The sequence below is a fragment of the Miscanthus floridulus genome, chromosome 10, assembly GCF_019320115.1.
Source record: "Miscanthus floridulus cultivar M001 chromosome 10, ASM1932011v1, whole genome shotgun sequence".
Lineage (NCBI taxonomy): Eukaryota > Viridiplantae > Streptophyta > Magnoliopsida > Poales > Poaceae > Miscanthus > Miscanthus floridulus.
Genome location: NC_089589.1, coordinates 106,227,248 through 106,299,336, shown reverse-complemented (window position 1 = coordinate 106,299,336; position 72,089 = coordinate 106,227,248). Strand labels below are relative to the sequence as shown.

General features: G+C 45.9%; 2 protein-coding genes across 2 annotated transcripts; one reads left to right on the top strand and one right to left on the bottom strand.

Annotated features, from left to right (window-relative positions):
* Nucleotides 1–32,068: 32,068 nt before the first annotated feature.
* Nucleotides 32,069–37,607, top strand: LOC136485253 (uncharacterized). Its single transcript, XM_066482173.1, has 2 exons — nt 32,069–32,450; nt 34,510–37,607. Exons 1-2 carry the CDS (start codon nt 32,079–32,081, stop codon nt 37,177–37,179), a joined length of 3,042 nt encoding a protein of 1,013 aa, XP_066338270.1. The 5' UTR covers nt 32,069–32,078; the 3' UTR covers nt 37,180–37,607.
* Nucleotides 37,608–37,775: 168 nt separating this feature from the next.
* Nucleotides 37,776–42,399, bottom strand: LOC136485252 (myosin-binding protein 7-like). The gene is made up of 3 exons (XM_066482172.1): nt 40,890–42,399; nt 39,067–39,113; nt 37,776–38,985 (listed from the first exon to the last, which is right to left on the bottom strand). Exons 1-3 carry the CDS (start codon nt 42,105–42,107, stop codon nt 38,871–38,873), a joined length of 1,380 nt encoding a protein of 459 aa, XP_066338269.1. The 5' UTR covers nt 42,108–42,399; the 3' UTR covers nt 37,776–38,870.
* Nucleotides 42,400–72,089: the final 29,690 nt, after the last annotated feature.

The following is a 72,089-nucleotide window of genomic DNA, read 5'->3' as shown; positions in this document are numbered from 1 at the left end:
AGGAATAGGTCTATCAACCAACGATCCCCACTCCACGGTGCCAACAGTGGGGTGAGAGGCAGAATCCCACAGGCCGTGATGACGAACCATGAAACTGTTCTTGATAACCGATAGATCTACTCAAGATCGAACATGCCTTAACCGCACGCTATGCACGATTAAGATTGACGCAAAACAGCTGATAAAAACATAACTCATCGCTTAAGATGCAGATTAGATCAGTTCTAGATTAGCAAACGATGAGTTAAACAAGATATAAGGCCGATCCAGATCAATCTCAATCGAGCAGAGTAATATTGTTATAATTAGATAAACAATGAAAGCAATAATCAATATCGGTAACTTAATGAATCTATCAAAGACTGCCACTCTAAGATAGAGCCGATAACTTGACCTTGATCCAATTCAAGCAGTGGGGTGTGAGGTAGAATCACACAGGCCATACTTGAATTAGACAAGAGTCGATAACTAGCTTATACCAGAGCCACAGTGGGGGTCGACCGGATCGATGTAGCCATATGAACAGAGGTATAAACCATGACGGTACTTACAACAAGCAGTGGAGGTCGACCGGATCGATGCAGCCGTACTTGCCGAAGAACTCACTGAGATCTACTCTACTCCTACTCCTAAGGGGTGGCCAGAGCCAAAAAAAGTAATTGACTTGTATTTGATTACGGCGGTGAGCTATTTTCATATTCCTGTTGCATTGAATTTCTCTTCTTTGTCTTGACTTTTAGTCTTGAACTTTTTGAAGTAACCGAACGTCGGGTATGAGTTCTTCTGAGGCTCCCACGTCGACTTCTTCTGAAGCTCCGGTGTTGAGTTCTTTGGTAGCCTCGGTACTGAGCTCTACCGCTCCTCCAGTGCAGAGTTCTTCCACGGCTCCAGCCCCGGCTTCTTCCGTGGCTCCGATATCTGCTATCCCGCTTTCGTCGTCGGGTGGTGGGGACGTTTTCACCGTCGTGGTCCCCCCTGCGAGGCCTTCTTTTGGCTTCGCGAAGAAGAAAGTGGCTGGGTGAGTAGATTCTGGTTTCATCCTTTTGCTTCTGTCTTCCTTCTTCTGGTTCTCATTGGTGATTTCTTTTATCAATTTTCAGTCTTTCGTCTTCTCTTATTTCTTTGTCGACTTCTTCTCAGCCTTCCGCCATGCCATTGAGTTCCGAGCCTCAGGACTCGCAACATACTATTGGTGAAGTTGTTGTGGGGGCTTCGGAGCTACCTGGCGAAGTTGCGGACTTGGCTGCCCCGGAGGTGACTGTGGCCGTCACGTCGGGTCCTTCTGAGGGATTGGCTTTGGCTTCCCGAGAGGTTGCTTTGGTCATTCTTTCTTCGCCCCAGCCGGCCTCTCCTTCCCCTTCTCTCGCTTCCGGCGGTCCCTCTTTTACCGATGACATGGTGCAACAGTTCGATGCCACCCATCGGCTATCGGAGCTGACCACAGCCTGGGGGAGCTTGGCGTTCTCTGCGACTTCTTTCGGGGAGAAGCTTCATGTAAGTTTTTCTAAGATTCTTTCTTAGGCCATTTGTTTTGCCTTCGTCCTTACGCCTTATTTTTCTCTATCTTTAATTGTTTAGACTTTCTCTCATGACCATACCGGCTTCTTCTTTTTGTCTGAAACCGAGAAGAAGTTGTCCTCCGAGGTAAGTTCTCTGAAGACTGACCTTGACCTCCTCTGGGCAGAGTTGGAGACTGAGCGTAAGTCGCACCAAAAAGAGGAAAAGGCTCTCCGTGCCCGGGTGGTAGAGGTAGAGAAATAGAGAGACACTGTTGCCCAGGAGTTGGAGAAACAGAAAGATGCTGCTGTCCGGGAGGCTTCAAAGAACTCAGAGGCCATGAAGAGCTTGGAAGCCGTGAAGAAAGAATGTAAAGGTATTCTGGGTTCTCTTTGTTTCTTTTAGTATTCAAACCTTTCCCTCCTGCTGACTCGTTGTTTGGTGTCTTGTCCAGCTCTCCGAGTTGAAGGAAAAAAGCTCTCGGAGGGCATTGATGAAATGAAGACTCTTGTTCGTACAAGTCATAACAAGGCTGAGGAGGTAATTACTCATGCTGAAGAAGAACTTGCACTTGCTAAGTTGATTAGGCGTGGAGCTGATAAAGATCTTGTGCAGGCCCAAAAAACTATTGAAGACTTGTCTAGGAAGCTAGCGACGGCTACTGAAAATTGGAACGTTTTGTGGAAATCCTTTCGTTCAGTAGCTGATGTTCTCCGGACTCCAGCGGATGACGAGCAATCTTGGGCTCAGTTCATTCCTCGGATTCCGACTCGTTTCCAAGAGTTCGCGAAGAAGTGTGCTCAAGTATGTACCAAGAATGTGCTGGCCCAGGTCCGGGTCCTTGCTCCAGAGGCGCCTCTGTCCAAGATAGCAGAGGAAGCTGATAGCCAAGAATACCTTGATGCCGTTGAGGGGATGGAGCCTGAGGTCGAAGGTTTAGCCAGTAGGGTTGTAGACAGTCTTAATATTGAAATTTCCCTTCCTGATGACAATGCCTGATCCAATTGACCAGCCTCTTGTAATATTACACTCCTCTTCAAATGAAGATTCTTTATTTTCGTTGATGTATTCTTTGCCCGGGTGTGGTCGGAGTTACTTGACTTGCTGAGTACTTTGTCCCGTTTTCGTCTCTGCCCTGTAAACAACTCTGTGCGTTATCCTGACAAAATCCCTTGATTTGTCGAGTACTTTTCTTTTCTTCCTCTTTTGTGATCCGTCGAGTGCTTTGTCCGCGCTATGACTTGCTAGATGTAGATCTTTGTATTGACAACCTTTCGTCTGCGCTATGTAAAACGACTCGGCATAGAATGTTGCCTTGACAAACTTCGGCATCCGAGTGCTTTCTTGAGTGGCGCTTGTGCTTTTCTAAGGAAAAAGTATTCCTATCTGGATGTAGCCCCCGAGCCTCTTGCTTTTCGGAACGAAGAGCTGGAGGGTCTTTTTAAGCTTAATTTCGGTCGACTAGTTTTAGGTGTTAGCTTTTAGCTACCCTCATCGGCGGGCTCAAGCGTCTTTTCAGCTATTTTGCTCTCGGCCGGGATGCTCAGGCATGTTTTCAGCCATTTTGCTTTTTTGTTTCGGGTGTTAGCTTTTAGCTACCCTCATCGGCGGGCTCAAGCGTCTTTTCAGCTATTTTGCTCTCGGTCGGGATGCTCAGGCATGTTTTCAGCCATTTTGCTTTTTGTTTCGAGTGTTAGCTTTTAGCTACCCTCATCGGCGGGCTCAAGCGTCTTTTCAGCTATTTTGCTCTCGGCCGGGATGCTCAGGCGTGTTTCAGCCATTTTGCTCTTTGGTTCGGGTGTTAGCTTTTAGCTACCCTCATCGGTGGGCTCAAGCATCTTTTCAGCTATTTTGCTCTCGGCCGGGATGCTCAGGCATGTTTTTAGCCATTTTGCTTTTTGTTTCGGGTGTTAGCTTTTAGCTACCCTCATCGGCGGGCTCAAGCATCTTTTCAGCTATTTTGCTCTCGGCCGGTAGGCTCAGGCGTGTTTCAGCCATTTTGCTCTTTGGTTTGGGTGTTAGCTTATTAGCTACCCTCATCGGCGGGCTCAAGCATCTTTTCATCTATTTTGCTCTCGGCCGGTAGGCTCAGGCATGTTTCAGCCATTTTGCTCTTTGGTTCGGGTGTTAGCTTATTAGCTACCCTCATCGGCGGGCTCAAGCATCTTTTCAGCTATTTTGCTCTCGGCTGGTAGGCTCAGGCATGTTTCAGCCATTTTGCTTTTTGTTTCGGGTGTTAGCTTTTAGCTACCCTCATCGGCGGGCTCAAGCATCTTTTCAGCTATTTTGCTCTCGGCCGGTAGGCTCAGGCGTGTTTCAGCCATTTTGCTCTTTGGTTCGGGTGTTAGCTTATTAGCTACCCTCATCGGCAGGCTCAAGCATCTTTTTAGCTATTTTGCTCTTGGCCGGTAGGCTCAGGCATGTTTCAGCCATTTTGCTCTTTGGTTCGGGTGTTAGCTTATTAGCTACCCTCATCGGCGGGCTCAAGCATCTTTTCAGCTATTTTGCTCTCGGTCGGTAGGCTCAGGCATGTTTCAGCCATTTTGCTCTTTTTGGAAACAACTCGAGGTTTAGCCATCATAAGACATATGTTGTCAAAGAACCATCTTTATTGATTAAGCCATAATACACATTTTGTCGAGGGACAACATCTTTATAGGTCATGAACGTTGATCTCTTGTGTTTTGTACATGTACTCTCCTTTGAGTTGTTTTCATGCGTAGAATCTTCTCAGTTGGCTGATGTGCCATGTATTACTGACTTCTTTCTCATCTTCAGTCATTAACTTGTACGTTCCTGGTCCGATGACTTTTGAGACAATAAAAGGACCTTCCCATGGACTGAGTAGTTTATGTCGTCCATCAGTTTTTTGTATCCTTCTTAGCACTAAGTCTCCGACTTGTAATGATCAAGGATGGGTACTCTTGTTGTAGTGTCGTCTTAAACCTTGTAGGTATCTGGCTGATTGGAGGGTAGCGTTTACTCTGACTTCTTCTGAGCTGTCGAGTTCTAATCTTCTTGTGTGTTCTGCTTCTCCTTCATCGTATTGTTCTATCTTTGGTGATGTCCAGATCAAATCGGCAGGCAGTACGGCTTCTGACCCGTAAACTAGGAAGAAGGGTGAGTAGCCTGTTGCTCTGCTTATTTGAGTTCGTAGCCCCCATACTACTTTAGGTAATTCTTCAATCCATTTGGACCCATAGTCCACTAGTTCTTCGTATAACCTTGGTTTTAATCCGGCTAGTATGAGTCCATTAGCCCTTTCTACTTGCCCGTTGGCTTCTGGATGTGCAACAGACGCGTAGTCTATACTGAAACCACAGTCTTGTGCCCAGCTTTTGAATTCTGTAGCTGTGAAGGGGGAGCCTAGATCTGTGATGATTCGATTGGGCATGTCGAAGCGGTGCATAATGTCTTGGATGAACTCGACTCCTTTGGCTGCGCTATATTTCGCGAGTGGTTTGTATTCAATCCACTTGGTGAACTTGTCGATTGCTACAAAGATGTACTCGAAGCCGCCTTTTGCTTTCTTTAGAGGTCCTACTTGATCCAGCCCCCAGCAGGAAAAAGGCCAAGCGGGTGGGATGCAGATGAGATTGTGAGCTAGCACATGGACTTGTCTTGCAAACATTTGGCAACCTTTGCATTTTCTGACAAGTTCTTCTGCATCTTTCAAAGCGGTTGGCCAATAGAATCCGGTGCGAAATGCTTTGCCAACCAGTGTTCTTGAAGCGGCATGATTTCCACAGCAACCTAAGTGTATTTCGTCTAGGATCTCTTTGCCTTCTTCAAATGAGACACATTTTAGGAGTACTCCTGATGATGCTGCTCTTCTGTAAAGTCTATCTCCTACTAGAACGTAGTTTTTGCTTCTGCGAACAACTTGGGTGGCTTCTGCTTTATCTGCTAGCAATTTATTTTCTTTGATATAGTCGATGAAAACTTGGCTCCATGAAGTGTTGATTACCAAGATCTGAACGCCTTTAGCCTGAATTTTATGGGTTGTTTCACCAGGTTATTTGATAGAGGGAACTGATAGCTCTTCTATGAATACGCCGGGTGGAACCTTCGCTCTATCTGATCCGAGCTTGGCGAGGACATCTGCTGCAATGTTGGAATCGCGCAGGACGTGTAGAATTTCTAATCCTTGGAAATGTTTTTCAAGTTTCCGTATTTCAGCACAGTAAGCACCCATGTTTTCTTTGGTGCAATCCCAATCTTTATTGACTTGGTTGATGACTACTGTTGAATCGCCGTATACGAGTAATCTCTTTATTCCGAGGGTAATTGCCACTCGTAGCCCATGGATGAGGGCTTCATATTCTGCTTCGTTATTTGTAGCTCGCCATAATATCTGAAGGACGTACTTGAGTTGTTTTCCTTCTAGAGAAATGAAGAGAACGCCTGCACCGGCTCCGCCTAGTTTGAGTGACCCATCAAAGTACATCTTCTAGTGGTCAAGGATTGTATCTGATAAAGGCTGTTGAATCTCTGTCCACTCGGCCACAAAATCGGCAAGGGCTTGAGATTTGATTGCTTTCCGTGGGGTGAAATCAATGTTAAGAGCTCCGAGTTCAACTGCCCACTTTGATATGCATCCCGTCGCATCTCTGTTGTGTAAGATGTCACCGAGCGGGAAGTCTGTCACCACTGTGATCTGGTGGCTTTCAAAATAGTGGCGAAGCTTGCGTGAAGTGATCAATAGGGCGTAGAGTAGTTTTTGCACATGCGGGTACCGTATTTTTTATTTAGATAATACTTTGCTGATGTAGTATACGGGTCGTTGTACTTTATACATTCGTCCTTCTTCTTCTCTTTCTACGACTATTGACGTGCTGACCACAGCAGTAGTCGCCGCAATGTATAGCATCATATCCTCGTCTTTCCTTGGGGGTGTGAGAATTGGTGAGGATGTGAGGTATGCCTTAAGTTTCTTGAAAGCTTCGTTGGCTTCTTCTGTCCATTCGAACTTATCTTTCTTCTTTAGTAGTTTAAAGAAAGGTAGTCCTTTTTCACCGAGCCTTGAAATGAAACGATTGAGTGCCGCCATGCAGCCTGTTAGCTTTTGCACATCTTTGATGTTTCTAGGTGGGCCCATTTCTGTTATAGCTCAAATTTGCTTGGTGCTGGCTTCAATCCCGCGCTGACTGACCAAAAATCCGAGTAGTTGTCCTGAGGGAACTCCGAATACACATTTATTTGGGTTCAACTTCCATCTCCATCTCTTCAAGTTTTCGAAGGTTTGCTTTAAATCTTCAATCAGAGTGTTTGGGTTCTTTGTTTTCACCACTACATCATCCACGTATGCCTCCACATTTTCACCGATTTGATCCCCAAGGCAAGTTTGGATAGCTCTTTGGTATGTTGCGCCAGCGTTCTTTAGTCCAAACGACATGGTCTTGTAATAGTAAGCACCGAACGGAGTAATGAAAGACATCTTGCTCTGGTCTTGTTCTTTTAATGCGATCTGGTGATACCCTGAATAGCAATCGAGAAAGGATAATAGTGCAGACCCTGCTGTTGAGTCAACTATCTGGTCAATGCGTGGTAGCCCGAACGGATCTTTTGGGCAATGTTTGTTGAGATCTGTGTAGTCGACGCACATGCGCCACTCATCCGTGTTCTTCTTCTGCACAAGGACCGGGTTTGCTAGCCAGTCTGGATGAAGGATTTCTCTAATGAATCCGGCAGCCATCAGCTTTGTGATTTCCTTTTTAATCGCTGCCTTTTTGTCGGGTGAGAATCATCGTAGTCGTTGTTTTACAGGCTTGGAGCTTTCATTAACATCAATTCTGTGCTCAGCCAACTCTCTTGGGACACCTGGCATGTCGGCCGGCTTCCAAGCGAAGATATCTTTGTTGTCCTAAAGAAAGTTGGTGAGCGCGAGTTCCTATTTTGCCAAGAGGTGAGCACTGATGGTTGCTGTCTTGGAGGTATCGCCAGTGCCCAAGTCGATTTGCTTGACGTCGGCTTCTTTTGGTGGTGCGATGATGTTGGGCTTTTTACCCGGTATTTCTAATTCTTCTTGGCTCATCTCTGCAGCAATTGTGGCTATTTCTTTTCTTCCATTGTCGGCTTGTGCTTTGGCTGCAATTTGGATTGCCTGAACGTCGCAGTCAAAAGCATGTTTCAAATCACTTCGAAGAGAAAGGATACCATTGGGTCCTGGCATCTTAAGCAGTAAGTACGGATAATGTGGTATTGCCATGAATTTTGCCAGTGCTGGGCGTCCGAGGATTGCATGATATGACGAATCGAAGTCTGTGACCTCAAATTTGATAAACTCTGTTCGGTAGTTCGAAGGAGTTCCAAAAGTAGCGGGTAAAGTAATTTGTCCGAGTGGTATGGCTGCCTTGCCTGGTACTATGATGTAAAAAGGTGTATTTGTTGGTGTAATCATCCCGGCGAGTTGTAGTCCCATCTTCCTTAGTGTTTCTGAAAAGATGATGTTGAGTCCGGCTCCCCCATCGATTAGTACTTTGGTGACAGTCATACCAGCAATAGTTGGATCTAGAACCAGTGGATAATGGCCTGCGTTTCCCATGCTAGTCCATTGGTCTTCTCTGGTAAATTGGATAGGATACTGTGACCAATTGAGATATCTTGGTGTAGCCGGTTCTGCTGTCATGATAGTCCGTAGTGCTAGTTTTTCTTGATGTTTGCTTCTGCAATCTGGAGCCCCTGAGAAGATCACTGCTATCGTTCCCCTGGGTTTTTGGAATCCTTTGTCCTCGTGGTTGTCTTCATCTTTTTTCTGATTGTCCTCTTTGGTGTTCTCCTTACTATCTTTTCTTGTGTATCGATCATTGAAAGTGTAGTAATTTCCGATGGTGTGTCTCCCATTGGGGTGCAATGGGCAACGTATGTTTTCAATGTCATCATATCTTCTGGGTTTGGAAAACTTCTTTGATTTGTCGGCCATTGCCACGGTATTGTTTGGTCTACGTTTTCTTTCTTGATGTCTGCTATTTCGATGATTTTACCTCCTTTTCTGTTGGAAAAAAAATCAGAAATACACTAGAGATTAGAAAGCAATGCATGCAAACAGATCATCTCTGGATCAGCAGATGAGATTAACTGGCCCATATCCTCCTCAACATGGCCACGGTGCAAAGCTAATCCCAGTTTTATAAACACTCGATCGGATTTAGTTGACTAACATGCAGGACATTTTCACGTCGCTGCTGCTTGCGTGCTGAGAGCACTCCCGCTATAGCTCATTGCCGCACGCCGGCTTGGGCCTGGCTGCTCGCGCCGCTGCCACTACTTGCCTCCTGCGCGCCATTGCTGTAGCTCGCTGCCGCGTGTCGTTGCTGTCCGAGCCGCCGTCTCCGTTGCCTGCTACGCGCCGCCACTGCTTGGGCCCGGTTGCTCACGCCACTGCCACTACCCGTGTCCGCTTGCCTGCCTGCTTGTCCTATGCGGCTATGACACGGCTGAGCACACCAGCACACGTGCCTGCACGCGCCCTGCCACGGACACCGTGGCGCTCCTATCGTCGACAGCAGCAGTGAGGGTGGCTGCTCGCACGTGGCGCTCATGGTCGCGGCAGAGGCTTGCCAGCTCGCCCGCAAGCCTACATGGCGGCTGCTGCGGTAGCTCGCCAGCTCGTCCGTGCGCCTGCGTGGCCGGAGCTGGTCGACGGCGGTGGCTGCTGCTCAGCAATGGAAGAAGAGAAGAGGAGAAAAGAAGGAACAAGAAGATGGCAGGTGGGGCCAATGAGTCAGTGAGAGAGAGAGGGGCGGACCCAACTGTTTCTTAGGGGCACCGGATGTCCAGAATGAATTTTTCTCTCTCCTCAACCGGCTGCAACCGGTCCGCGGTGTCCTGTTGCATAATTTCACCGAACCAGAGTGTTTTCTGGCAAAATGCTCCAAAGTGGATGTCCGCCAGCAAAGGACCATCACTTTGGATGTCCAACAGACAATTGTCCCTTTTATTTACTATTGTTGTCCTACTATTAATACTACTATTGTCCTACTATTAGTACTACTGGTTGCTATTTTCCTATGTGTTAAATCCCTGGTACTATGCATCCCTATGTATTAACTTGCTCTATGTTTGCTAAGCAACTGTTGCTTTTTTGCCAAATCTCCCAGGACTCGCCCAGGACTTGTTGTCCTGTCTTTTGCCATCAGCTGCTGCTCTATGTTTGCTAAGCAGCAGTTGGTTTTTTTGCCAAATCTCCCCTCTCCTCTCCTCTCCTTTGTTTTGCCGATGATGAAATTGTCCAAGTCCATACATTATATGGAATATGAGCTGATGATCAAGAACTTGTGAGGAACTTGGCATCATTAGCAGCCGCCCCTACATTACCTTCTCCTCTCTTCTCTATTATGATGCCTTGATGATCCAAGTTTAAGATCAGATGATGATTGACATGTTTCTGAGACCTCTACTACTGCTACTACTCGTTATTTTATATATTGTTGTTTTATAGGACTACTTTGGTTTATAGACCTTTTTGATTTTTTATACCTTCTCGCGTACCTAAAGCACATTTTCTTGCATCTATTAGAACAAAGCATGTAATAATGTCACGGACACCAGATAGTGCAGCCCGATGCCCCGAGCATAATGAGCAGCCAACCTTTGAGGAGCAAGCACTAGAGGACCAGCTTACTCGGGAGCAGTTCGATAACGAGTTAGAAAAGGATCTAGAAGTGTTGCTTACTCAGGAGCAGTGTGACAAGGAGGAAGGGGGAGTAGAAGGAAGAGCAAGAGATGCTGCTGAAGGCGAAGAAGAGGATTATGAGGAGGACTCAAAAGAGGGATATGTAAGTCCTGAGGATCCTTTTCCACGTGAAGCCAGAAGGAGGCCAACGGAGGAAGATTTGGACAAGGATTTTGACCCAAACGAGGAGGTAGGGATAAAGCCTTAGCTTGTAAATTTTGCTAAAGCTTTGGCTATGTTACCTCTACTAACACTTTGACCTGTCATATATACAGGTCCCTCCTAAAACATGGAAAAGACGACGTCGATGTTCATGACATCTCGCTGGATAAGACGGAGTAGAGGAAAGGAGAGCAGAGGCAACAGCCACAGAGACGGACATTGAGGCCTCTGCTCCACAACCTCAAGACACAACCACGACTACCAAGCTAAAGAGGAAACGAGGGGATAGAAAAGCAAATCAATATCCATATAAGGCATGTTATGTGATAACGGAGGTCGGGCAAGCAGGGGAGATCCTTGAGCCGGAGGAATTCAGAGGACGATTCCGTAATGCGATCAGGGCCTTAATAAGAGATAAATTGAACCCAGTAATCCCTAACTGGAAAGAGGTAACAGAGAATAAAAAGGATGAACTATGGGATATGCAACTGAAGCTCAATTTTAGATTTCTGGAGGGTAAGCACGAACTGGTAAAAAAATGCTTTCAAGATCATGGGAGAGTCATTCCGACGTTAGAGGTCGGAGCTCAACAAGAAGTATATCCAAAAGAGGTTAACTCCCTTCAACGAGTTTGGCAACATAACTCCTAGTCAATGGGAGAAGCTCGTTGCTCAGAAGACTTCACCGGAGGCATTGGAGCTCAGTGCCCGTAACACAAAGCTGGTGAAGAGGAACAAATAACACCATCATCTAGGCCCCTATGGCTACTATGCCAAGGAAGAGCAGTTTAGAAAGATGGACGAAGAGGCCACAGCTGCTGGGAATATCGATGTGAAGAATTTGAAGGTACACTCAAGGAATTGGAGATATGCGAGGAGTATAGAATCATTCGGCGGTGATCTTAAGTTTGATAAGCCGAAGACCCAAGAGGAAGTATCAAAGATACTAAAATATGCTAAAGACAAGGAGAAGGGCTCATTCAATCCTTCTAGAGAGAGGGACGAGCTTAGCCTTGGCTTGGGAAACAAGGAGCACACAGGCCGCACCAGAGGCTTAGGGAAAAGGATGACCTGGAAGCACAGATTCAAAGAGGACAGGCACATGTACAAGAAACATGGCATAGACCGGGAGACTAATCTTGAGCTCCAAGTGAAGACTCTAGTTGTGAAGGCGTTGGAGGAACAAGGACTGTATACGGAGCTACAGACATTAATGATGCCACCGAGAGAACTAGCATTAGTTGGCAGCCCTCCAAAAGTTCCTAGCAACCAAGGTTCTACTGTAGCCACAACCCCGTCGATCGCATACGGGAACCAACTAGTTGCACCTTGGTGTTTCTCAGTGGTCGGCAGAACATTGTGATGGAGGTGGCAATGGGTGTGGCACATCCTCCCGGTGGCTTACACCAAAATAATAAGATACCGCCGGACTACACTAGGGTCGAGGTGCATACCGTGAAGCCTAAGTTCATGTAGTGGAGGATAGACTACACAACTTTCGAGGGGCTGGTGTTACTCGGAGACATAATGGGGCAGTTCATCCTCTGGCATAAATGGGACATTATATTGGCTGCTTCTTCGCTACCTCCCCCTCTCCCAAATTTGGAGCGAGTTATTGAGGACAGGGAGATATTTCCACCATCTCGTGACCACCACAATCCTAAGATGCCACATTCTTCCTCGCCTCCTAGCAAGCATGTTCCTGATAAGCCACAACCTTCTCCAGCTCGTACCGAGCAAGTGCATAATGAGATGCCACAATCTTCTCAACAAGCACAGCCGATACATGAACAACGAGTGCCTCCTGAAGAAGGTGATGCACAAGAAGATGAGGACGTGCCTGAATGGGAACTTCAAAAGAAGCATCCAATCACCATAAGACCAATTTATGTTCTGATAAAAGACGTCTCGTCGATGCACAAGTGGTATTCCCATGACCAGTACAAGCCTGAGAACCAAGTTAAAAAAGTCCCATCACAGGCTTCTAAGGAGGCCATCGCTAGTAAACTCCACCAAATAGCAAAGCAATATCCAAATGTCGATGCCATCAAATGGTCAAAGGATTGCCCGAAAACATATGAAAGAGGCAAGCCCTACCTACCAAATCGGGACATCCAGTGCCTACCACTTGGAATGAGAAGGTTCCATGATTGGTACTTGTGTGTTCTCCCAATGAGCATAGACCTCGTACAAGCATGCTTCCCCACCGGCACATTTGGAAGCCCAGCCAGAAAAAATGTCTTTGACTTCAATGACATGCAGACATGATTTCACCTCAGAGCAATGGAGATGAATCTAATTCGCACGTGGTGCCTGTAAGAACTTGTCCTTCCGATATGATATGAATGTAATCTTTGAATTTTGTTGTAACTAACCCACGCCGTGATTTGTAGAATGCAAGTGCACATTGTAAAACAAATGCCAAGTGTGAAATCCGGGTATATAGATCCTCAAGCTATAGCACAAACAAATTTTAATTACCCTAAACAGTGGAAACTGGATGACAAAGAGCTAGCTGTTGGAAAGACCCTTCGGGAGAAAGAGGACATCCGTACGAAGAAACTAAGGCAAGAGTCCCTTAAGGTTTCGGCATACATTGCCCTGGCTTTTAAAAATCTCCAACAGCACTCTACTATATGGCTACCATACAACTTCGAGTAAGTTCAACTCTATACTTAAAGCTTTGTTCGATATATTTTATTTGATGCAAAAGAGCTTATCTAGTTCTATGACTAAATCCATGCAGCAACCACTGGATTTGTATAGGCGTCGATGTCAGGAGGAGCATGGCATGGGTCTTTGATTCAATAGATATGGACCCGGTGACATACAAAGACTTCATATCGATTCTCAAGACGTATATATATCGACAATCCTCATTAGCTTATATGTCTGTATACATACTTGTAACGTTCACTTTTGGATACTAACAAGTTGCATTTGCTAAAATAATTTGAACAGAGCATTTAGGTTCTATGTCACTAGACATCACCAAAGACATAATCCAATAAGGAAGGAAAGGCTGGCTATAAAAACACTATGTGCGGTAAGTGTAACTTACTTCTTCAGTACTCCATTACATGGCTGTCAAAAGCATTACTTAACATTTCCATATGCAAAACACATAGTGCCCCAAGCAGAAGCCTGGGAGTGTACATTGTGGATACTATGTATGTTCTATGATGAGTAACACCGGTGCCTACAGGAGACACCCCTTACGAGTAAGTTTGAACCTCTTCGCCCATAGTATAAAAACTTCGCACATGATATGAAATACTAAACCGAAACTTGTTCTCTTGTAGTGGAAAGAAGAGAAAAAAAATGAAAAGAGACCCATACAAGGATGACTAACTCTTAGAGCTCATCGGCAACCTTTGCAACTTCATATTGGACTAGATTGTGCACGTCAAAGGCACCTACCATGACTGAGATTCTGACTTAGGTAGAAATCCTCAGTACCAACACCTTCGTGAGACTGAAAGGCTAGCTCTAGGCCGTTGATAACAATGTGTATAAAATTTGACATTGGTCTTGTAATTGTAGTTTATATTGGTCTTGTATATATTCTTGTGAATTGGACTTGTAATTGTAGTTTATATAATACTCTTGTACTCTTAGACTTGTACTTTGAAGCAAGGTACGTGTCGGCTAGCTGTGCTCCCTGTCGTGCCCTTCCCTGCCTTTTGCTTGTGCTTTCCTTTCCTCTCACGTTGTAGACGCCGTGCGTGGTCTCGATCGGCGCAGGGGGGCGAAGGAGATGCCCGCACTCGTGATAGATTGATTGATTAGCCGATCTCGAATTATATATGCATATGTGTGTGTGTATATATATATATATATATATATATATATATATATATATATATATATATATATATGTTCTCTAAATTTAAATTTGAATTTGAATTTGAATTATAAATTTGAATTTTTTTTGTGGAAAAATATATTGTAGGGGCGGTTCTAGATTGAATCGCCCCTATAAATAGGTATTATAGGGGGTGGCTGGTGTCTACAGCCGCCCCTACAAATACATGATTTGTAGAGGCACTTGGGTAGGGGCGGCTGGGCTAACCGCCCCTACAAAGCCTCTAGAGCCGTCCCTACAAAAGGTGTATGTAGCAGTGCACACTACTGGAAACACGTGCTTTGCCGAGGGCCTGAGGCTTTGCCGAGGGCCAAATCTCGGGCACTTGGCAAAGACACTCTTTGCCGAGGGCCAGCCACAGGAGCCCTCGGCAAAGAACGGTCCTTGGCAAAGAGGCCTTTGCCGAGGGTACGGCCCTCGGCAAAGACAGGCTCACGGCAAATCAAATCTTTGCCGAGGGCCGCGGCCCTCGGCAAAGATGGCCACGGCAAATTAGGCCCATTGGGTCACGGCGGCCATTTCCCGTCAAGCTTTGCCGAGGGCCACCCGTTAGGCCCTCGGCAAAGGTTTTTTTTTCTGTGAAACCAGGTTATTCGGTAAAATTTTTTTTAAGTCTTTGCCGAGGGCCTGGTCTAGGGCCCTCGGCAAAGATATTTTTAAAACCAGTTTTTCGGCCAAATTTTTTTTTTATAAATCTCCTTTGCCGAGGGCCCGAGGCTAGGCCCTCGGCAAAGAAGCCCTTTGCCGAGGGCCAGGATAGGCCCTCGGCAAAGATTTTTTTTTTTTAATTCTTTGCCGAGGGCCACGGGCCAGGCCCTCGACAAAGAGCCCTCGGAAATTTTTTTTTTTGGTTTTTTAGCCTAGTTTTTTTGTGGTGCTACAATACATTGTTTTGAACTCAATTTTAAAATTTAGGCCAATTTTGATTTTGTTTTGTATATTTCCTTAATTTATTTTGATTCTTTGATTTTTTCGAATATGTCAAATTTGAACTGCAGGTGCATGGAATATTGCAATGTAGTGTTTCGAAAAATGTTATTCATGTTAATTGGTGCATGTTGAGTCCCTATCCACGAACTCGCATCAAATTTTCACGCATCTTGTTCGCGTAACATGACGACCGACTTGCTGGAAAAGTGTTTTAAAATTATATAAAATCCATACGAAGTCCAAAAATCACGAAACTTGGCGAGATGTCATGTTATCGCATGTGTAGGCTGTGGTAAAAAATTGAGAAGGCTTCGAGCGAGTTGTGACGTCGGATGCCTGAAACCCAGCACGCCCCGGCGCCCCACCAGCGCGCCCCGCCGCCCCACCACGCCCAGTGGCGGCCGAGGTCGCGCCCTGCCTCCGTTCCCCGTCTCCGTCGAGCAAGGGGAGGTCGACCGCCCCGACCAGCCCTCCGGTGGCTCCCCCTCGCCGGCCTTCCCGCCCCGACCCCAGCCCCCAGGCCGCCCCCGTCGCCGGCTGCTGTTGGAGGGGAGGAGGCAGAGGGTGAAGTTGGAGGAAGAAGAGAAGGAGAAGAGGAGAAGGAGGAAGGGGAAGAAAAGGAGAAGAAAAGGAGAAGGAGGAAGGGGAAGAGAAGGAGAAGAAGGGGAAAAGGAGAGAAGAAAGGGAAGAGGGGGAGAGGAGTACTCCAACGCCGCTCGACCTCGCCGGAGAAGAAAGTGACCCCCGCACCGCGATGCCCGACTCCACCGCAACCCTAGGTAAAACTCTCGTTGTCGGCCTTCGTGCCGTATGTGGTTGTGTGGGCCTTCGTGCCGTAAGTAGATATGAGGGCCTTCGTGCCGTTGTGGTTGTCGGCCTTCGTGCCGTTGTGAATGTCGACCATCGTGTCATTTTTTTGTAGGTTTTGGAAACCTCCCCGTGCAGGGGAGGTGCTGCCGAAATTTTGAACAAAAAATAACCTATTGTCTTTTTATGCAGGAGAAGAGTACATCGGAGGGGACCCGGAGGACCCCGATCGTCTTCGTCAATGTCGCGGTTCTGCCTGCACTGCGTCGCCTCGCCACTGCGTCGATTCGCCACTGCCCCGCTAGCCTTACTTCACCGACACCCTAGGTATAAATAACCTCTTTTTGCGCATGTCTATAGTAGCCCGCGCGTAACCCAGTTAGGCGTCTCCCGTCCGAAAGAGATACGGTCGTAGGTATGCGGATCTTTGCGTATCTGCGACCGTATCTGTTTCGGATTGTTCACGTTTTTTGGACAGCCCGTGGATGCGTAGATGGGTTAGTTTCCATGGTCCGCTCCGGTCCGAGAAGGAGTTTCGACAACACCTCCCTGTTGTTCTCCGGATACACACTCTCCCTTGCAGGACGTGTATCGGGAGAACAGCGGGGAGGTGCTGCCGAAATTCTATCTCAGAGAGGAGCGGAGCATGGAAACTGACCTCATCTACGCATCCGCGGGTGGGATTAGGACCTATCCTCACCTATTAGACAGTAGGAACACCGCGTAGATGCAATTGATGGTCACAATACTCTATGTTGTAAATGTTAAAGGATGGAGGACCGTCAGTGGATGTACACGGGCTAGAGAAGCGGGGGTGACTATGACTATGAATGGGTGAAGGGGATAGATGGTTTCTTGAAACATGCATTTGGCCCAGGAGCAGGAGGACATTCTCTAGTTTGGTGTCCCTGCAGCAAATGTGACAACAGGAGAAAAGTAGACGAGAAGACCATGGGTAGACATCTTGTGTTCAATGGTTATACGCCTGGCTACCAGCAGTGGATCTACCATGGTGAAGCAGATCATATAAGAACGGAGGTGGTGAGAGCACGCCTCGAGGCTTTTGATGATGATGCCGGGGTAGCAGACATGCTAGATGACGCCCACCAAGCTCACTTCGCTGAACGACGTGAGAAGGAGGAGATGGAGGAATCCGCAAAGGACTTCTACAAAATCTTGAACTCGGCACAGAAACCCCTTCATGAGCGTACAATGATTTCTCAGCTAGATGTGATTGGACACGTAATGGGGTTGAAGGCCGAGTTAAACCTGAGTCGAGAAGGCTTCGATAAGATGTTGACCGTGTTTGGCACCATGCTACCGGAGAAGCACACTTTGCCGACGAACTTGTACGAGGCAGAGAAACTCCTTCGTATGCTTAAGATGCCGTATGACAAGATACATGTTTGTCCGAAGGGGTGCGTCCTATTTAGGAAAGAACACAAGGATGCAAATTACTGTCCGAAGTGTAAATCCTCCAGGTACCTAGAGGTAGACTCTGGTGATTGTCAGAAGAAGCAGCATCCGATCCCCGCGAGAGTGCTACGTCACCTTCCTTTCCTACCGAGGATCCAACGGCTATTCATGACTGAGGAATCCGCGAAACAGATGACATGGCACAAAGATGGCAAACGGTACAATCCTGGGAAGATGGTACATCCATCTGATGCTGAAGCATGGACGTATTTCAATGACAAACATCGTGACAAACCAGCTGAGGCTCGTAATATACGTGTCGCGCTGGCAACAGATGGGTTCAATCCTTATGGAATGATGGCTGCCCCATACACATGCTGGCCCATTTTTGTTATCCCCCTCAATCTCCCTCCCGACATCTCCTTTCAACGGCATAACGTATTCTTGTCGTTGATAATTCCTGGACACCCAGGGAGTAATATGGGTGTGTTCATGGAGCCTGTGATTGATGAATTGATCCACGCTTGGGAGAAGGGGGTATGGACATACGATCGAGCTACAAAGACAAGCTTCAAAATGCACATTTGGTACCACTACTCCCTGCATGACTTCCTGGCATATGGGTTATTCGCCGCCTGGTGTGTTCACGGGAAGTTCCCATGCCCAGTATGCAAGGAAGCCGTGAGGTTCATTTGGTTGAAGAAGGGTGGCAAGTATTCGTCGTTCGACCAGCATCGTCAGTTCCTCCCTCTAAACCATGAATTTAGAGAAGACATCAAGAGCTTTACGAAAGGTGTCAAAGTGACAGACCCTAAACCGCACTTGAGGACTGGTGCCGAGGTTCGTGTTTAGATAGATGCTCTCGTGCCCAATGAAGAAGGTGGTTTTGTGGGATATGGTGAGGAACATATGTGGACTCATAAATCCGGCTTGACGAGGCTCCCCTATTTCGATGACCTTCTTCTACCACATAACATTGATGTAATGCACACTGAAAAGAATATCGCCGAGGCACTTTGGGGAACTCTCATGGACACTGACAAGTCTAAGGACAACGTTAAGGCTAGAGTGGACCTAGCGACGTTGTGCGATAGACCGAATCAAGCGATGCAGCCTCCTAGTGGCCGAAACAAGAACTAGAAAAGGCCTAAGGTCAATTTCGTCTTGCAAATCGATCGAAGGAGGGAGGTACTAAAATGGATGCAGATGTTAATGTTTCCAGATGGATATGTAGCGAATCTTAGCAGGAGAGTGAACTTAGGCACTCTGCGAGTCAACGGGATGAAGAGTCATGACTACCACATATGGATTGAGCGGCTTCTTCCAGCGATGGTCCGAGGCTATGTCCCTGAGCATGTCTGGCAAGTGCTGGCAGAGTTGAGCTTTTTCTTCCGCCAACTTTGTGCCAAGGAGATATCTCGGACCGTCGCTCAGGACTTAGAAAAAGCGGCACCTGTGTTGCTCTGTAAGCTGGAGAAGATCTTTCCACCCGGCTTCTTCTTGCCGATGCAACATCTGATTGTGCACCTCCCGTCCGAGGCACGTTTGGGGGGGCCCGTGCAGGCCCGTTGGTGCTATCCAATCGAGAGATGTCTAAAGACTCTTCGTAAAAAATGTACAAATAAAGCCAGAATTGAGGCTTCCATTGCAGAGGCATGCCTTCAGGAGGAGGTGGCAAACTTCACAACGCTATACTACAAGCCGAACCTTCCTAGCAATCATAATCCACCCTCTCGTTACAATACTGGCGAAAATGAATCGACCCTGAGCCTTTTCCAAGGCCAACTCGGCAGCGCAAGTGGATCAACCCCAAAGCTATTGGGAAATGAAGAGTGGCGCAGTATCATGCTATATGTGTTGAATAACCTTACCGAGGTGCAGCCGTTCATCAAGTAAGTTCTCAACGAACTTATTTCAATATGCCGTCACTATTCTACATCCAACCCCATTAATTCTCATTCGGACAGGGAATTTGTTCGTGAATTCTGGCATCAATCAAGGGATCCTACCTCGCATGAACAAGACACCCTTGTTTCATGGGGTGCGGGAGCGGGGAGGCCTGATTTCATTTCTTGGTTCAAACAAAAGGTAATGTCCAATTTAGCTCGTACGTTCGATCGTCCAAGGTGATCGTACGTTTGATTAATATAACGATCTATCATGATTCACCTTGCAGGCCCAGACCGATTCGTCCATGAGCGACGAGTTGAAACAGGTTGCAAACGGCTATGATCTTAGGGTGAAGTCATTTACCGGCTATGACGTGAACGGATATCGCTTCCACACAACAAGTTACGAGCAGATTCGGCCCAAACAAAAAACCACAAATAGCGGAGTTTGTACGCCCGGCACTGATGGCCTCGACTATCATGGTAGAGTTGAGGAAATCTATGAACTCTCATTTCATGGAGACAAACCTCTTAAACCTGTCATGTTCAAATGCCACTGGTTTAATCCTCGATCAACGAGACGAACCGCTCATCTTGGGCTAGTGGAGATTCAAGAAGATTCCATCTATCCTGGAAAAGATGTCTACATTGTGGCTCAACAGGCCGTGCAGGTGTATTATACTCGATACGCCAACCAAGACAAAGAGGATCTTAAGGGTTGGGCTATTGTGCACCAGGTATCTCCACATGGTAAACTACCTGCCCCAAATGATGATGATTACAACTTCAACGCAAACACATATGATGGTCAGTTCTATCAAGAAGATGGGCTACTAGGCACGTTTGAGATAGTCTTACCCGAAGCAATCGAAATGGAAGTAGACAACGAAACGGTTGATGACGAGGTCGATGGAGATGTGGTGGTAAATGCCAAGGACATAGCAATGCTTGAGCGATTACTTCTAGGCAATGACGACGATGACAACATAGAACCTTCGGATAGTGTTGCCAATTTGGACAATTTTGACAGTGATGATGAGACCTATGATCCCAATCATGAAGATTATTCCTAATACATGTAATACTATGGTTTTTTAATTTGTGTTTTGTTTATATATTTTGAATCTATTTCTAATATATGTACTAATTAGTCTTGTTCATTCTTTGTGATTGCAGGTGATTGGACAAAGATGGCGAGCAGACGTCCACGCCGTGACATGCCCTCGGTTTATGGGAGAGACCGCCCTCTCCTTCGAGGTGAGGGGTCGTCGTCCGGGGTAGCATCCATAGGAGGTGACGAGAGGAGGACCAGGGGCAGCCGCCGCAGGAGGCAGCGGTCTCCTCCCTCGACACATGACGAGGTGCTGGAGGAGGAGCATGTGACGGCCACGGCCTCGTCCTCGTCGGAGGACGAGAGGGGTCAGCAGACGGGCGAGGGAGACGAGGCGCTCGAGGGCGAGGGAGGTGAGGCGCTCGAGGGCGAGGGAGAGGGTACCGCTACTCGGACTCTCTACGAGCGACGTCCCGCGAGCCTCCCTTTGGTTCCGCTTCCTCACAACCGCTCAGTGATTCGGCCTATGGCAAAGAGGTAAGTAACTATGGATGTTATCACAACTACTTCATAAGATATGTTGGAAATCTTAAGAGAAACTGATAAATTTTCTTAATCACTTGTGTAGGGCCTGCTTGGTTTTGTCGGGTACTCCAGCACGCACCCCCGCGAGCATCCTTGGTGTTTTGTGCAGGAAATGGTACCCCGGCATTGTGCAACTGTCCGAAGAGCCGGTGGTGCGGGAGCCGGCCTCCAACTGGGACAGGTACGCGCTGGTCACGGATGACACTTACCGCAACAAGCAGGAGCGAGTATTAGCGGAGTTTTGGGTAAGTCTCTCTCGCACAACATTGCTTAATACATCGCATTCATTGGTTAAATCTTTTATCGAAATAATGAATGGATACATCGGTTTTGTATGCAGAAATATTTCAAGGCCGAAGAAGGACTTGAGGCCTAGGCGGATCGGGCGGCTGCCGCAGCTTGTAGGAAGTACATCACCGATATGCACCACCATAGGCGCGTCCAGGCCCACATAGACTACTACAGGTCGGTACTTAGGCAGTCCCTCCCCAAGCCTCAAGCAAGACGGATTACGCTGACCCGAGACCAGTACCTTGAGGTAGGCGAATAACATTCATAATGATTCGTTTTGATATTAAGTAGGTTCAATTTCATCTTCTTATATGTCAAATACTCGATGACTTGTAGGTGATTCCCTGGTGGTGCCGATCGTATCCCGAGTGCTGGGCCATGATCGTGGACAAGTGGTTATCACAGGACTTTGTTGACACGCACGAGAGGCAGCGGGAACAGCGTCTGATGAGGCAAGGTCCAACTCACCATCAAGGCAGCCGTAGCCTCCCCGGATACAAACAAGCATACGTAAGTGATTTCTTTCATTTATTTTGACGCTCAATTCTGCTTGATTTCTCACCATCTTCCCGTCTTTCTCGCAGGAGGCTGCGCACCCGGGCGAGGAGGTCTCGAAGTTCTCTGCGTGGGCTATGTCCCACATGGGCAGGGCGTCGTCCTCTGTCTCCTTCGACCCGGCTGCCCCGCCCCAGGTGTACTCTGACCTGAATGTGTACACTAAAGTCCAAGAGTACACGTCAACGGTAAGGGAGATCTATGGGGAAGATTACAATGTGCGCACTGAGCCCATTGATGCAGAGGCGATCATGAGGCTCGGAGGAGGCAAGAAGCACGGGCGGCTGTGGATTGCAGACGGCGCCATCGACTCCACCACTGTTCCCTCCCTCGACGCTATCCGAGCACGGAGCACGACCTCCAGCCAGCCCATACGTCCACGGCCTTCTCCAGCACTGCAGCAGGTCCAAGCACTCCAGGTAATTCCTGTTTTACTCATCGTACATAGATATTTATACACCTAAATTAGATTTGCATTACTGATACATTGGAGTGAAATATTGCAGGCCGAGCTGCAAGAAACAAAAAGGCAAAGTCAAGAGCAGAACACGAAGCTGACCGCACAGCTGCAGGCCCAGAAGGTCGCGTTCGAGGCCGCGCAGAAGCAGATGGCGGAGATGATGGTGATCATGCAAAGTCTTGGGCAAGCATCGGGTGTACCTGTGCAGTTTTCAGCTCCTCCACCTCCTACTCCTGCAGCTACTCCTATAAGTATGAAAGTTCACTTTTTGCTTGTGCTTTGCATGTATGTCGGCCTTCGTGCCGTTGTGGATGTCAGCGTTCGTGCCGTTGTGGATGTCGGCGTTCGTGCCGTTGTGGATGTCGGCGTTCGTGCCGTCGTTTCTTGCAGGTTTTGGAAACCTCTCCGTGCAGGGGAGGTGCTGCCGAAATTTTCAATTGAGTCTAATCTTTTTGTATTCCTACAATACTAGATGCAATCTCTAAGTTCTAAAACTATTTTCCCGGATTACTCACACATGCAATCTCTGCTCCTTTGTGCAGCTTCCGTCCGCGGGTTCCAATCAACCCGCTAGTGCGTCACCGGGTGATCCTGCTTTTCCTTCACCATCGTCTCATAGGCTAGCTTGATGAGGACTCGTGCTAGGTGATGTGGTTGGACTTTAGCGTGATTTGTGATTTATGGTTGTGACTTGTGCTTGGATTTCATTAACTTGTCGTAATAAACATGTGAATGATGATGAACATGTGACTTGTCGTTGTAATATATTGTGATTTGTGGTTCACAATTATGGTTGTGATATATTGTGAGAAAATGGGTTATGTGTGATATATATATATATATATATATATATATATATATATATATATATATATATATATATATATATATATATATATATATATATATATATATATATATATATATGAAATGCTTGTGTCGATGGAATGCAAAAAACAAAAAAAAATTTAAATTTCTGCCTCTTTGCCGAGGGCAATGACCAAGGCCCTCGACAAAGAAGGGTCATTTGCCGAGGGCCCAAGCAATAGCCCTCGGCAAAGATTTTTTTAGAAAAAAATCCTGACAATTTCTTTGCCGAGGGCCAGGGAGCAGGCCCTCGGCAAAGAGTTAAAAAAATTTAAAAAAACCATTTCTTTGCTGAGGGCCGGCCCTCGGCAAAGAATTTTTAAAAAATCCTGAAAATTTCTTTGCCGAGGGCCAGGGAAGAGGCCCTCGGCAAAGGTTTTTTTAAAAAATAAAAAAATTTATTTGCCGAGGGTCGGCCCTCGGCAAACAAATTAAAAAAAACCATTTCTTTGCCGAGGGTCGGCCCTCGGCAAAGAAACCGCCAACGACGCCGGCGCCTGACGGCTTCTTTTCTTTGCCGAGGGCCGTCCTGGCCCTCAGCAAAGGCTTTGCCGAGTGCCCGATAAAGGGCCCTCGGCAAAGACCCCTTCGCCGTCTAAAAATTCCCCGAGAGGTCTTTGCCGAGGACAGCCCTCGGCAAAGCCTTTGCCGAGGGTTTCTGGGCCTTTGCCGAGGGCTAAGCATGCGCCTCCGGTAGTGGCAGTGAGAGTCCACGCGCGATTTTTTTTTTTTTTTTTTTTTTTTTTTTGTATATGCGTTGGCCGGCCGTATTGTTTTGGCGAACTCCATCGAGAGACAAGCTCGATCACAGCCTATCACAACAAGTGCCGTGTTTGGAAAGAAAAAAAAACTCCCCAATTGTATTGATCAGTCGTTGTAACTTTAAGGTGAAGGTGCTCCTATCGAAAAAGTGGTTCCCCAAAGCCGTGAATTCGGTGAACGGGCATCGGATCAAATCTGGATCAAGCATGGAGGGCAGCGGCAAGGCGACTGGATCGAGTTCGTCCACCACTAGCAGCTCCTCATCAGGTACCATAGTCTCGACCACCTACACATCTAGTGCCTCTCAAGTTTCCTCTATGTCATTGGAATTCGGCGAGCACGAGTGTCGGGAAGAAATGGAGAGGAGGACTATAAGCATGGTCCAGGAATTCTTTGGTGTGCCATCGGCGAGCTTCGACGGCGGTGACATGAGTGTCCTAGAGAGCTGGCTGACGGAGCTGGGCGTCGGCTGGGTTCTCTACGTCGCTGGTGGTGATGGTGCATCTGCAGTTGACCTGGAACATGGTCCAGGGGTCTGCATCCAGGCACTCGCTCAGATCATGGAAACCATCCATTCCACGGCGTCGCTGTTTCCGGATCGTGACTCCCTGGGCCTGGACAGTATTTCCGAGGAGGTGCAGGATCAAGAAGATGAGGAACCTGAGGCAGAGAGTTGCATTCCTGATCAGTTCCAATTTGTACGATTTATCCAAGAAGCAATGTTAAAAATGATTGCTTTTGTCGATGCCATAGTTGCTCCGCCTCCGAATCATCCTGATGCAACTGGACAAGCTGTTGGTAGCAGAGGCGGGGTGCTGGCATCATGCGAGAAGCTCCATGCTCTGCTGGATGTGCGCGGTGCTCTGGCCAAGGCCTTATCGCAGCTCGGGTTGCCATCCGACCCCGATCCATCCCGGCACTCTGCACAAGTTGTGAGGGTGCAGGCAGAGACGGTGAGCCTCTTGTCTACAAAGGAAGGCAAGGCAAAAGACAGTGAGCACAATGGAAGAGGTTAGGACCCTTGGGATGCTGGTGCTCAGACTCGGCGAGGGTCGTCAGGCATTCACAGGATCACGCTGTCCATGATGAGCTACATCAAGTTCTTGCTGACCAATTACTCGTCCGTGGCTCCAATCGTATGTGAGGCGGCTAGGCTCTGTAAGTATGAGCCTCGGATCGGAATTGGATACGTGCCACCTCTGAGCAGCCTCATCGTGGAGATGTCATCCTATCTGGAAGAAAAGCTCACCAACAAGCCAGAATCATTCACAGATGAGAGCCTCAAGTCCTTATTCCTGCTCAACAACTCGTATTTCATATGGCAGCAGGTCCGACCAATTTGGTCTTTCCTCGATTTCAATGCTGTTTCATCGCCAGCAGTCGATCATGCATGTCTTTCATGGAACTCAAGGTGGAATCTATCACTCGAGTTGAGGGCTACATGGAGAGCTATCTACAAGTATCCTGGGCATCGGTGTTGTCATGTTTGTTCAATCCTATGCCTCCTTTCTACAGGAGAGTGAAAGCCTCCCCATTGACTAAGTTTGAGTCTGTATTTCGCAAAACTTATGCTGCCCAAAAGCTGTGGAAGGTCCCAGATCCTGAGCTAATGAAGAGACTGAGCAAAGCCATCACCGAGAAAATCATGCCAGGCTACACAAAATTCATAGAGCATAACAATGTTACCACCCCAAAATTCATTCCCCAGGAGCTGGAAGGGATGCTGCAAGAGCTATTCGAAGGCTGAACGAGAGCACCACAGAAAACAAGTCCCAGTAGGTACGTTTAGTTATGATCCCTTGTATGCTGGTTTTAGAATGAAATGTTGATGTTGCTGCTTCAATTCACATGGCTTCTGAACCAGTGTATGAAGCACATGAAAAGCGGAAGCGTTACAAAACATCATTTGCTGTCTCTTTTAATAATAATTAAATAAATAAAGATGGAACAGCAGAGAGCTGTATGTACCTTCTGCAGCGATGTCTTGTACTAGTACCATTGGTGTTTTTTTAATTTATATGCTCTTCTTTGTCTTCAAATCAAGCCTCCTCTGGCCCCCTAGCGAATTCGTGTGTAAGTAGTATCTAAAAATGTTGTGGTCTATTTGGCTTTCGGCACCAGGGATGAACGCTTCAGACACAACATTTGCTCCTCGTTCTTTCTGCCACTATAGCAGAAGTCCCCCCTAGCGTCAATGGATCTCACGAGGAAGGATCCGTTCTTTCTGCCACTCCACTGTATAATGCCACGGCGGCAGGGAGGAGGACCGGCGATACCATCAAGGGGATATACACCCCTCTGATCAATATGTGGGGCTCAACACCTTTTGTAACCCCGGCCCTCTCTTTCCGGATATTATGTATATATATAATAAGGCGAGGCAAAGGATGCCTCACGGCCGGAAACGCATGCATATACTCACATAGAGGCTATATATATATATATATATAACACACACACACACACACGCTAGTCATGATTCCTCTCTCTCTCTTCCATTTGTAGCCTCTAGTACAACCATTTAACCCTTACCTTGTGCTCAGGAACTCAATTGAACCCACACTAGAGGTAGGTCATATCGTCTAAACTAGTATAAATTCTGAGTCTCTGAGTACTAAGCCATTCCGACTCCATACACATGATACAAATTTACTAGTTGGTGACACGAAACACTAATCCTATCAGTCTATTGTTGCCACAAATCTGATCCCACATCTAAAGAGTTAGCATGTTTGGATCTCACGAGGATCGCTTGACGATCAAATTGCAGCAAAATCAGCAAAACTGGTCAGCCGATTTCCAAATCGTCCCGACCGGTTTTGCTAGATTTGCCTTCGAAGCCTAGAAACGCCTCCCGTGAAGTTCTAGAATCGGCAACCCGCCTAGAACTAGAGATGGCGATTTTACTCCTGGGTATTGTATCCAATGGATGTGGACGTTGCAGCATGTTGATACAGTGATACCTATGCTCCAGCCTCCATCATCGCCTCAGGATCAAGCGATTTATCTCTCAAATCCTATACCAACGTATTATGGTGTTGTTGGTCAATTCTTCATCCATAAATTCTCCTTTATATATAACGTAACATGATTCCCGCAGCAACGCGTGGGATATCATCCAGTATCTAGAAAGGTCAAACCATCTTATAATTTATAATGGAGGGAGTATTACAAATTTTGTGTAGTTCCGACTAAAATGGTAGAAGTACACTTAAATTCTAAATAGCATATGTTATTGGGAAATTATAGTTAAATTCTTCACGTGAACAAACATATGAAACCAAGATTTATACATTTTTCGTGTAATACAAAGGACATCTGGCATGTGCATGTCGCATGAGAAAAAAAATTGACGCCTATTCAGCTATTCTCCTTTGTTGTTGAACCTCTGGCCCCACACGGTGGAAACGAATGAAGCGTCATTGGCGTCGAAAGGGGCCCATGCCAATCCCAACGCGCTCCGCGCTGGCGTTTGAGCAATGCAGCAGCCCAGCACTGGCAGTGAATCGGGCCACGCGTGCCCTCGACCAGGCCTCCAGGCGCTAGCAGCCCAGCTCAGCCCGTGAACACGTACGGAAATATTTTCTTGCACTTTCACGAATTTTGATAGTGTCGTTCTAAGTTCCAACTTAGACCACCTTCAAGATACTCTAAAATTTGGATTCTAAATCTTCAGTTTAGAGGCTCTCCAAAAAGTGTTTGTCTAAGAGCATCTTAAAGAGTCTTTCTAAAATTTACTCTCTAAATTATCATTTGTAGAGTCAATTAAGTAAAAATAGTTTTTCTATATCTTTATAGCCTCTAAAAATTTTTCTATATCTTATGCGCACTCTAGAGAGTCATCCTCGTTCTCCATCTTTATCTAACGAGAAATCTAGAATAGAAGATATGTCTATATTTAAAGATCCATTTAAAGAGAATGGGGCCGTTCGGCTGGTCTGAAACTTGGCTTTTTCGGCTTCTTTTTTCAATCGGAACAGTGTTTTTCTCTCACAACATTTCAGGTAGAATAGTGTTTTCAGCTAAGTTTCAGACCAGCGAACGAGGCAAATGTTGCAAGGTATTTTTCCCCCAAAATCTCTATTTCTATGACTTAGGAAAGATATAAAGAATCTTTTGGAGTTGCTCTAATATTATCTTCAATTGTATTTATAAAACTCACTCTCTAAATCATCATTTGGAGTCATTTGAATAAAAATGTTTTCTATATATTTTCACTTTCCAATAGTTTTTATATATTTTGTGCACACTTTAGAGAGTCTAGTTGATGAGAAATTTGTAATAGAAGATGATTATATTTTAGTAACCAATTAAAGAACTTGTTGGAGAGTATTTTTAACCAAAATCTATATTCTTAACAACTAGGAAGGATACAGAGGATGTCTTAAAGTTATTCTAAAAAGTATGCATTCTTTAATAGAGGACTTTATTAGTGTATAGGGAGTAGAATATGTGTATCCATCTTTCTCATTAGACTTGTTTAGGTCTAGTGAGAGTTTGTTCTTGTTACTCTTGGTGATCGGCATCACCTAGACAACTTGGTGTGATTGGGAGCTTGGTAAGAGACCCAACTCATGATATAAATGGCTGTCAATGATTCAGCATGCCGGAGTGGCGAAGAATCAACCCATAGAGAGCATTTGGTCCTTACGCGAATCAAGGGGATTTATACCCTTGTACGAGTGCTTCAACAAGGACCAGTGGAGAGTGCCGACTCTCCAATACATTGGGAAAACATCGCCGTGTTTCTAATTCTTCTACTTTATATTTGAGCAATTTACATTCATGTATTTATATTGCTAGGATTGCCATTCTAGCGTAGGGTTGGAAGTTCGTTGCAGACTTTGAGCGGCAGGATAGAAAACACTATTAGGCATAAGAGGTGAAATGGACTAAGTGATAGCTTTTAATTTTTTCAGAATTTTAGATTAGCCCAATTCAACTCTCTCGTGGGCATCTAGATCGCTTCAGCTACATAGAAAGGACACTGAGGTCCTGTTTGGATTCTAGCCAGAACTTGCCTCACATCGTCAGTGAAGAAGTTGGAATAGGTACGTGATATGTTTATATTCGTTGCCCACGTGCCTCCTTATCCATGCAAGCAATGATTTCCCTTGCTAGCTTGGATGAGTTGATCTGGTTCACCTTACTGAGCGAGGTTAGGCCAGAAAAGCTGACAATGGATGGTTGCTCCTCCTGCTGACACCTGCGGCTTGCTGAATTGGACATGGAACTAGTCATCCATCGATGGGAGTATGGGCAACGGTTAACGCTAGCAATTGGGGTTCCCCATGGGCAGATGGCCGATTCGAATCAGGAGGGTGTGCTATCAGTGAGCTCGAATGTGCATGGGAATATCGGGTAAGGACAGACACGCATGGGAGAGAGGGTGAGCGGCACGCACGGGAAGAGGAAGGAGCACGCGGGAGAGGGATACACTCGCGATCGCGGTAAACTCTTTGTGGGCTGAGGATAGCGAGCGGCGTCTGCTCGGGAAATCTTCCGCAAATGCCGGGATAGCGGATGGGGGGAAATAGAGAACCAGAAAGAGATATTGTCGGAGGAGGTTTTGTCGCTAGAATCATCATATTGTGGTTCGCAGCAGGCAATATCGATTCCGTTGGAGTTGCTCTTAGGCAATACTGCGGCCGCGACGAAGCCCATGGACAGGCATCCAAACCTACCCTTTACAAATCGCTGGCTAACATGAAGCCTAAAAAAATTAAAAAATAAGAAGTTTTATAGTAGTAAGTACTATATATGTCAGACTCAGAGACTTGAAAATTTTCAAGAAACGTGTGAGCTAAGCTCATGTTGCCTCGCTAGCACGGTGAGTTTTTTTTGTTTCTCTTTCTTCCTGATTGGGTAGATGCTCCTCTTCGCTAGCGAGGTGGACAACCGTTGCGGAGCCCTTAGTGGTTTTTCTGTCGTTATTGTGCCCATTTTTTGCTTCTTATTATCGTTGCTCAAATCTCTAGTGTCCCATTGCTATATATGGTGTTCTGCCCTCTCTAGGTTTCAACTTCTTTTTAAATATAATGACATGATCGACGGCTCTCTTCCATGTTTGTAAAAAAAAAGATAAAATTATGATGTGGTTTCACATTGAGGGCCCGTTCGTTTACTTGGAAATGGGTGCTTGGAACGGTTCCCGATGGAATGACAGATCTATTTATAGTAGCAATGATCAGCCGGATTATTTCCCGCCCTCAATCCACCCTAAGCAAACGAGGCCTGAATGATGTGGATGATGCATCTGATCCCACTGTCAGGACAAAGATTTCGACATTCTTATGTAAAGCATTTCTTTTAAGAATATATTCCATTCAGCCAGCTGGGGTAGAATTACTTGCGTAGTGTGGCAAGCCCTTTGTGCGAAAGCTATGAACATGGAAACTAGAGTGCTTTTTGTGTTAGTAAACCCTCGAGTTAGTTGCTCGAGTGTATGTCGGCGTGCTAAATGGTTGTTTGCCATCATAATCATCATCATCATTTACTTAGAATCGCACTTAATTAAAAGCTCCTATAATACAGAACCTCTCAATTCCAATAATGTGACTTGGGGCAAGCATATATACAGTAGAGCCCCGAACCCTTCTATGCAAGGGGTGATCGGATTAACAAATCAACCCCTTCAGTAATTAAATTCCTATATCCCAAGGTCCTGCATAGCACAAGGTCACTTAAATTTAGTTTAAATTGAAGAGAAAATTAACGAAATACACCGCCCCCTTTTTTTCGAACCAAACTATACAATGATCCTAGTTGGGCTGAAGCCTTCTTTTAGAAATTGGAGGGGCTTTTAGGCACCTACAGGCAATTTATTAAACGATAATGATCCAACACGGGCGTCCGTCCATAACTCCTGTCCGGACGTGGCTCCATAGGAGCGGGTCCATCTCTCTCAGAAACAAAAACACAAATCCCCGTTCCCTCGTATGATTATCCGGTCGGCCCGAAGCAGCGTGGTCGCTCATCCGTCCGCCATCTTCCCCCACCGCGCACTCGTTGGGCTACCGCGCCGTGCCCTTCCCCTGATCACTGGCTGCCCGCACGCCCTCGCTCCTATGCCGCTCACCTGCGCCGCTCACTCCCTCGGCGTCCGTCCGTCGCCCATCGTCGTCGGGCGCGCCACTGGGGCGCATGTGCCATGGCGCCTCATGTCTTCTCTGGCTGAGCCAAGGGCACCCACGAGCGTGGGTGGTGCTCGCTCATTGCCGCTCGCTGCCGGATCCCACCCCGACGCCCAGAATCGACCGGCCCTGGCCTTCCCCTGCCCTATGATTCAAATGTATGTTTCAAGTGCTTCAGATGTTTCAGAGATATGTTGCAATTATTACACATGGATGTTGCAAAAGTAGATCAGGATGTTGCACATGTTGCATATTTTTGCAAGTGTTTTCAGTGGTATGTTGCAAGCGTTTTGAAAAAAATGTTTTATCTGTTTCAGACATGTGTTGCAACAAGTGTTTTATCTGGATGTTATATATGTTTCACCCACATATTGCAAGTGTTTTATATGGATGTTGCATGTGTTTTATCTGGATGTTGCATATGTTTTACACATATGTTGCAACAGTATATTTCAAATGTTTCATGTGCCTAACGTATATTGCATCCAAGTGTTTCATGTTGCAAGTGTTTCACGGAGGCACATTGAATGATGGGCGCATGGCCCAGGCGCCGGGGATGGGGCACGGCGAGCTAGGGACTGGCGGACGAGGGCGCAACGAGCTGGAGGCCGGCTCTCAGGTCCCGCCCACGCGGGGGAAGGAACGGGGCGCAGCGGGGGGCAGGGTGCGCTGCAAGGCGGGGGCGGCTACGGGGCCGTCCATCCGGACGCAAGGAGCGGTGGGCACAGCGTCGAGGGTGAGGTGCACGTGTGTGTCGGAGTGAGCCAGACGGATACGGGCTGCGCGGGCGTCCGGACACATGCGTCCGTCCGGACGTCCGGGCGCTAGCCACGCCGTATATTAAAAGAAGTGTCTCAAAATTTCTGTGCTGTATGAGAGCCTTGTTAAGCTTCTTTGTTTAAAGCTCGGCTGATGCCTTGAGTACCGAAAAACAAGTCTTGTAAAACAAAAAAGAGACATGTACATCTTACAAAAGAGCCACATGCACTCAGGAACAAGTACCACAACACGGCAGGCACAGCTAGCTCGGAGCACGTGTGACAGAAGCCATCATCTGGTACCTCCTTGTATATATAGAGAGAGAGCGGGGAGGAAACGGCAAGCAGCACTAGAGAGCTGAGAGTTGGGAACGGCCATGAGCTTCGAAGCAGCCGTGCAATGGTGGGAGGACTGGCAGCTGCGGCTGCTTGTCCTGGCCAGCCTCTTCTTCCAGTACTTCCTCTTCGCCGCCGCCATCGTCCGCAAGCTCCGCGTCCCGCACTGGTTCAGGGCCCTCATCTGGCTGGCCTACCAGGGCAGCGACGTCGTGGCGATCTACGCCCTGGCCACCCTCTTCAACCAGCACAAGGGGGAGGCGCTGGCCAGGTACCCGGCGGCGAGCGCCCACCTGGACACGCTGTGGGCGCCCGTCCTGCTGCTGCACCTCGGCGGCCAGGACGGCATTACAGCCTACAGCATCGAGGACAACGAGAACTGGAGACGCTACCTTTTGCTTGCGGTGTGTCAGGTTAGTGCAGTGCAGCGGCCATACATGTTACATTCACGACCATCTGTTGTGTGGACGGTTCAAAGTTGAAAAGTTACTTATATATATATTATTTGTCTTTCAGCCGAATTAGTATTTTACTCTAAATATCTAGTTGCTAAATAAAGGTATTTTGCATTGGATAATTCAAGTGTACTGGTCACTGAAACTGGATAAACTTCATTATAGTATTCTTTAGCTTGCTTCCCTTTTATTGCTCACTAATAAAACATAGTTTAAAGGAGTAGTAGTCAAATGTTTTCTTCAGAGGCCGCAATTCTTCCACTTGCCAGGATATAAGTACTCCCTTTGTCCATCAATGTAAGGTGTATTTGCTTAGATAAAGTTAAATTTTACATTTTTTCTAATAATTAGTTAAGTTATTATGTGCTTTGTTTCAAAAAATAAGTTATTATGTCCTTTGCTCAATTAGAATAATATCCAAAAATACTTTTAAGACAATGTTTATCTTGTATCTATTGACAATATGATGAAAGAGAGAAATCCATGGTCAAAATGTACTGTTGCTGACTGTGTCATTCTAAATATGATAGATTTAATTGGACGTCCACCTAGATTAGGCACTAAAAACTTAGTGCACAAGTGTCGTCATTCTGGAAACATATGAACATGTACCATCAGTTCAAACAGTGTCTTTTCTTAGTAAGACTTGTCCTTTTAGTTTTGTGCATCCTTTTATTGTTTATTTGTCATTTGTTAGATTATATTTTTCATAAGTAAGTGTATAGGTGTGCATATACAAATATATGAATCTTAAACATTACGCTCACCGTTGCAAATTATAAGTTGTTTTGAATCTTTTAGGTACATAGCTTTTGTTATGTATCTAGACATAGCATATATCTTGGTGTATAACAAAACTATGTATTTAAAAAAGCTAAAATGACTTATAATTTGTAATGAATGATGGAGTAGTTGTAACACATACTAAAACTTTAATGAGGTTAATTTTATGTACACAAAATAGTGATCGTGCACAAGAGGTCGATGTTAATAGAATCATGTATTGAAGTTTTTTTTTTGCTTATTTTGTAATACTCATAATGAGTTTATAAGTAGAGGTATTTAGATTAACTTTTTATAATGGCAGCGATTGAGGCAATTTATTTGTAGGTATAGGGTTACTTTGTATTAACTTTTTCGAAATGAAATTGGAGGGTAATAATATATAATAGTTATAGGGGTATCACGGATTAACTTTTTTATAATGACAATGGTGGTTTATTTTTATATTTCGATTAATATGGTAATTTCTGGGCCCTGAGGTCAAGTGGAGATTTTTTTTGTTAAATATTAATATAATAGGTAGATGTTCTTGACCATAAAATTGATATCATGAAAGTTTATTTTCCAGTAAGAATCGATAAATACAAAATGTATATGGTATGATCGAAAAGATTTTAGAGAATATATAACCGTTGATCAAAGATAGTTTGAATCTTAAATTACATGCGTGCATTATTATTAAAAAAACAAAAGAAAGAAGCATATTCGTAACCGGACGAAGTGAAACTCACATTTGCCCATGTCTCAGGTCACACTTTCAAATAAGAACCCAGGAATACCACATTTATGTGGTAAACTATCCAGTTCAGTTTATCAGACATAATTAGATATAGCATGCATGGTTTTTTCAAAATATGCTTTAACTATTTATTTACTTTTTATTATATTATTTATGACTGTAATTTTATAATTATTGGATAGTAAATGTGATTACAAATCTAAATTTATCAAGTTTATATTACAAATTTACAACAGTTAAAAATTGTTAACTAAACTATTAGTCAAATATCTCATAAAGTTCGAACCTTGATACATGTGTGCGCCTTATAAACTGGCCTGCACGAAGTATAATCTGAAAAAAATTTGAATATACAAGTGTTGACCAAAGATCAAGTTTGAATCTTAAGCTAGTGGGCGCTTTATTATATTAGAAAAAATGGAGAAAAAAAAAAGGAGATAATCGGAGGAAGTATATAGATGTCTCACATTATTTGTCCATGCATGGATGTCCCAGATCACCGTAGCCATCTACGTTTTCCGCAAGTCATGGTGGTCAGGCGACATGATCCTGCTGCGAGCAGCGATCCTGCTCTTCGTCCCCGGGATCCTCAAGTGCCTGGAGAAGCCATGGGCTCTCAAGAACGCGACGGTGACGAGCATCATGAACTCCTCCGATCCACGGCTGGACCGAACGCTCGAGGAAGACGACGGGGTGCAGAAGGACATCTACTCGCAGGAGGACTACGTGCAGGCCGCAGCCGAGTGCGTCGCCACGTTGGAGTCCAAGCCTGAGGTGCTCTTCGAGGACGAGGTGGCCGACCAGCCGTACCACCTCCTCGTGGACCTCGGCCACCCCTACTCCGTCCGGCTCAGCAACCTGCGGCTCTTGGCGCCGCGCACCGCGCGAGCCGACGTGCACGGCCTGGTGCGCTCGTCGCTCTCCAAGGCGTTCGACCGCCTCTACACCAAGCACAAGGCGAGCTTCGGCGGCCTGCTGCGCGCCGCCGTGGTGCTGCTGACGTTCGTGGACATCGGGCTGTTCCAGAGGAGCCACCGTGGCGTGTATGACCGCGCCGACGTCGTCGTCACCTACGTCCTGCTCTGCTGCACCGCCGCGCTGGAGTTCGTCTCGGCGTGCCTGGTGCTGGGGTCGGGCCTGCCGAAGCCCGACGACCAGCTCGCGCAGTACAACCTCGTCGGCTACCTCGCCCGCGGCGAGAAGCACCCGCGGTTCTCGGCGCTGGCGCGCCTTCTGGGGGCCAGGCTCCAGCTGGACCGGCTCTGGTGCACGGCGCCGCCCGAGCCGTCCCTCGGCATCACCAGGCTCGTCTACGACCACGTCGCCGCTGGGTGGAAGGATTACATATGGAAGTCTTTGTACGAGCGCGACGCCGCCACCGGCGGATGGAAGCGGAAGCCAACTCTAACTGACGGTGTGAGAGCCTACCGGCTGTTCAACGACAGCCGCGGCCAGCGAACACTGGAGAGGGAGGGATGCGTCGGCCGGAGCGCCATCGAGGAGAGCCTGCGGATGCCCTTCAACAAGAGCGTCCTGCTCTGGCACCTCGCCACGGAGTTCTGCTACTTCGACCACGTGGACACCGGCAACGACGCCACCCGCCACAGCAGGATGGTGTCCAACTACATGGCGTACCTGCTGTTCGTCGAACCGGAGATGCTGATCCCCGGCGCCAGGAGCAAGCTCTTCAGGGCAACCTACCACGAGCTCAGGAAAATGCTCAAGCCGCCGCCGGAGGATGAGGAAGCGATAGAGCTCGAGCCAACGGAGAAGAAGGCGCCTCCACCAAGGGCCAAGAACGAGATGGTGCGGAAGGTGATCCAGAAGGTGAAGAGCACCATCGGTCTCGGTTCCGAAGATCTTGTCCATAAAGCCTGGGCGGTCGCCCACGAGCTCATGGAATTTGCCGAGGAGAAGAAACGGGAGTTCATCGATGAGCAGAAGGCGAGGGAGGACAAGAGGAAGGAGGTCATGAGGGTCCTGCTCTGTGCCAAGAAGAAGGCAGACGAATTCATCGACGTCAAAAACAAGAAGAGAGACGAAGTTTCGAACAAGCTCATGGAGGTCATGGGTTCTGCCCAGAAGAAGGCAGACGAATTCATCATCAAAAGCAACAAGGCAGAGGAAGCGATGGAGGGCAAGTCGATTCTCGTGCAGGTCATGAAGGAGGCCAAGGAGACGGCAGAATTGTTTATCAAAGAGAAGCAAACCAAGGACCAGGAGAGGATCACGGAGCTCCTGCAATGTGCCAAGAACAAGGCAGAGGAGTTCATCAAGATCGAGGAAGAGAAAACCAAGGCGGAGGTCGTGAGTTGCATGCGCACCGAGCAAGAGGAAGAGGAGAAGAAGGTGGTCAGGGTCAAGGAATTCTCCAAGATTGCAGGGGAGGTCATCCAGCTGCTCATGGATGGCAGGACAGAGGCCAAGGTGAAGGCAGAGGAGTTTATCAACGGGGCAAACAAGTTCATCAACGAGGAGAAAAAGAAGAAGCAAACCAACGAGGAGGAGAAGATCACATACCTCTTGGAATCTGCCAAGAAGGCGGCAGAGGAGTTCGTCAACAACGAGGAAAAGATGGCGGCGGAGGCAAGATGGAAAGAAGAGGAGAAGTCGGTGCTCGCGGCCAAGGAATTCTCCAAGCAAGCAGGGGAGGCCATCAAGCTGGTGGACGAGGAGAATCAGAAGCTCGCGGAGCTCGTGGATAGGAATCTTATAACCAAGAATGAGGAGCTTCTCATGATTCGAGCAAGAGAGCACGCAGATGACAAGATGTGGGCGGTGATCCAGGGAGTGTGGGTGGAGATGCTCTGCTTCTCCGCCGGCAGGTGCCGCGGGTACCTGCACGCCAAGAGCCTGGGCAACGGCGGCGAGTACCTCTCCTACGTCTGGCTCCTCCTGTCCTACATGGGGATGGAGACCATGCCGGAGAAGATGCAGAGGCCGGAGCCGCCCACGGTTGGGGACACCGGAGATCTGGTAAAGGCACCGGATGAGGAGATGGAAGAAGAACCGGCACAGGTAAGAAGAAGAAGAAGAACCGCCGCCCCAACGCCACAGCCAAGACACGACGCCGGAGCGGCACAGGAACAGCAGCGTCTGGTGGCGACGCCCATGCCAGCGATATCGCCCACTGCGGTGGTGCCCGTCGGTGATGACATCGTTTGACGGACAGACAAACGGCGCGCCGATGAGTGATGAGCCATGGAGATTGCATGTCTCGTGTTTCTGGTTGCCCTTGATTTCTGCACGAATTTTCGTTTCCTCAGTCGGTTTGTTTCAGGGATCGATGTGTGCTAAGTGTCGTCGTTGGTGTGGCTAATCCCTGCTTCTGCCACTAATCTTGTTCTGTAAATAAATCAAATAAAAAGCGGGTGCGTTGGCTTTGCTTGTACAAGTTACATTCAATGCATTAGGTCCATCTGGGTCACGCGTTACCTAAAGAGTGATATCCAAATGTTCTAATTGCTATAGTACATTTTTCCCCCGTTGATGTCAATTCTTATATTTTTGTCCTAGGATTCAGAAATAAAATTCTTGACAGTACAATCTGTCACTCGAGCACAGCGTGGATCACATTTTAGAATGCAAGTCTTACCTTCCTTGGCTTACCAGGCCGGCACAAAACTCAATTTATTTATTTATTTAACTAATAAAATTTAAAGCAAAACTAAATTGACACGCCTGTGTCACCACTTGCATTTGCAATCGCACTATGCACATAGACACATAGTAAACTGCAGCGGTTAAGAAAAGAAACATGTTTCAGTGTTTTTAGTTGACCAAAGGCAGCATCACGCCTTGCCCACAAAAGAAAACCGATACTAAAATAAAAATTCTGGCATCAAAAAGATCTGCTCAGTTCATGTGGCAAATAATCATTTTGGGCGCAAAGATTTTAGTAGTGAATCTTAAACCATATTGGCCCCCAAAAATAGAAAACTACACGCTGAATGCCAGTTAGAATTTTTTTTTCTGTACAGCCAACAATTAGTTTGACAGGATGTGTGCAACATTTTTCATGAAATGTCCAGCAGCTACTTATGTGCATACCCCATTAGCATATATGCATATATACGTAACTTACTGCAACTATTAAAGATATGGCATATATTTCAGAATAAGATATAAAATTGGGTGTACTTTATAACAATTTGTATGAATATTACATATAGCAGTTTCAGATGAGTTATAACTTATGTAAATATCTAGTAGCAACTTGGATCATTAGTTAAGTGTTTATATATATTAGGCTACTCTGAATGGTTTATAGACATTGATGACAGTACCAGCTAAGATTCTAAATATATCCAAGACATTTAAAGTTGGTTCCCCAAATTCTCTTTAAAATGGTACCTCAAGTTTACACCAACTTGTTCCCATTGAACTAAAAAAAGAAAAGACTTCCCACAAAACAAACTACTCAGTTTGAAATTTGCTTACAATACAACACAATATGATTTTGTTCCACAAAAGGGGGAGAAAAGGTGACATAGAGAAAAGAAAAAAAAAAGAACTCTGCTGATGTGTCAAAACTTTCTACTGCTAATGATTAAAATGGTCCGTGTTTTATTTACAATGCGCTTTTCGACACTACTGCACAAAAAAGGAATATCAACAATAAATGGAGAAAAAAACAGGCAGAGGAAGAAAACACAAAGGATATGAACACATTTTAGCTAGACTGCCAAAAAAACAAATCAACCAATGAATGCATAGAAAAAAAAATGGTTGGAACGATGTGCAACAACAATCGCTTCTTCACAAAACCAGCTTTTATGTTCAGAGAACTGCTCATTCGGGTCAGATAATCGCAGAGGCACGACTCAGCTTTCCCTAGGTCGCATGTAATCAGATTATCAGAGAGTGGAGGCACTTAGCTTCCTTTTAGGAATCTTCTTTTGCCTCTGTTGGGAGAACCTATCCAGTACCAGCATCAATCCGACATTGCTCCCACACATCCCGATGGGATACCTGCCATTATACCAAGCATTGGTGAAATGCAGAAAAGTAACACCCAAAGATCAGACAATGGAGCAAGATTTGGCAACTTACCTGATGCGACTTGATTTCCTTCGCCAGCAAAAGATAGACACGACCCACTGGATGGCACATAAAACAAGCAAGGCAGCAATAAATAAGTTGGTGCCAATGAAACAAATCATGTACAACACTAATCTTTGCTAGATGCTAACAATCAAATGGTGTGATATGAATTACATTTAATGTCTCTAGTCCAAGCTCAGAGAAATGGAAGCTTGTAATAATTTAACTAAAGTAAATATCCATAACACAATCTACACAGCAGAACAAGACAACACGCTGGGACCAGTACACGTAAATTAAGCGTAATGTGGTCAAAAGTCAAAACTCATGTTTTTTTAGTCAATCATCAGTTATAAATTATAACCCAATCCTGGTGGATGACTACCATGTGGACATCCCAAGATCACATGTTTTCCTTTGTTTCCATCACATCCGGTAGCAGACTTGGCAGCTGGTACAGTAAAATAATCGAAGAACCAAGTTTAAAATTGATTCCCTGTTCTCAACCAATACAGGTTGCCCTTTCTTCTGGTTCTAGAGTGTGACAGGAAAACACACATGACCAAGACCTCTAGTTAAGGTACGATGCACTATACAATGCTGAAGTACTGGGTGAGTGCACAACAAAGGATGAACACTTGGGATAGGGTGCAACAGATGTAGTCAAATAACAGTAATTAGTAACCTCGTAAAGTCGACAGCATAAGTTTTTTCCATATTTATATGTGTGTGTGTGCACGCGGGCGCGCAGTTGAGGGGCATTATCTCAAATATTTCAGGAAGACTTGTAATAAAAAAAAACAGGAATATTCCTTGTTAAGAGATACAGAAGGAAGAAGAGTTTCGCAAGAGAACTAAGTGAAAGGATGATGAACCATCCGTTGACCATTGCACAATCTTTCTGCTGCAGCACATCACATCTTTAAGGAATAAACAGAGACCTTAAGTAACTGTGTTAAGTCCCCACAGCTACCATGGTTATAAAAATGAACATTATAAATGTTAAGATTTCTTCAAAGTTCAAGAATGTCATGCCCATGTAGCTGGAGAATTTCTTTTACTAAATGAAGTACATTTGTAGTATAGCAGTTTTTGCATCCCAAGAAAACAACAGATTGTCAACAACATGAATAACCACAGGTTCATAACCCACAAGTTCATCACAAACAACTAATTTTCCCAGCACAATCATAGAATTTGGATATATAAATGTGGGTACATAGTGATACTGCCATTTTATTGAACAGAATACATACAGTAGCGATCTGTATCTCTAACGGTGGCACTCACTAAAGTTTTAAGAGGTCAAATATTTTAGAATAATAATGTATTAGAAAACATAAGCTCCAAATGAGAATCATGGACAATTCAAGACAAGATTAACAAAAAAATGACCAGTCCATTTTTTCAATTTAATCTCCACATAAAACAAGGTATTAGGTATTATTGCCTTCAGGGGAGGAAAAAAGTATGCATATTTCTGCATTTCAAAAAAAATAGTGCGTCCGTTCCAATTGTAACAGCGCCGAATCCATTAAATGAGACAATTATTACTTACCAAAAGCTCAAATAGGAACAAGTTACGGCCAAAATGCAGGGAATACAAAAGAGCACCCATTATGATTTCACATGTTATCAAGCAATAGTGTGTTCCAGATAGCTCATTGATTAGAGTCCTGCATACTCATTACGTTATCCTTTCTAATGCATGTCTAAATTACATCACATATTCCACCAAGCAAACATTACATTGGGAACACAACAACTTGTCAACTCAGTAGAACTATAACGAAGCAATCAAACAGAGAAACACAATACCCGCACATATTTACCTTGATCACAGTTACAATGAAGACCTTAGCGAAGGATGACTGCCTCTTCACCACCTTCCTCTGTGCCATCACAACTGGTTGTGGCCTTGGCTGCACCTTGAGCGGAACAGCCGGGAATGGCGCCGCGTCCCTGCAGAGTTGCTGAGCGATCTCCCTGAGCAGAACAACCTGCGCCTTCTCATCTCCCATGGACAAGATGGCATGGCGCATGGACTCCCGATCTGCCTCCAACGCCTGCAATCTGGCCTTGAGCTTCTGTATCTCGTCCTCCTGTGCCCAGCCCCCAGCTCCAGCACGAGCACCCTCCCTCGTCGTCGTCCCAAAGTAGCAGCAGTCCTCGGGCGCCATCACGGGCACGCCATGCACCGCGTCCACCGTGTACACCCGGTCAGCCTCCTCGTCGTCGTCCTGGTCCGGCGCGTCCCGGTCCGTGAAGAGAGGGAACTCGTCGGCCAACGCGATCCGGCAGTCGTACGGGACGCCGTCGCCGCCGGAGAACGTGCGGGCGTGGCGCGAGGAGCAGCGGCGCCGCGGGGAGCCGAACATGACGACCGCCTTGTCGGAGTCGTCCGGGCTGGGAATTCTGTTGAGCAGGTGGTGGGTGCGCGGGGTGCCCACGTCGGCGGGGTGGTCGAGGCACTGGACGGAACGGTAACCGTCGCCGTCGTCGGAGTCGGAGTTGTCGGAGCAGGGGCGGTCGGCCGCAGTCGGGGAGGTTGGGAGCGAGGCCGGGGTCGGGGACGGGGAAGCAGGGAAGCCGAGGTGGAGCAGGCGCGCCTGGCACGCCCTGAGCCTGGCGGCGAGGGCCCTGACGGCGGCATCGCGCCGGTCGAGCGCGTCGTGCAGCGCGCCCACCTCGGCGGCGTCGTGCGCGAACCGCTCCTCAGCGTACCGCCGGTACTGGCGCGCCTCCATCATGACCTCCGACTTGTCCCGCTGCAGGCGCAGGATCATGGACATGGCCTCGCTGGCGGCGCCCGCGGCCGCGCCCCGCTCCGCCTCCAGCTCCGCCTGCAGGTCCGCCACCCCGCGCCACTGCCGCGCTAGCGCCTCGCGGAGCGCGGACGCCTCGTCGCCGCCAGACGCGGTTACCGAGGCGGAGGACACCGCCACCGCGGTGGCGTCGGCGGGCGGGGCCCGCTTGGCGAGGGCGACGCGCGAAGGGGGCCCGGCGCCGCCGCAGAGCGGGCACGCGTCGACGGGGTCCTCCCCTGCCATCGCGGCGGGATAGGAGGGTGACGATGACGCCGCCGGCGCGGGCACGCGCGCATCCGCTGGGGGAGGCGCGCGCGCGGGGGTGGGGGTTGGCTCGCGGGGGGAGGCGAGGAGGCGCCGGGGGTGGCCGTGGGAGAGGCGCGGCGTGAAAGGCGGCGGCAGGGAAGACGGGGCTCTGGCGCTCTGCCAGGATGCAGTATTTGGTTGTGACGAGGGCGACTTGTTCTGGCAAGACTCTCTCCCTCTCAGGGCGGGTTGGGAAGGGCGGCGTTGTCGGGCTCGGCGGCGGGTGGTGGGTGTGGATTGCGGGGGTGGCCCGCGGAATTTGGGGTGGGTGTGGGATGGGAGGGAGGAGGTGGAGGCGGGAGGACACGGGCGCGGGAGCCCGTCCTGCTCCCGTGGCGGGGTGGGGAGGAGCGGACCACGGCCGGGCGATATTTGCAAGCGCCGCAGCAGCCAAGCCCGGTCGCTGGCAAGCGGCACGGTCCGTATCCACGCAAACTGACACGGGACCGTGGTGGGTTGGCGACTCGGCGTGCTGCGGCCGATGCAAGCGAAAAAGGGGACCGGGTCGTGCGCGCCAGCGTGGGCCAGGCCGCTGCTTGGCCCGATGTCCAGCCTACCTGGCTAAATTTTGTACAACTGCTGGCGGGTCGTCGTCTCTCGATTCGAAATGACGTAGGCGCGAAAGCACGCTCGGCTTATATTGAGCCTGTTCGCTTGTTGGTTTCAGCCAGCCCAAATCAGTTAGCCAACAGTGTTTTTTTCTCATAACAAACCAGCACCAATCAGCCTAAATCAGCCCAGAAACCAACCAGCGAACATGCCGATTATATACAAATCTTGGGCGTGCGTGCGTGTCTGGCTAAATTTTGGGACGTCATCAAACTGGTGGCCATGGTTTTGTTGTTATTCCTCCTAAAGTTTAGTTGTTGTCTCATTAAATATTTGGACACATGCATGGAGTATTAAATATAGACTAATTATGAAACTAATTACACAGTTTGCGACTAATTTGCGAGACGAATTTTTTAAGCTTAATTAGTCCATGTTTTGACAATGTGGTGCTACAGTAAACATACGCTAATGACGGATTAATTAGGCTTAGAAAATTCGTCTCGTGGAGTGCTGACGGATTATGTAATTTATTTTTTTATTAGTATCCGAACACCCCATGCGACACCCTTATTTGACACTTCCTAAATTTTAGTCACTAAATTCAAACACCCCTTGACTCTAGCTACCGCAATAAACTAGGCTTCGTTCGGCTGGCCGGAGCCGGCTGGTTCCTCCTCAGAAAACACTGTTCACGTTCCAGTCGGTACAGTATTTTTCTCTCACAACAAATCAGCCAAAAACAACCAGCCGGCTTTAATCCAGCTTAGCCGAACAGAGCCTAAACTAGCATGGCTCGATGAGAGAGCTGCCAAAGGTGCTATGCTTTGGTATTGTGGACATAAGATTAATTGTCATGACCCGTTCTGTTTTCCTAACCAAGAAATTATTACTACATTCATAATAATTTTTTTGATTTTTCTAACAAGAACTCTCACCGTGTTTGATGTGCCACCCTCCGGAATACTTAGATTTTTTGTGTGAATAAAAACACAGATAAAGCATTATGTCTTTTCTCAAATATTTGAAATCTTTATTAATTTTCGTTAAATAGCAACGAATTTCGTTAAATAAAATATTAATTTATGAACTACGTTATATAATTTGCTTGCCACACTCATGTAGTTGCATTTGAGTTTTTGGTGAATTCATAGTGATATATACTCTCTTCGTCCAAAAATAAATATTTTTTGGGCTATCTATCTAGACAACATTTATATATCTTGATGCAATAGCTAGAAGTGCACTTATTAGGTAGTATTGCCTAAGAGCAACTCCAACAGGGTCGACATTGCCCGTCGCGAACACTGATTTGACAATTCTAGCGACAAAACCTCCACAACGGCATCTCTTTCTGGCTCTCCATTTCCCCCCATCCGCTATCTAGGCATTTGCACTCTGTAGATCTCTCGAGTAGACGTTGTTTGCCATCCTCAACCTCCCGCGAGTGCATCCCCTCTCCCACGCGCTCCTTCCTTTTTTAACTGCACGCCGCTCACCCTCTCTCCCATGCACGCGCCTCTCCTTGCCCCATGTTCCCACATTCGAGCTCCTTGAAATCACGCCCTCTTGATCTGAATTGGCCATTAGTGCCATGAGAAACCCTAGTTACACTGGCGCCTATTCGTTGCCCATACCCTCGTTGGTAGATGATAGGATTCCATGTTCAGTCCGGCTAGCCGTGGGTGGCAACAGCAGGTCCGGCTAGCGCCCTATTCGCTTGGGATTGTTTGGCTTATAAGCCGTACTTTTTCAGCCAACGAACATTGTTTTTCTCTTACACCAAATCAGTCAACAGTACTTTCAGCCATGGCTTATCAGCCTAACAAGCCTAAACGAATAGGGCGTAGATTGGTCGGAAAACACCAGGGTAGCCTCCTGCTGGTCTCGGTATCCTAGCTGCATTAATCCTCTTCCCCGTGATGACTTTCGGTGAGACCCCTTTTGTATTTTTGAATTGCAGGCATGTCAAGGATGGTTATACTTTTGAGATCTAATTATCTAATATGTTTATACTAGTGGTGCCCCAATTTAGCCAGTGCAATTTGTTTAGGAGATAATACGGTAAATTGTAGCACATAGATTGTGGCTGCCTATTCAAATTGTCAATGTTTTTGTGGACTAGATGCAATTGCCAGAGATGGATTTTGCTACTTCAAGAAGGCGTGATTGCACATCCTGCTAGAGCCTTGATTTTGCAATTTCATATAGGGCGCATGTGGATCTCTATCCATGACATGCCTCACCTCGCAGGCAAGAAGTTGGAACAGGTGACATGTCTGGATTCCTTGCTAGCCTGCCTTGTTATCTGTGCAAGCAAGGATTTCCCACTTAGGCCCTGTTCGCTGGTGTGAAACTTGGCTGAAACTGGCTGAAAAATACTGTTCCGACCAAATTGTTGTGAGAGAAAAACACTGTTCCGGCTAAAAAAAGAAGCCGAACAAACCGAATATGGGGTAAGCCGAACAGGGCCTTTAGTCTGCCAATTGCAGGCCCGTGGATATATGTCACATGTGTTTAGCTGAAATTAAGAGTCTCTTTGGCAGGGCTCCTGCAGGGGCTTCAGCTCCGGCTCCTGCAGGAGCTGTGTCAAACGCCTGTTTTGGAAAGGGCTCCGCATGGGGAGCCGGTTAAGAGTCGGAGCCATTTTTTGCCTGCGCGGGAGAAGCCTCAAAAATGAGCTTTGCTCGGCTCCTTACTGTGGGTTCACGTCGTCTAGTGCGAATGAGCCGTTTTGCCAAACGTTTTTCAGAACGGCTTCAACTCCTCCAGAGGAGCTGCTCCTTCAGAGAAGTCAGAGCCGAAGTTATTTTCAGAGGAGCCGAAACCAGAGCACTACCAAACAGGCCATAGATATCAAAATACGTATGATCTGCCTCTATGAGTCTCACACCGACCGTTTAGCTATAAAACATAACGGTGACGTGGAGTAGCACAGTGGCTTGGCCAAAACACGACGGGCGGGGCTACTGGAAGAATGCTGGCGGCGTCAGAGCAGGAGCAGCGAAAGATGTCTCGCGGCGTACCAGGAGTCCAGGACGCGTGGGGTGACTCGATCGTGGATTATTACTGCTGGCTGGTTTGGTATGAGAAAAAAATACTATTCTGACTGTAAATTTACGATCGTTTACGACCAATCGAACATACCGTAGATTTAAAGGCTCTCTAGAAAACAGCTCTCGATAAAAAGTATACATTCTCTAATAGATCCATTATTTATCCGCTATCTATTTTTAAAACATGTCACGTCTTGGGTGTTTGTTCCCTCGGGCTACCTGTCAAATCGAATCTTTCATACTAATTAGGGGTATTAAATATAGGCTAATTTGAAAACTAATTACACACATAGCGGCTAATTTGCGAGACAAATTTATTAAATCTAATTAGTCTATGATTCGATAATGTGCTGCTACAGTAAATATTTGCTAATAACATATTAATTAGGCTTAATAGATTTGTCTTGCAAATTAGTCCAGGATTTCTGCAATTAATTTTATAATTAGCTCATGTCTAGTTCTTCTAATTACCTTCCGAACATTTAATGTGAGAAAGACTAAACTTTAGCAAGGATCAAAACACCCTTAGGTAGAACCAAAATTCGTTAAAGTGCAAGAAAATATTTTCGTACACGTTTCACGGGCTGAGTGGGGATAGTACTTGGCGCCCCGAGGCCTGGTCGAGGGCACGCGTGCAAGGCCCATTGAGTGCCAGTGCTGGGCTGCTGGCCGCGCTGCTGCATTGGTCAAACGCCAGCGCGGAGAGCGTTGGGACTGGCCCAGTGCGGGAGCGCGTTGGGATTGGCAAGGCTCCTTTCGACGCCAATGACGCCTTCATTTCCACCGTGTGCCTAGGAACTTTTTTTTTTTTTGACTTTGGTGTTTATGTCCTACTCCAGAGTCAAGGACGATTTTGTCTTTCTTTTTTTAACTTTGTGATTTTACTCTCATTTTTTTTAAACGAAGCTTCCGTTTACCTGAAAAAAAGAAAAGGCACGTAGGCCAAGGGAGTGTTCGGCTGCCATTATAAGCCGGCTTAAGCGATTTTTTTTAATCTTAACACTTTTTGAAAACTAATTTTAAATTTAACACTGTCGGTTTTTTTTAAAAACTAACACTTTTGGCCGCGCCTATTGCCCTGGCGCGGCCAAATGCCTGTGTCGCGCCATGTATGGTGGCGCGGCAGCGGGATGACGTGGCGACGACCGGATTCGCTGACTGCTGATGTGGCGGGGCCTGCCGCGCCACCGATCTTGGCGTGGCAGTGCCGCGCCCAGATCCGTGGCGTGGCAGAGCCGAATATAACCCCCGCGGCCAGTCCCGCCTACCCGAGCAGCAAACCCCGCCTGCCCGCGCCTGGCCGTCGCGCCCGCCCCCTGCCCGGCTGAAAGGTCCTAATATGGCTAGAGGAGGGTGAATAGCTTATTTAAAAATCTACAAATCGAATAGAGCAATTTGATTAGTATGACAAAAAGCTAAATGCAAACTTGCTTTAGCTCTACAAGGGTTGCAAGCCACCTATCCCACAATTCTAGTTACAATGATAGCTAGACACACAACTTGCTATAATACTACTCACTAAGAGCTCTCAATCTTTCTACTCTAAAGAGCTCCACTAAGCAAACTTAAATAGCAAAGCAAGCTCTCAAATCTAATTACACTAAAGAGCTTGTTACAACTAGTTTACAAGAATATAAACGAGTGAGTAGGATGGTTATACCACCGTGTAGGGGAATGAACCAATTATAAGATGAATATGAAACCAATCACCGGGAGAATATCAAATGGCAAGAGACAACCGATTTTTCTCCCGAGGTTCACGTGCTTACCAACATGCTAGTCGCCGTTGTGTCGACCAACACTTGGTGGTTCGGCGGCTAAGAGGTGTTTCACAAACCTTGTCCACACGATTGGACACCGCAAGAACCTACCCACAAGTGAGGTAACTCAATGACACGAGCAATTTACTAGAGTTACCTTTCGACACTCCGCTGGGGAAGGTACAACTCCCCTCACAATCACCGGAGACGGCCACGAACAATCATCAACTCGTGCCGATCCTCCACCGCTGCACCAAGCCGTCTAGATGGTGGCAACCACCAAGAGTAACAAGCGAAATCCGCAGCGCAACACGAATACCAAGTGCCTCTAGATGCAATCACTCAAGCAATGCACTTAGATTCTCTCTCAATCTCACAAAGATGATGGATCAATGATGGAGATGAGTGGGAGGGCTTTGGTTAAGCTCACAAGGTTGCTATGTCAATGAAAATATGCAAAAGAGTGAGCTTGAGCCGGCCATGGGGCTTAAATAGAAGCCCCCATGAAATAGAGCCATTGGGCTCCTCACTGCACTGAACACGGGCCAACCGGACGCTCCGGTCAGATTGACCGAACGCTGGACCTCAACGTCCGGTCGTGCGATGTGCGCCACATGTCATCAACTTCAAACGCCGATCGCCCGATCTCAACGGTCAAGTGATGACCGGACGCGTCAGTTAGAAAGTGACCGGACGCTGGACCTCAGCGTCCGGTCATTTCCAGTAAGCTCCCAGAGATGCATTTCTTCGACCGGACACGTCCGGTCACACTTGACCGGACACAGCCAGCGTCCGGTCAGTTACCCTAACTTCTGTGCAGCTACGTCAGCTCTGACCGGATGCTGCCTTCCAGCGTCTGGTCAGACAGAGGCCCAGCGTCCGGTCGCATGATCGACGCCAGGTTTTCACTGCCACGCCTGACCGGACGCGCCGGTCCCCCTGAGACCAGCGTCCGGCCAGTTGTAAAACAGCAAGACTGACCCTCTTTCATCTCTATCTCCTTCACCCTTGCTCAAATGTGCCAACCACCAAGTGTATCACCTTGTGCACATGTGTTAGCATATTTTCACAAATATTTTCAAGGGTGTTAGCACTCCACTAGATCCTAAATGCATGTGCAATGAATTAGAGCATCTAGTGGCACTTTGATAACTGCATTTCGATACGAGTTTCACTCCTCTTAATAGTACGGCTATCTATCCTAAATGTGATCACACTCACTAAGTGTCTTGATCACTAAAACAAAATGGCTCCTACATTTTATACCTTTGCCTTGAGCCTTTTATTTTTCTCTTTCTTCTTTTCCAAGTTCAAGCCTTTGATCATAACCATGCCATCACCGTTGTCATGATCTTTGTCATTACTTCATCACTTGGAGTAGTGCTACCTATCTCATGATCACTTTGATAAACTAGGTTAGCACTTAGGGTTTCATCAATTAAACAAATCCAAACTAGAGCTTTCACCGGCCCTCCGTTGCCGCCTCCCTCCATTCCCTTCCATTCCCCGGCCGCCTCCCTCCCTTCTCGTCCTCGTTCAAGGTAATGACGCACATTTTATTTTCGTTTGAATGGTGGATATGATTTTATGAACGGGAGTTAAGGTTAGGAGGAAAATTATGTTTGGGAACTATGGGCTATGGTTTGAAGGAAGATATTAGTTTGATTTTGTCAATGTTAAGGTTAATTATTTAGTTAGAAGTATGTTTACCATGTATATTTTTGTTGCTATATGTGTTGGTTACATTATTTTAGTTGCAATGCAAATGATTATATTTTACATTAATTTGCGTTGTTTTGATTGATGTTTAATTTGAGCCGTTTTATTAGATGGAAGACATGTTTCGGGAGCAGTTATGGCGAAAATGGGGTCGTCCTAAAGAATTGTACCCCGACGAGTCTAGCAAAGATGCCCTCGTCCCTCCTGAACTCTCTGTCCCTAACTGTGACTGTGGACGTCCGACCGACGTGTTTCAATCGAGACATCCGGACACAACGGCTCGTTGCTTCTACACGTGCAGTCGTTTTAATGTAAGTAATTGTTTCCGTATGTTTTTCTTCTTCATTTGTATTATTAGGTTAATAATATTTTGTTGAATTTTTGTTGTGTAGGCCTATGAGAGGTGCTTTTTCTTTAAGTGGATTGACGGTGCAGACAAGTTTGACCCCAGGTACCTCCTTTTCGACGATTGATGGAGAGGGAGACATCCACGAGAGCACTTCGAGCGGTGGGTTCCACCTCCCCCTAACCCCCCTCCAATGACGGCTAAGGAGAAGCACTTAGCCGTAGTTAGACGACTCGAAGAACCTCCTCTGTGCGATTACAAAGATCGAGCTGTGATAAACCCTGACAATGCGTTGGAGTTTGTGTGTCCAAACAAGCATGAAGTAAGTGCAAAGTGTATGTGTTGAAATATTGAGCTATATGTGTTCATGTACTAATGTCACGTTATTTAGGTGTATTCAATGGTGAAGTGTCGTTTCAAGGAGTGTTTGTATGGTCCTAAGAACAAATGGCCCGAAGAACCTCCAAAGGCAAAGCAAAAAAAGAAACAAAGGTTAATTTACAAAGCACCGCCAGTCAAGTGCGAATGTGGTGTTAAATCCAACTACGGTTTAGTCCCTTCGAAGCTTGGAATAGGCCATTATTGCGGCCATATGATTGACTATGACGAGGTTGGTTATTTTTGTGGTAACCATGAAATCGTATTTTGTTTCTTTTGCTAAGATATATATGATATAATTTTTCGTTTCAACAGAGCACTAGAAATGCAGGTGGGAATGTTATGATGGTTAAGCTAAGTTCTTGGATGAACTGAAGGGGAGGCAAGTAATTACACGGAAGAGGGGATATGGACCTGACTACGCCAACCTTTTCGTTAAACATCACAAAGACAAGATGCGTGAGTTTGCTAGACAGCGCGATATTTGTAACCCGATCGACGTTGGGCTTGAGAAATGGGGATTGGAGAGACGGATGACATTAGAGGAGGAGAGGACAAGGAAGGAGGCAAGGGAGGAGACAAGAGTACAGATGCAAGTTTTGAACGAGCATGTTGTTGCATTATGTGCCAGTGAGTACTTGAAAGCTTTTTTTCGTTGCCTGATTTTAAATGTAATATAATCGCGTTGCTAACTGATTGTATTTTAGACATGAAGGGATTGGATGCAGCGAGGACCATGCTGCAGAGGTGGCTCATGCAAGGTACGAGGAAAAGAAGTTAGATGAGCACAGAAAGCGAGCTGGTCGCACCATTGAATCACCGATTGTATTGTCTGATGAGGGGGACGAGGATAAGGACGACACTGCCAGACTCAACGAGCTCATCACTCTAGCAGAGGCGGGCTTACAGGCGGAGGAGGCTGAAGACGACACTAGTAGACTGAGCGAGCTCATCGCTCTAGCAGAGGCGGGCTTGCAGGCGGAGGAGGATGACGACGCGTTCTTCACTCAGACCGCAGATGTCGTAGATGAAGCGGAGGCCGCTTACTACAGGCGAAAGGTAGATCAGGGCAATGCAGGTGAGGCTAGCCACAACTACAGGGTTGTGGTTGAGGATTGGTACTCGGACGACGAGTTGCTTACTCAGTATGTTTCTAACTGAGGGTTTTTTATTGCGCCGTCTGTTAGTTCCATGCTTTATTAATAATCAATGTAGCTATGTAGTAGAAATTTTATTGTGTTGTCTTATATTCTTTTTGAGCTACTGATGTATTGTACCCATATATCATGTACTCGGATTACCCATGGTCGATCTTAAGTGATCACATCTGTTTGTATCATGCGTTGAGAATTTGTAAAACGAACGTAATCGAGTGAAATTATCTCGAATACAGGTTCTGCCGCGCTATAGCCCAGGTTCTGCCGCGCCATAGTCCACGGCGCGTCAGTGACGCACCATAGACCACGGCGCGGCAGTGACCCAGATAGACAACGGCTAGCCTCAATTGAGCTGTTGACAGTGCTGTAAAAAACTACAAGTGATGTCGCGACCGTGCGCAAGTTGAAACGAATATGAAGCAAATAAATGGACGACAAGTTGCCACATAACATTTTCATTGGTTTATGAGTCTGCAAGTTTTCGAGGACAATATTCGTTCGACGTAATGAACTAAGTCCTAGGAATGTAAGGATCCCTCGAACGTCTCTTGAAAACCTCGTCGTCCGGTGGAAGAAGGGGTCGTCGTACTCCACCTCAAGAAGGGGGTACATCACCGATCCTGTCCTCCTCCTCCCGCTCCTCCTCTTCCCGTTCGAACTTATTCACATCGAAGTCATTGCTTATACAACCTACTGCAGTTGAATGAAATTGCTCCTGCATCAACTGACCATCCAAATCCATGTTATCCTGAGTTGCTTCCTCTTCGACCCCTATTTCTTGTTCATTGCCTCCAAAACCATCAATGGACGGACCTTCCTGAACACCCTACATCTTGTACCCATTCTCCACCACTACCTCAGCCATGGACATATTAGATCCTTGGAGAACCCTAGTGTAGCGGGACCAGTGAGCAGGGTCGTGCAAGGGCATGAGGACATAGTGTGCCCTAGTCTTCCCAGTATCAAACCTCCCCTTCAGTGTGAAATCACCGCCAAACATTGCATTCAAATGGACACAAAGGTCATTGAAGCTAGGAGGTTCATCAAACCATTACAATTCTTCTTTCATATCCTCAAACATACCATCTTCTTTCCTAACACTTCCTTCGTATAAAACTCTAATACAACAATCCATCTGCAAAACCATTTCAAAAAACTTCATCAAGTCGTCGAAATCGTCATACGTAATGTCCATAATAATATTAATATCTATTCTAACTATAACTATACTAAATAATCTAATATTAACATCTATACAAGGCTAACTACAACAACTAATTAGACTAAATTCAATGTATAACTAGACTCAATAACTGTACTAACTAAACTACCTAACTTTACAATCTATACTAACTTACTAAACTAACTTTACTAACTAAACTAACTAACTTTAGTAACTATACTAACTATACTTTACTAATTTTACTAACTTTATTAAGTATACTAACTACATTAGGGGAGTACTTCGCGGCAGCGGCGCTCATCCTCACAGCGGTGGCGCGCTAGACCGGGCCGAAAGGCGCAGGCCTCGACGGGCAGCCGTCGTGCGTGGCCGGAGGGGGTCGCGCGCCGGCGTGCGGGCGCGGCGGCCGCACCGGGCGGCTGGCCGCCGTGTCGTGCCGACATTCGTGGCTCGGCGGCGTGCTGGGCCAGCGGGCTGGCGCGGGCGGACGTGGGCGTGGCGGCCAGGCGGGGGTTTGCTGCTCGAGCAGGCGGGACTGGCCGCGGGGGTTATATTTGGCTCTGCCGCGCCACGGATCAGGGCGCGGCACTGCCGCACTAAGATCGGTGGCGCGGTAGGCCCCGCCACGTCAGCAGTCAGCGAATCCGGTCGTCGCCACATCAGCCCTCTGCCGCGTCACCATGCATGGCGCGGCACAGGCATTTGGCCGCGCTAGGGCAATAGGCGCGGCCAAAAGTGTTAGTTTAAAAAAACCGACAATGTTAGATTTAAATTTAGTTTTCAAAAAGTGTTAAAATTAAAAAAAATCGCTTAAGCCATGGTACAGTATTTTTCTCTCCCAATAAATCAGCCGTACAAATCAGCACAAGCGGCTTTACAAGCAGCCGAACCAAGTGCAAAAGACAGTGATACCCCTGTCCCATTCTCCCTTCCTCACTCGAACCGTTCGGCTCCCGAAGTCCCGAACCAGAGTCGCGGCTCGTCACTCGTGTTAGGGTTTCTCTCGGCGGCGGCGCGGCCACCAGGCGGCGGCGCAGATCCTCCACCCTCCGCTCCGCTCCCCCCTAGGTCGTGCCCGTGGCTCCTCCTCCTTCCGCCCCGCTCCCCCCGGCGGCGCAGGTACCGGCTGGGGCGCCACGTAGCCTGCGGCGAGCCCGACCCATCGCCCCAGCTTGCGCCCGCCGGATGGGAGGCCTGCTGCGCGGACGCGGTGCGGCACAGTTAGAGGACGGCAGGGCGCGGGCACGGGAGGCCGCCGGCGCGGTCCCGAGTGGCCACGGTCTGTTGTGCGGGTGTGGACCACCGGAGACTCGGGAGGCCTGCTGCACGGGCACGGGCTGCTCGGGCATAGGCGGCCTGCAGCTTGACGCCGCTGTGGTGGCCGGCCTGCTGCGTGGGCTTAGGCAGCCTGTGGCTCGGCGGCGCGCCCGGTGCTGCGTGGGCGTAGGCTGGAGAAGCGCATGTGCTAAATAAAAGTAAGACATTGTGGTCTTGCAGAAATCGATATGATTTCAAGCTTGTTGTCAATGAGATTACCTAGCAGCATCCGTGTGGTGATTTCTAATGGGCAAACTGAAACAGAGGGGTTATATGTATCTTCAGGGTAGTTCTAGATATTCAGTTGTGCAGTCGTGCTGTCCAAATTTTGGTTGAATTTTAAAAATTAGTAGATATGTTCTCCAAATAAACTGTGTTTGTCTGAATTTTGGCATATATGCTGTCTAAATTTTCAAAATTTGACAAATTTTGTTCAGATTATAATACTAAAACGAAATCATAAATTTGTGTCAAATTTTGATGTCAGCGTCCCTACAAAATATGTCAAAACTGGGGTAAAATCACAATGCACTCTTAGAAAGCAGGGTAAAATCACATGGGCAATCTTGTCCATTCGTTCAAGAGTTAACACCGTTAAAGGGACATCACGGAGTAGGGGTAGACTCTTCCTTCAGTTTAAAAACACAGGAGTAAAATTACAAAGTTAAAAAAACAAGGGCAAAATCACCATTTCACTTCAAAACAGAGTTAGAAACACTTAAGCCCCCTTTTTCGGTAATGCTGTGACGTTGGGACACACCCGTTGTTGTGGTCCGCGACAGCCCGACAACCCACTGCATCTTACCCTCAACATTTATATAAACAAAAAAACCACTCCAGAACGTTCGCAGCCTGGCTTCACTCGACTCACGCGACCTCCACTCGCCGCTGCTAGCACGGATTACGGCGTGGTCCACTCCGAACTCTCCCCGCAGGTCGCAGCCACGGCGGAGGACGCCCCCAATGCCGTCGCTGAGGGCAGCCAGCTCGCGACCCCTGAGGGATCTGCCGCCAAGGCTACAGAGGTGCTACTCCCGTCACTCAGCATCTGGCCGCCGTCGCAGCGCACGCGCGCCGCCTTGTGCAGATGCTCGCGGTGCCCAGCGTCCTCTCTCAGATCTACGGGGCCATCCCGAAGCCTGATGCCGAGCGCGCTGCCACGGCTATCGAGGCCGAGGCTTTCGCCGCCATTTCCAAGTCTGTCGCCGCTGAGTCCCCGACCTTCGTCAAGGAGGGGGCTACCCATAATTCCACACCAGGTAGGCCATGGCCACGGGCGACATCGTGTTTAAAGTGTTTCAGGCGTTTAGACTTATGTTTCAAGTGTTTCATCTGAATGTTGCAAAAGGCGATCTGGGATGTTGCATATGTTGCAATGACAATATAAGCATGTTGCAAACATATGTTTTCAAGTGTTTCAGTTGTTTCAAAAGTATGTTTCATGTTTCATCATGATGTTGTAGAAGTATATCAGGATGTTGCATAACATGCATGTTTCAAAACGCATATTTCAAGTATTTCTGGTGTTTCATACGTATGTTGCAAAGTGTTTTATCTGGATGTAGCATATGATGTTATGGGCTATACACGCATGTTTCAAACGTATTTCAAGTGTTTCATCTGTTTTTAGTCGCATGTTGTAAGTGTTTCAACTAGATGTTTCAAAAGTAGATCTAGGGGAGCACATGTAGTAGTGGTGAGGCGGGCATGGGGGAGGTGCGCTCGGCTGGATGTTCGGCCACACATCTGTGAGTATGCGGGGGACGAGGTGCGCCGTGTGGGCCACACGGGCGAGCACGCGTTTTACACTAAGCACGGGCTGGGCAACTATATATAATATCGTGAGCGGCGGGTACGGCACGGGCGTCCGGACACGTGCTTTTGTCTGGACGTCCGGACGCTAGACTCTCTTTTTTTTTGATCGGATACAACTTGCACGCACACAACCCATATACTCCACACTCACACCACACGACGCGTGCTCGTCCGTACATACACAAAGAAGAGTTTAGGAGGCTCTCTAGCCTCGAGTGTGCAGCAAACGCATAGTACTACTGAACGCGCACGCCTACGTGTACCAACACTAGGGTTCGAACCCTGATGGATAGCGTCCCATTGGATAGCCCTACCACTAGACTGGCACATTGGCCCCGTTCGGCTTGCTGAAACTTGGCTGAAAATACTGTTCTGGTTGAATTGTTGTGAGAGAAAATACTGTTCCGGCTGAAAAAACAAGCTGAATAGTGCGGATTATAAGGTAAGCCGAACGGGGCCATTAGCGTGTGCCTAGCAACTTGGCCGTGTGGGGCCAGAGGTTCAACAACAAAGGAGTACACGAAAAACGTACAAATCTTGGTTTCATATGTTTGTTGACGTGAAGATTTTAACTATAGTTTTTTTCAATAATATATGCTGTTTAGAATTTAAGTGTACTTCTATCATTTTAACTAGAACTGTTTGAAATACTAGATGTGCGAGGAAAATATTTTTAAGCTACAAAGAAATATTTGTATGAGTACACGCAGGCATTTCAAGATCATACACAGATTGGAAGGAGAAATTAAAATATTTGTACTACTTTACATGACAAACTTTTTAGTTACTTACTTAATATTTTCTTATAAATTGATAAAACTTGAATCTTGTATAAAAAATTTCTGAAATTTGGTTGGGACCACAATACATCCTTATAAAATGCCTAAAATGTTTCACCTAGTAATTCTTTATGTACTTGTTTACTAGTGACACTCTTAAGCATATTCGTCTGAAGTATTAAATAATGTAGATGTTCACTAATAAATGACTATGGACAATTACCAATAGCTTTCATGTTCTTTAGCTGGGTGTGTGGACGATGACAACAAGCGAACAGGCTGAATAACATTTATTATTACGAAATCACATATTTTTATGTCTTGTTCGGCTAGGCTCTTCTGGACTCTAGCTCCACGCCACAATACCGGAGGAGCCATAAATGATGGCCTCTCCCGCCTCCATGTTCATTTTGGTAGGAGAGAGAAAAATGCTTCTTTAAACAGTGTTGTTAATAACTTAATATTCTGTGCTAACAACCTCGATGTGAACATTATTAATTTCCATGTGCTTATTGATATATTTGTATGTCCTCGAAATTGGCTTGAAATTATTGTAATTGTTCGAATGGGCAAGGCCTAGGAGAGAGGGGATGATTTAAGCTTTGAATAAGATGGTATCTATAGGCGAAAACAAATATGGCATGTACAATAGGCAAAACAAAAAAGTGAAAAACGATGTGTTGCAAATTGGGCCTCAATTGGTTCAGGAAAAACCACATTGGGCCTCAAATCTAATCAAAATGGAAGCACAAATCTTCCCATATATGCAGTCAACATGGCCCCCAAATGTTAGTCACTTTTTACTTCCAAACAAGACGTCCGCTTCTCAGCGAAGGCAAACAAGCCACTGCTTTATTACCCTGTCATATTTACAAAGATTCATCATTTTTATTTTGTTTGGTGATAATTCACGTTTAGGTTATGTTAAGATCCTCTAATTAGTAACAGTAAGATAAGGTTCTAGGTATTTGCTCATACTTCATATTTAATCTTTCGGTAAGTTACAGTATCTCCTGTGTAGTCCATCTTAAATTTAATAGATAATTTCTACCGACATTATTGTTAAGGCTTACATGGGACCGCCCAAACACCCCTTTGCCAACATGCTGCTTAATTGCATTGGCTGCTTCATATGTTAATATATATAAGGTTCTAGGTATTTTTTTTTGAGTGGAAGGTTCTAGGTATTTGATCAACCTTCATATTGTATTTTTCGGTAAAAGTTACATTATCTCCTCTTGTCCATCTCAACTCTGGCCTGTTTGGATCCCATGAATTGAAACCGATATCTATAAAGTGCTTCTCATTTCATTATTAGATTGTTTTGCAATCCCTCTCAATTCCTGTAACCAAACAGGGCCTAATAGATAATTTCTTTCCGACATTGTTGTTATGTCTTTCATGAGACTGGCCAAACACTCAGCTACATCCTTCTCCAATTCATATGTTAATATAAGCATATTGCCAAAAGTTTTTACCAATATACTTCTACACTATATACATGATTTTAATTATTTTGAAAATGCAACATTATTTTAATTATTTACACAACATGTTATTTTGATTATATACACTCGGATTAACAAATTTTAACTCAGACAATGTATGGTTCTGCACACAATACTGTAGCGCGTACTGCACATATGCGCTGTAGCGATATCCTGTAGCATGTGTTGTTAACGCGCAAAAGGCCGCCCCGCCTGCTGACCTGAGATGGGCTCAAAGTTGGGCTGTAACAGGAAGGCCGGCTCGTGCAAAACACCGAGAGTGCGTATGGAACAGGTGTCAGGGCATGTTTGGAACAAAAGGAATGTAAAAAAGAGAAATGGAAAAAAAACACAGAAATAAAATAGAGTGAAAGGTGGAAAACTACGGTATTTTAAAACGCAGGAATAGATACTTTGAGCTGTTTGGATTGCAGGAATAGGTTTAGATCATCACATGTCTCTAAGCAGCGATTATAGCCATTGATCCATCCTAACCTGGTTTAGGTGCTCTTCAAGTCATTTGGGATATTATTTTTTAATTCATCTATAAGCATATTAGTCTCTCTACTTGACCGTTCTCTCTCCTATATGTTTCTAACTTTTTAACGTCCTGAGGTCTGGCCGTTCTCATCTTCCTGACCTTTTTTCATCACGATGGCGGTGTGGGCACATGGCTGGCGTGAGCCCGAGAGGCTGCAGCGGTGCAGGCGACTGTGTGACAGTGTGAGTGCAAGCGCGAATGGTCACAGCGGCGCAGACGACCGCTACCACTAGCAGAGAAATGACATTTGATCCCACCTCGAATTTGGCTTTAGTCTCAGTATTTTTCACGCTCGGGACTAGAGAGACCTTTAGTCCCGGTTTGTAGTTCCAACCGGGACTAAAGGTCCCTGCCCAATGGCTACCGCGGCAGGCTTTTGCTGCAGGGGACTTTTAGTCCCGGTTGGAGCTACTAACCGGGACTAAAGGTTAACTTTTACTTCCGGTTGGTCTCTCCAACTAGGAGTAAAAGTCTTCTCCTGCCTGGAGGCTCCGTCCGGGATTAGAAATGGACCTTTAGTCCTGGTTTCTGTCTCCAACCGGGACTAAAGGTCGCCTCCTATATAGCCCTTCTTACTCCCCGAGCTCGAGCCACTTCGAGCTCAGTGTTCTTTTCATCGCCGATCTCTCTTCTTTCTCATCGCCGGTAATCACAAGATTTCTTCGATTCCTCCATCGATTCTTCGGTTCTAAAGGTTACCAACTTTATACTCTCATGTTTCATCAGTAGCATATCTCATTTTGTGGACTAGATATATGTGGTTTTTTATGGTGGATTTTTTTATTTGTAAGCCATTTAAGCTCAAAATCACTTTAAAGTTTGCATATTTGGATTAAGGAAGGTTAAATTGGTTATTCAAAACTAGTATTCAGCTTTCATTTCTAGCATGCATAGCACACTTCATGGTTTAGAGATATAGAGAATTTTAGAGTTTTTTTAATTTTATTTGTTTATAAAATGAGAAATTTATATAATATTAAAAATGAGTATAGAGAGTAGATGTCAACTGCTTCCGGGTCCTCGGCCTCTCATCGGGTTCCAAAGCGACTGAGGCCGGACCTCCCTCTCATTGCATGCGGTAAGTGTGACGAGAAGATTGTGATGGAGTACCGGGTGAGGAAGGAGTGTCCCAACAAGGGCCGTATCTTCTACAAGTGTCCGGATCACAATGTGAGTTATTTTGTCGCATTTGATGATTATGATTAATTTATACTTATTTTCATGATGATTGTGATTAAAGTTCTAATTTTTTGTTTTAATTTCAGTGGGATGGCACTGGATGTTCAGGCTGGTACTGGGAGGAAGAGTATGTTGAACACGTGCAAAACTCTCTTGCACAGGCGACTATGGCGGCTGATGAGGCAGTGATCCTGCGGATGAAGCCCATAGATATGGAACAAACGCATGATCTGTCTGTTTTAGTTGGGATTGGTCACAAAATCCTTATGCTGCTGAAGTGCATTTTAGCTTTAGTTTTTTTAGTGGTAGTTGGGATTGTCTACATTGTAGCGAGACTTTCATAAATTAATACATTGTGTGGTGGTATGCATGTCGTATAATTAACTAATTATGTTCTAGGTTTTAATATGGTATGTATGTCATGTAATGCAGATGAGCCGGCATTGGATGTACAATGCTGATCGCCGCTCCCAAGAGTTCATTGAGGGCATGCATTCTTTCTTACGTGTGGCCGAGGCAAACAAACGCGATGGTTTCATGTGCTGTCCATGTGCCATATGTAAGAATTTGAAGGAATATGCTAGCTCAAGGAGTCTTTATTCACACTTGTTGAAGTCAGGTTTTATGTCAAACTATATTTGTTGGACGAAGCACGGAGAAACCGGGGCTGTAATGGAAGAAGGTGAAGAAGAACAATGGGACCATGATGACATTATTGCTGAATATGGTGCCTTCAATGATACTGCAATGGGAAAAGCTGAAGAAGAGGTAGTGGCAGAAGATGAGCCCACTGATGATCTTGGTCAGGCCATTCGTGACGCACAAAGAGAATGTGAAAGTGAAAAGGAGAAGATCAAGTTCGAGCGCATGCTAGAGGATCACAAGAAATTGCTATACCAAACTTGTGATGCGGGGCAGAAAAAGTTGGGTACCACACTGAAATTGCTGCAATGGAAGGCAAAGAATGATGTATCTGACAAGGGTTTTGGGGAGTTACTGAAAATCCAAAAGAAGATGCTTCCGAAGGATAACGAATTGCCCGTTACTACGTACGAAGCAAAACAGGTAGTCTGCCCTTTGGGATTAGAAATTCAGAAGATACATGCATGTCCTAATGACTGCATCCTCTACCATGGCGAGGAGTATGAGAAGTTAGATGCATGCCCGGTATGTCATGCATCGCGGTATTAGATCAGGCGAGATGACCTTGGTGATGTTGAGGGAGAACGTCCCACGAAGAAAATCCCTGCCAAGATTTTGTGGTATGCTCCTATAATACCACGCTTGAAACGTCTATTCAAAAACAAAGACTATGCAAAGCTGTTGCGATGGCACAAAGAAGACCGTAAGGTAGACAATATGTTGAGACACCTTGCTGATGGGTCCCAGTGGAGAGCAATCGATAGAGAATTCTCGGAGTTTGCAAATGACGCAAAAAACTTATGGTTTGCTTTAAGTACGGATGGTATGAATCCTTTCGGGGAGCAGAGCAGTAGTCATAGCACTTGGCCTGTTACTCTATGTATCTACAACCTTCCTCACTGGTTATGCATGAAGCGTAAGTTTATTATGATGCCAGTGCTCATCCAAGGCCCAAGGCAACCTGGCAACGACATCGATGTGTACCTGAGGCCACTAGTTGAAGAACTTCTACTTTTGTGGAACATACCAGGTGTACGTGTGTGGGATGAGCACAAATAGGAGCACTTTGACCTGCGAGCATTGTTGTTCATAACAATCAATGATTGGCCTGCTCTAAGTAATCTTTTAGGACAATCAAACAAGGGATATAGTGCATGCATGCACTATTTCGATGACATTAAAGGTATATTCTTGAAAAAATGTCGAAAGGTCGTGTACCTTGGCCATCGTCGATTTCTTCCTGCGAATCACCCCCTAAGAAAGAAAGACAATCATTTTAAAGGTAAGACAGACCACCAGACCAAGCCAGGCAACCGAACTGGTGAGGATGTACTCAATATGGTCAAGGATGTGAAAGTAGTATTTTGAAAGGCACATGGTAGCGAACCTGTTCTGAACGACGCCGACGGTCACACACCCATGTGGAAGAAGAAGTCCATATTTTAGGAGCTACCCTATTGGCAAGTCCTAGAGGTCCATAGCGCGATCGACGTGATGCACCTTACGAAGAATCTTTGTGTGAACCTGCTAGGCTTCATGGGTGTGTATGGGAAGCCTAAGGACACACTTGAAGCACGATAGGACCTGCGGTGTTTGAAAGAACGAGACAACCTACATCCAGAGAAGACAGATGATGGACACCATTACTTAAGTCCTGCCAGCTACACTCTTAGCAAAGAAGAGAAGGAAAGCATGTTTGAATGCCTAGCAAGCATCAAGGTACCATCTGGATTCTCCTCGAATATAAAGGGTATAATAAATGTGCCAGAGAAGAAATTCCTAAACTTAAAGTCCCATGACTGCCACGTGCTCATGACGCAATTGCTTCCAGTTGCATTAAGAGGAATTCTACCTCCAAATGTACGTCTAGCCACCGTGAAGCTATGTGCATTTCTCAATGCAATTTCTCAAAAGGCAATCAATCCAATGGATCTAGCTAAACTACAGAATGATGTGGTTCAATGTCTTATCAGCTTTGAGTTGGTGTTCCCTCATTCCTTCTTTAATATCAAGACATACCTCCTAGTTCACCTGGTCAAGGAGATTAGCATTCTCGGTCCTGTGTTCCTGCACAACATGTTCCCCTTTGAGAGGTTCATGGGAGTCCTAAAGAAATATGTTCACAACCGTGCTCGGCCAGAAGGAAGCATCGCCAAGGGCTATAGAACAGAGGAGGTCATTGAGTTTTGTGTTGACTTTATTCCTGACCTTGACCCGATTGGTGTTCCTGAATCACGACACGAGGGGAGACTAAGTGGAAAGGAGACACTAGGGAAGAAAACATATATTGGTACGCAGGACAATTATTTTAATAAAGCACACTACACAGTTCTGCAAAACTCCTCCTTGGTGGATCTGTATATCGAGACACATAAAGAGTTGCTCCGATCCGAGTTTCCAGGAAAGTCTAAAGCTTGGATTACGCATCAGCACATGGAAACTTTCAGCGACTGGTTGCGAAAAGAATGTCAGGGTGATGAGAGTATTGATGAGCAACTGTATTTGTTGGCTAGGCAGCCATAGTGGCATATCCTCACATACAAAGGGTACGAGATAAATGGGAATACATTTTACACAGTAGCCCAAGATAAAAGGAGCACCAACCAAAACAGTGGTGTCCGCATAGATGCCACCGACCCTAATAGAAATAAGCAAACATATTATGGTCGCATAGAGGAGATATGGGAACTAAACTATGCACCTACTTTTAAGGTACCTTTGTTTAAGTGCCAATGGGTAAAGGCGACTGCAGGTAGGGTAGCAGTCGACAACCAGTATGGAATGACAATCGTGGACCTCAACAATATTAGGTACAAAGACGAACCGTTCGTCCTTGCCTAAGGATGTGAATCAGGTGTTCTATGTCAAGGACATGTCTACAAAACCGAAGAGAGGGAAAAACAACAACGACCCAATCAATGAGCCAAAGCGCCACATAGTTCTTTTAGGGAAAAGAAACATCGTCGGAATTGAAGACAAGTCAGACATATCAGAAAATTATGAAAAGGATGACCGAATTCCACCCTTCACAGTGACAAAGACCCAAGCATCCAGCTAAATGATGAGGACACTCCATGGTTACGACGCGATCATAACCAAGGGATATACGTTAAGAAGAAGTTCACTACTGTGCCCGCTTGATATATATAGTGATGTTTAACAGTGTGTATTAGAGGTATTATGTAATAATTATGAATTCAGAGATGTTTATTAGGTGTTTCCTTTTTTTCTATATTTAGATTAAATTTGTGTTTGATGGTGGGATTTCCATGTCGCACAAAGCAAAAAGCAAAAGCAATGCATCTGATGTGAAAAAATTAGTGAAAATTTTGTTTTAGTCCCGGCTTGATATGGTGATGTATTAGACCTATTATGTAATAATTGCGACTTCAGATTTTTTTGTCGTGTTTTCATATTTTTTATGGTTTAAATGAATTTTCAACGTCAATAAGATGTGAAAACTATTTTTCTGTCGAAAAGCAATAGTTTTAATGATTTTAATTAAGTAGTACATTTTTGCACGGTGAAAATTATGATTATTATTTACACTATGTTAAATATTTATACGGTAAAACAAAAGAGTTTAGGTTACAGATTTTTCTTATGTACAATAATGCAAAACCAGGTCCAAGAATTCTTTTTGTAATTTTTTTGCTAATATTTTATTTACTAGGCAATTAACAACTCTCTGCATATTTATATAAAACAAATATATAAAAAAGGAAAAACTTCTAGAAACCGGCGAGAAGCCAAACTGCAGCCCACCTTTACTCCCGGGTGGATCAACCACACGGGACTAAAGGTGGGCTGCGTTTTCGCGGCCCGCCAAAATCACCTTTACTCCCGGGCCGTGGCTAGACCCGGGACTAAAGCTCAGACCTTTAGTCCCGGTTCTAACCATCACCCGGGACTAAAGAGCATTTAGTCCCGGTTCTAACTATCACCCGTGACTACTAAAGAACCTTTAATCTTGGTTCTTTATAAACCACGCCCTTCTCCCTTCTCTTCCTCTCTGTCTCCACCACGCCGTCGTCTCTCTTCTCCACTAGATCTATCCGATCCAGCAACGCCGCCGCCCCTGGCGACCACCGGAGCGTGCCCGAGCCTTCCCCGTGCTGCCGCACCTTCGAGGACGAGGAGCCCCGGAGCCTTCCCCGCGCTGCCTCACCGGAGCGCGCCTGGGCCTTCCCCGCCCACGCTGCCTCACCGGAGCACACCCGAGCCTTCCCCGCCGCCACCCCCAGGCGACCACCGGAGCACGCCCGAGCCTTCCCCACGCTGCTGCACCTTCGAGGACGAGGAGCCCCGGAGCCTTCCCCGCGCTGCCTCACCGGAGCACGCCCGAGCCTTCCCCGCGCGCGCTGCTTCACTGGAGCACGCCCGAGCCTTCTCCAAGATCCGCAGCAGGTTTGGCCCGGTCTCCCTCTTCCTCTGCACTCGTTCAGATCTCTTGCTGCTGTATGGCCAACTCGTTCAGTGCCGTTACTCAATGAATGTATCGCTTCGATTTGGTGCTAGCTATCGAGTGCTTGTCCTGCTATCTTGTGGTGGACTGGTGGCTAATCTTCGCTTTTCTCGTTCGGCTGCTGCTGCTGCGCCTCTTGTATTGGAAAAAATTATTAATTCCGAAGGAAAACAAGAGTGTTACCCAACTGGCCAGCAGTATCCGATCGGACCAAATGGCTTTCCTACGGTTTTTCTCTACTACTAGTGGCCGAGTGCCGGATCAGCAGGAGTCTAGGACAGCGAAGAAAACAACAGTTCATTATTTGATGATTTCGTACTTAAAGTACTTGCAATACATAGGAGCAAAATTTTCTTGGCTAGCTCTCAGAAGGCCTCATCTTAGTTTCGTCTTCTATTCTAAACACTAGTATTGCCCTGACTACAATTGGTGCATACTTCTGTTTATATGTTAGGCTCCTTGGTGCTAGAATGTGGGCGACTGAGGCCATGAATTCATATTGATATTTATGCTTCTGTCTGGCCCTATGTAATATGTATTTGCATGTGCGTGTCGATGATCAAATTAAATGGCAAAGACGTGTACCACTGTTATTACCGGTCAATCACCCATGCCACTTGAGGTTGAGGGTAACAATTTAGCTAGTCTGCTACTTTTGCATGGCGATATTTGATTTTACCTAACCATACTTAGTGCTCTTAAGAGGCAAAATATTCTTTCAGATTGTAGGAATAGTGATAGCTTCCCAGTCCTGTAATGAAACAGATTATTACTGTTTTTTAGTAAAGTCTAAGTCTCTAACATGCTTTTTGGCTGTAGGAGCTGGACCTCGCGAATATCTATCCTTTTTGCGCTGTAGCTTATGACGACACCGGCCCCCAGATCCGAGACGTTCGACGGCGTCCGTGACGTTGTAGTAGCAGGGCACGTAGTTCTCGTACTCGGGTGGGCATACCTCCGTCTCCTTGGCGCGGACTAGTTAGAAAATTGTAGAAAATCCGTACTAGTTGAACTTGCGGACCGTGTTCATCTCGGCTAGCATGTTCTCTGCTGAGCGGTAACAGACATCAAGGAGGAGCTTTGATTCTACGAGGGAGAGCGGCAACGGTTGTGGAAGACCATGTTCCCTTCCTCGTAGAATCAGAGCTCTTCTGTGGCCAAGTACGGTGCCGTCCGGTGGAGAAATGCCCGCCGAGATGATCACGTAAGCAAGGTCAACTAGTACGGAAGCTTACGTGATCTTAGAAGATGTGTGAGGTCATGAGAGCGTGTGTTTTTTCTCAATTTTGTCGAGCAGGTCACTTAGAATTAATTTTTCCATGAAATGAAATACTTAGAAATCATGCCTTTTATTTTTTAGAATTAATTTTTTCATGAAAGCAAGGTCAACTAGTACGGATGGTTATTTATTTAAACATGTTTTTGAGCTAGAATTTGATGGATATTTGATAGATATAGTTTTTATTTTTTATAGATATATCTAGTGATGTAAAAGCTAGATGGCTGCCCCGAGAGACAACATGGATGAAGAAATGATGGATATTATCAACACCGGCACTCAATTTGCCGATGGTGACCAGCAGGATGTAGATGACGAGAGTCAATACCTGGCTCTTGAAGATAACCAAGAAAATATTGTGCAAGAAAATACTGACGAGGTATATATATTTATATATATATATTTGAATATTATATATATATTTGAATATCTATCATCTATTATGTGTACACATGATATTTATTTATTATTTTTTATACATAGCCCTTTGGATCGACGACCACAACGGCAAAAAGCAAAAATATTCGAGGCCCGAAAATGCCATTGGAGGGGCGCTTCATAATATCAGAATTCAATATCGAGATAGGCGAACCACTTGGTCCACATGCAAGGAAATTTATGCAACACTGTGGGTGCCTTGTAAGGGACAGACTTCCGATCAGTGCCCGTGAATGGAAGCAAAAGATCAAGGTGCCTCACGTTAGTTTTGTCTCTGATCTTGATAAGAATTTAATTTGGGATGATATCCTTCAACATTTCACATTGCAAGCGGATGATTATGATGCTATCAACGATGATGAATTGAAGGAACTAGTTCGAAAGTGGGCTATGAAGAAGATGGCCACACAATTTTAGACTTAGAAGAAATCCCTATACACGAAATACGTCAAGAAGAACCTAACGCCCAATTTCAATACTAGTGGCCCGCTCGTGAAGTTGAGGCCCTACTGGAATGATTTTGTACAGTACAAGACATCGGAAGAGGGTGAGGAATGGGTGAGAAGGAACCAAGAGAATGCCCAACAGAAGGTATACCACCATGGCATAGGATCAGGTGGCTACGCGACTGCCATTCCCAAGTGGAAAAAAATGGAAGTGGACATTCTTGCCAAGGGTATCATACCAGAATCACTCAATTGGCCCAAACACGCGAAGAATAGGTTTTTCGCTCATGGGGGAAAACTGGACCTAGAGACCGGGAAGCTAGTTCATGGCACAAAACTCGAAAGAGCAACACAAAGATTTTCTTATGCTCTACAAGCTAAAGCTATTGGTGCGTTCAGGCCCAATAGAGAGAAGGATGAACTGACTTATGCCCTCGGGACCGCTGAACACAGTGGCCGAACAAGAGGTTTAGGACAGAACAATTCTTGGGAGCATGGTTTCCCTGACGATAGAGATACCTACAGAAGCCGGCAGAGAAGGAAGGATGAGGATGCAGCGCGGATCAGCAGGTTGGAGGAATTGGTTCGTGAGTCACAGGAGGCGTTGCTTCAAGCACAGGAGCGCGAAAAAGACATGCAAGCTAGAATGTAGGACGAAATCATAAAGCAAGTGCAAATAGCAATGAGTTCCCAAAGGCAGGCATCAGATCTAGGAATCAACATTAATATTAGCCCCCCTGATCAGTTGAAAAGCAGCTGTGCTTCCACGGAGTTGCCAAATCAAGATGACGCAATGCTACATTTCCCCGTGGATGATATCACTGCACCATTTACATCATGTGAGCTACATATTCCAAAAGAGAATGCCACAATCATGGTGGCTCTCGATGTTTTTTCTCCTCCAGATCCTACCAAGACACCAAGAATCCATGGGGCAATAATACCACCTAGATATGTTAGCGTCTCGGTGGATAGAGTTAACAAAGGTTTTAGTGATCTGGCTCTTGACATTCTAGGAGGTGATGGGGAGAAAACTCTAGGAGAAGCAGAGAAGACATTCATACTATGGCGCAAGCGCTACATCATTATTCCCGGGGTCTCTAGTCCACCGCCGCTTCCTCAACTGCTAGACAATAGGTGCGGACAAAAGTGAACGAAACAATTTTTTCACAAATTTTCTATTGACATGCATGATTAATAATAACAATTTCTTATACCTAATTCTTCTTTTTTGTAATCACACAGCAGGGCCTCCGCCAACCTAAGTCCAATTATTTAATCTCCAGATCATCATAGTGCTCCGGGCAATGATTATGCAACGCCGCCACCGCCGCCACCTCCAAGGAGGTCTCCACCGCCGCCACCTCCAAGGAGGTCTCCACCACCGCCACCTCCAAGGAGGTCTCCAATGCCTCCAAAGAGGTCTCAAACAGCTGCCCCGCCTCCCTTGATGATCAAGAAGCAGCCAGCTCCTAAGAGGTCCGCCCCGCAAACGAAGCCGTTGGCCCACCAGCTGGCAAAGAAGAAAGCCTTCTCTAATCCAGTTATTCCCCAAAAACTGTCTTACGAGAAAAGTGAAAAGGAATTAAAGGATGCAATACAAAAAGATGTGAAAAGTTTCTTCAAAAAAGTAAGCAAGCAACGAGAAGCGAGGGAGAACTCGGAGAAATCATACTTCTACCTAGCTCCAGATCTTCTAAGAAAGATGGTGGACCAGAAAAAGCGGGAATCTCAAAAGACCCGGCCAAAATCAGACTACGATCGCTCTATCACCAAGTCATTTGAGGCGGCGCAGAAAAAGACTAGAGTAGGGAAAGGTGTTGCACAACTCGGACAACAATTGCAACAATCAATCCCCCCTCTTGTCATTCGTAATGGATATGGTTCAAACTTAGACTTATCGGACGTCGATTTTGAGGAAATAGTTCGGTTTTACGAGGATACCGGTTTGGACCTTGCCCAAGTGCTCGCTGAAGGACCATCTGCTCCAAAAGTGGATCCTTGGAAGAAATTTGAACATGGAAAGAGTCTATACAACCCTGAGGCCTTAGGTGAACTGGGTACGCAAATGTACCTGCTAAACAAGTGGTACATGGCGGCGTGTGAATAGGGAGAGAACTTTATTTCTGTCAAAGTTAGAAACCAACATTACTTCCGTGGCGATGACGTTATATATGTCGAGTTTTTAGAATTACACCAACTATGCCACCTGGACTCTCTCGACAAAAGTCTCATTAGCTGCTATTGTCTGTAAGTGTGATTATTTTCTACTATTAAAGTGTATATATATAAAGCTACATGTATATATAAAAATTATATATCCTCACACTATATTTTTATATGTGTAGATATGAGATGACAGAACTCAGAAAGAGAAAGGATAATGATGTTGGTTTCATTGATCCAAATGTCGTATTCAAACACCCTGATCCCCCCCTAAATGGAAAGCTGAACTCGAGAAAAATCTCATGAGGTTCTTAGTGAACCAACAAAACAAGGACATCCTCTTTCCCTACAACTTCAAGTGAGTGTTAAATAATTAATGCCGATTATATAGACATTTGTTCAATTATTTGCTTACTAGCTAAGCTATCTCCCATATATATATATATGTTGACTCTAGTTAATGTCGATCATATTTGTGTATAAAAACATATACAGCAATCACTGGATATTGATGGTCATCGATATAGCCAATAGTCGGTTGAGCATCTTAGACTCATTAAGAAAAGAGCAAACAAAGTATCAAGACATGATAGATATTATCCAAGGGTAATTTGGTCTCTCTAGCAACTATATATACCCCGATCTCTTAACTGCAACAATTATTAAAGGCCAAATTAATTTTTTATTTTATTGGGCGTAGTGTTTAGAAAAGTTTCATTGAGGAACACCACATGAAACATTGCAAAGCGCCACTGGATGTAATCGCACACAAAGTAAGTACCAGCTACATTTATATATATATAATTCAATTAACACCATGCATGCTTTCAATTCACCGGATTTTTTTTCTCGTAAAAGTGGGTTCTGAGGCAAAAACAGGGGAACAACTATTGCGGATACTATGTTTGCGAGTTTATCATGACGTACTAAAAAAGAACTCCTGAAGAGAACCTCAAAGTACGTTATATAAATATATTCATATATTCACAATTTCTTTTATTGCTCATATATATAAGTAATCACGTGACCAACACACACACACACACATATATATATATATATATATATATATATATATTAATACTTTTCCTTTAACTTTTATTGAAGACTCTATGGTTGAAGGAAAAAGTCATACGATGTGACCAACTGAAAGCAATTCAAGAGACCATAGCAGGATTTCTTAATGACCAGGTTCTAAACCCCGCCGGCGAGTTCTACAATGACGTGAACGAAACATGGAAGCCAAACCAGATGGAGTGAATTTGTTATCCCAAGGATATGATAGAATATACAATGCAAGATATATATATATATATATATATATATATATATATATATATATATATATATATATATATATATATATATATATATATATATATATACACATATACATATTATATGTACATAAAATTACGTACAATATATGTATATGCATGTGATATATACGTTAGTTTCATACTTTAGTTTGTACAAAATGTTTGAACATTATAAACGTGTAGAATACTTATATTATTAGCAGCGTAGAATGCGTATTCGAAAACCTATTCGAAAACCAAAACGATTCATCAATTGAAAATAGAAACAAAAAAAAAGAAAAAAAAGAAAACTCGTGGCCAGGCCGGGAGGCATCTTTAGCCCCGGTTGGTATTACCAACCGACCTTTAGTCCCGGGCGCGAAACCGGGACTAAAGGAGGGGCCCTTTAGTCCTGGATTCGTGCTCCCGGTTCTAAAACCGGAACTAAAGGGGGCTGAGAACCAGAAGTACAGCCCATTTCTGTACTAGTGTACGGCACCACCAAGGATGCGCGTTGGGCGGCGAGTCACAACCGCAGGCCCGTGATGAGCGAGCGACCAAGCAAGGCATTAGATTTTCATTGAGTTTGAGTGGATGCTTTTTTTCCTACGTTTTGTACAGCATAGGAATCCTTTCCTTTGGAATAGGATGCATCTTTCCTCAATTCCGAACAGCAATCTTTAAAAACTTTCCATAGGAACGCATTCCTTTAAAAATCCTTTGGGATTCCTCCAATCTAAACAGGGCCTGAGCCCACGAACCCACAAACCCTGTTTTTTTTTTGTACTGAATGAACGACAGAGCAGGTTGGAATCACGGGGCTCAAAGCGTCTGACATCACAGCATTGGCAACGGCCTAAATCTCATCAAGCATCGGGTCTGCTACCTCCCACCTGACAAGCAGATGCAACAAGGCACAACAAGCGCCAAGGCACCGCTGAAATCTCATGGATTCTGGGATGTGACCTTGCCTTCCCATACATGCCCGCCAAGCAACACACCCCTAAAAGATCCTAATGGCTAGAGGGGATGAATAGCCTATTAAAAATCTACAACAACACTTAAGTCAAGTAGTTAGTCAATTAAACGGCGAAGCGAGTGTTGCGCTAGCCTACTCAAAATACAAGCCACCTATCCATAATTCTAGTTGCTATGATCTCTATTTCACACACAAGAGGCTATGTCACTTCCACTAAGTTAGTGAGCTATCAAAGACTAACTAAAGAGCCCCACTAACCACTAGACAAGACACAAGCTAGCTCTCAAAACTAATTATACTAAAGAGCTTAGTTACACTATGAATGTAAGTACAAGGGTGAGGTAGTAAAGATATACCGACGTGGCAAGCGTCAAACAATCAATCACAATGATTACCAATGAAATCCTCGGAGACAAGATGACACAATGATTTTTCACGGAGTTTCACTTGCTTGCCGGCAAACTAGTCCCCGTTGTGGCGATTCACTCACTTGTAGGTTCACGCGCTAATAGGCATCACATGCCTAACCCGCAATTGGGTGCCGCACAATTAACACAAGATGAGGTTCCACAAGCCACGAGCAATCCACTAGAGTACCTTTTGGCTCTCCGCCGGGAAAAGGTCAAGAACCCCTCACAATCATCACGATCGGAGCCGGAGACAATCACCTTCCTCCGCTTGACGATCCTCGCTGCACCAAGCCATCTAGGTGGCGGCAACCACCAAGAGAAATAAGCGAAATCCACAGCGAAACACAATCACCAAATGCTTCTAGATGCAATCACTCAAGTAATACACTTGGATTCACTCCCAATCTCACAAAGATGATGAATCAATGATAGAGATGAGTGTGAGGGCTTTGGCTTAGCTCACTAGGTTGCCATGTCAAAGAAAATAGCCAAGAGAGTGAGCTAGAGTCGGCCAAACAACTTAAATAGGG

What these genes read in the sequence shown, in the direction of transcription:
- LOC136485253 (XM_066482173.1), top strand. Translation starts at nt 32,079, where the DNA reads ATGAGCTTCGAAGCAGCCGTGCAATGGTGGGAGGACTGGCAGCTGCGG. An exon ending in TTTTGCTTGCGGTGTGTCAG is followed by an intron (nt 32,451 to 34,509) that starts GTTAGTGCAGTG and finishes TGGATGTCCCAG; the next exon opens with ATCACCGTAGCCATCTACGT.
- LOC136485252 (XM_066482172.1), bottom strand. Translation starts at nt 42,107, where the DNA reads ATGGCAGGGGAGGACCCCGTCGACGCGTGCCCGCTCTGCGGCGGCGCC. An exon ending in TCATTGTAACTGTGATCAAG is followed by an intron (nt 39,114 to 40,889) that starts GTAAATATGTGC and finishes TGTGCCATCCAG; the next exon opens with TGGGTCGTGTCTATCTTTTG. An exon ending in AGGAAATCAAGTCGCATCAG is followed by an intron (nt 38,986 to 39,066) that starts GTAAGTTGCCAA and finishes GTATAATGGCAG; the next exon opens with GTATCCCATCGGGATGTGTG.